Source organism: Phaseolus vulgaris, chromosome 8 (genome assembly GCF_000499845.2).
Source record: "Phaseolus vulgaris cultivar G19833 chromosome 8, P. vulgaris v2.0, whole genome shotgun sequence".
NCBI lineage: Eukaryota > Viridiplantae > Streptophyta > Magnoliopsida > Fabales > Fabaceae > Phaseolus > Phaseolus vulgaris.
The window spans coordinates 23,802,717-23,874,805 of NC_023752.2; the positions used below are offsets into that span (position 1 = coordinate 23,802,717).

At 41.8% G+C, this 72,089-nt stretch overlaps 1 protein-coding gene and 1 long non-coding RNA gene across 2 annotated transcripts; one reads left to right on the top strand and one right to left on the bottom strand.

The window, feature by feature from the left end:
- The first annotated feature begins 42,149 nt into the window (after window positions 1–42,149).
- Window positions 42,150–47,345, top strand: LOC137827003 (carotenoid cleavage dioxygenase 7, chloroplastic). The gene is made up of 7 exons (XM_068633174.1): window positions 42,150–42,960; window positions 43,842–43,970; window positions 44,137–44,268; window positions 44,971–45,246; window positions 45,852–45,934; window positions 46,103–46,417; window positions 46,981–47,345. Exons 1-7 carry the CDS (start codon window positions 42,201–42,203, stop codon window positions 47,122–47,124), a joined length of 1,839 nt encoding a protein of 612 aa, XP_068489275.1. The 5' UTR covers window positions 42,150–42,200; the 3' UTR covers window positions 47,125–47,345.
- A 2,101-nt stretch (window positions 47,346–49,446) lies between these two features.
- On the bottom strand, window positions 49,447–51,220 carry LOC137826942 (uncharacterized). The gene is made up of 3 exons (XR_011083625.1): window positions 51,065–51,220; window positions 49,801–49,844; window positions 49,447–49,713 (listed from the first exon to the last, which is right to left on the bottom strand). It is a non-coding gene; the product is annotated as an uncharacterized lncRNA (long non-coding RNA).
- Window positions 51,221–72,089: the final 20,869 nt, after the last annotated feature.

Consider the following 72,089-nt stretch of genomic DNA (forward strand, 5'->3'; position numbering starts at 1 on the left):
AGCATGCGTAGATTGGGAAATGAGGGTAGAAAAATTGTTTGCTTCCCATAAAGAAAGAAAGGAAAGAAAAACACAAAAGAAGAGAGGGGAAGTCGAAAGGGAAGCTAAAGAAAAAGAAGAAAAAGAAAAGCATGAGAAGACCCTTGAAGAACAAAAGGCGTGGGAGAAGAGTGTTCCTTCCCACAAGGTCATTCAACAAGACCAAAGATTTAAAAATACCTTTGAAAATATGTGTCTTGTTGAACAACCTCAAAGCCTTACCTTTTGTAAAGGAACACTTGCAAGCCTAAGTGAAAAAGAAGAGTCTTTAAAAGAAGCTTGCATAGATAAAAATGAAATAGATTATTTCTCATATGTGCTAGGATATCACCAAGTGAATGTCAAGTTTTTTATAAGCATCTACAAAAACAATTTTTTATGTGAAGTAGTGCCTAAAGAAACTTGTCATGTCTTATTGAGACAACCATTGCAAAGTGTACAAATCCTTATAAACAATGGTTGTCACAACGAGACTATCCTTACACATAAGAGAAAAAGTCTTCATGAAGGAGAACTCATGGGACAAATTAGAGTTGATAAAACTCTAGAGCTTTTAAAAGGAAAACTTTTGTCCCCCATGAGAAAAGAAGTTCAAAGACATTACCTTAGGTACAATTCTTGTTTTCAAACTACGCCCAAGGCAATGTCTCATAAACTCTATACTCCTTCACCTTTTGCAAATGATCCCTGGGAAGATATAAATTTCATATTAAAACTCCCTAGGACAACAAAAGGTTGTGATTCAATCTTCATGGTTATGGATAAACTCTTCTCTAGAGAAGTGATACATCTTCATGGTTTATCTTCAAGCATAGTGTTGAATAGAGTTCCAAATTTCGCAAACCATGATTTGAGGATTTCCTTTGGAAAACTTCCAACTAAATTGCACACTTTAAATTCTTATCATCCTCAAACGCATGGTCAAAATATATTTGAAAATCTAGCTCTTTCTACTATGCCTAGAATAATCATGAAGTGCACACACAACTCTAGAGGTGAGCAAACATACCATAAAGTAGTTCACAAAACTATTTATATTTCTACTTTTAAAGTTATGTGTGGGTTCAATCATCTTTCTCCTTTTAAGTTGTTACCATCTTCTATAGGATTTATGCCTAAAGAGAAAGTAACCACAAATGAACATTTTAAAATACATAAGATGATTAGAGACCACACACAACCATTAAAAGAGAAACTTTGTCCAAGGTTGCCAAAACCAAAAGAAAAACAAAAATGGCAACCTAGTAAAATTAATTTGCAAACTAACACCTATGCCTTATTTGATTATTTCTATAGGTGGACGTTTGATCCAGGAGGACAAGCTTTGGCGAAGCAAAAGGTTGCTATCCGAGATCAAGTCTGTAGATCTGAGGATAGATCTTCTCAAGAAGGAGGAGATGATGGACACCATCCAGCCACATCCATTCCCCTAGCCATGAAGAAGAAGAAGCAATGGATTTGAGGACAAATCCTTTTCAAGAGGGAGGGGATGATGGAAGAGTCCCAAGCACAAGCCCACATGCAAGCCCACCAAAGGGTAGATTTGGGCCAACCATAGAGTTATGGCCAAGAGGATCCAAGAAGACGTTCTTTTACATGTTCAAATGCCATAAACTCTAGTGTAGAGTAGACTTTAATTTCTTGTCAAAATTAGCATAGGAACTTTATTTGTAATTTTCTTAGAATTAATTTTGGCACCTAAAACACCAACCTAGGTAAACTTAGAGTTTCTAAAAAAACCTCTAAATTTACCAAGGCCGGTCTAGAAAGCCCATGGAGGGGGTGAGCATAAAAACTAGACACACCCCTCCCCATGTGCTCATTTGTGCACCCATGTGCCATGTGCACCCATGTGCTTCACATTTACATTTCATTTGGCTAGCATTAGGGTTGCATTATGGTCCTCCTTAGCCTATAAAAGGAGGAGCCTACACCTTGTATTTTCAAGTTTAATTGAGTAAGGTTATGCTGCCATTTTTGTGCACAAGCTTTACTTCTCCTAGAAATCTAGGCTCTAAACTTCAATCCTTTCACCTTCTCCCTTGAGCTGGCCGAACCACTCAAACACCATACTCATCATGCACCTACAAGGCCAACACAACTCCTAGGAGGATCTTGATCATCTCACCCATTGCTTCCGCACCCTATTTTCTACTTTGATTCAAGAAGAACATATGCAAATGCCATCAGAAATAGCTGGAGAGCTCTGTCATGAATGTTGTCTTGCATTCGTCTCTAGGGTGCATCCGGATCTGATTATACCCGAAGAAGGCATCTATAAAATTAAGGAGTCTGTAGCCTGACGCGTTATCTACCAGGGCGTTGATGCTAGGCAACGAATATGAGTCCTTCGGACAGGCCTTGTTAGAATCTGTGAAGTCGACTCACTTCTTCCACTTTCCGTTGGCCTTCTTAACCAACACCACATTCGCTAACCACTCTGGGTATTGGATCTCCATTATGTTGTCAGCACTCAGCAGCTTTTGGGTCTCCTGCCTAATGACTAAGCGTCTCTCGTCATTAAACTTCTTCCGCCTCTAGCGGACGGGTCGGACCTTTGGATCCATGGTGAGAAAATGGCACAGGAAATCAGGGTTAATTCCGAGCATGTCTGAGCCAGACCATGCGAAGGCATCCAAATGTTGTGCTATAACCTCGGTGATTTGGTCCTGTGTTTCCTGGCTTAAAGACGTGTCGAGCCGGAACTTCTTTCCCTTGATCTCTCTTTCCAGCACCTCGCCTACAGGCTCGGGTCGCCTCTCCCGGGCCATCTCAGCTCGAGCGACCCCTTCTTCCATTTGAGGTTGGCTGGTGATCGAGCACACCCCTTTCTTCGTCTTCAGGCTATTCTCATAGCATTTTTTTGTCGCCTTCTGGTCGGACTTAATGGTAATTACTGCCCCCTCGAGGGAAGGCAGCTTCATCTTCATATGCCCGTCGAGGTCATTGCTTTAATCTTGTTTAAGACGGGTCTTCCTAAAAGGATTTTGTAAGATGATGGAGCGTTGACGACAAGGTATCTTATATTGAAAGTGTTGGATGTGGTGTCGTCTGTGAAAGTCGTCCTTAGCTCCATATGCCTTCTCACTTCCACCTAGTCTCCCGCGAATCCATAAAGGCAACCATCGTAAGGTCTCAGCTGGTCAGGCAACAATTGCAACTTGTTGAAGGTTGACCAGAACATTACATTTGCCAAGCTCCCTGTTCAATGAGGACTCGGTGCACCCTTCTCCCTACTGTCACCACTAAGATCACCACCGGATCATTATCATGTGGGACCACATCCTGTAGATCGGCCTTTGAGAAGTAGAGATCAGGCTCAGGGGACTGGTCAGGTTCTCGTGCCTCTACTGCCATCACCCCCTTAGCGTACTTTTTTCGCTGGGAGGCGGTACATCCTCCTCCTGAAAAAACCCCGGAGATCATGTTAACCTCGCCGTGGACTAGCACCTCGTGCCCCTGATCCTCTGCTGGGGTTACTGCTGTTGGGACTTCCTGATTTTCCTCTAAGTATTCCTTTAGAAAACCATCCCTCACCAACTCGTTCAATTGGTGTCCGAGCACTAAGGAATTACACAGGTCGTTCCCAAAGGCTTGGTGGAATTCACACCAAGTGTCTTAGCTTGGCCCCAACCTTCTACCAGTGTTTGGGGGAGGCTTTAGCCTGTCAGCCAGGTCGGGGATGACGATCAGCTCTTTGAGGTTCACTCTGAACTTGTGCCAAGTGGGCAAACCTTCCCTCGCTCGTGCCCTGATCTGATGTCTTTTCGGCTCATAGGGTGTCTGTGTTAGAATATATGGCCTTAAACAAGAGGGGTGGTGAATTGTTTATGAAAGATTTTCACAAACTTTGAAGTTATAATGAAGTTCAAAGTAGAATCACATATATAGAAATCCAGAAAGCAATCAATTAAAACTATTTAAGTTGATTAACAAAAAATCAACCGATTGTTTTTGTGATTCAACCAGTTGTTTATATCAGCTGAATTCAAAACAACTTAAAAACAGCTCGGTGACGAATCTCGCCAAAGGTCGTTGGAAGACACATTATCAAAGAGTCATTGAAGGGTCCTGATGGAGATCAAGCCCAAGAGAACATGGAGACCACTCATCAAGCTCAAGAAGAGGTGGAGGCACAAATGGAGGACGCCCATGGAGGTCAAAGTCCACCTCAAAGGATTACAAGAAGCATGTTCAAAGCCTTGGGAGCTAGAGGACATTTATTTTTTCTTTTTGTAGTGTCTTTAGTTGAAGGTGCTTATAGGGAAACCTTAGAAACCTCTTTTGTTATAGCATCTTTTTAGGTTTTAGTTAGGAGCTTTAGGGGGGTGTATTAGTAGATAGGTGTAGAAGTAGAATAGGGGGTGCCAAAGTGAAGGGAAGGATCACACCTTCCTTGCTTTGCATTTTAGCGCCGGTTCTAGATGGTTTTGGGAGGGAATTTTGAATTGTCTTAGCTTTCTTTTTCAGCACCTTAGGCTATAAATAGAGGTGCCTTCCTTGTAAATTTCAGATTTGAATTCATCTAAAGAAACTATACTCAAAATTGGAGTGAGCATTTGGAGAGCTTTTGAGCTTCTACTCTAGTCTTATCTTGAAGGACCATGGTTTCCTCAAGTGGCGACTTGCACACTCATCTAGGAGCATCCATACTTCTAGTGGCGTGATCATCCAACCATTCTTCCATCTTCATGAGCATTCTCTTCTCCTTCCTTTCTTCTTCTTCAATTTGTTCATGTTGCCTTGTGTTTTGAGTTGTTGTTGTTTCGGTTCTTCTAATTTTCCAGCACCTACATTCTGTTTGTTTCTTAATTCTGTTCGGTACATTTGATTTTAATTCAATTCTGTTCGGTCTCTTTTTTTTTAATTCCTTTGTTGATTCAATTTGACAATACTTGGTTCATCCAAATGAGTTTGGGATTTGGTACTTGTTATTGGTGAGTTCTTGACTTAGAACCATGATCCAACTTCTAAGAAAGTGCCTCTATATTTTCCAGCTCAAGGTGATTCCTCAAAGTGTCAAGAATCTTGTTCTATGTGGCTATTGGAATCACATCATGTGGTATCATGAGTCTTAGGTTCATTCTTGTTAATTGTTGAGTTGTGTGCACTTTAATTTCAAGAGCTCTTTAATTTCTTGCAATTTAAGTTTCTGTTTTAGAATTTTACTTGAGTATTCTTGCTGTTTTTCTTTTGCTCCAAGTGTTTGTGGAAAGGTTTATGGCACTCATAATTCTTATGAGTATGGTTGCTCTTTTGGAATGGCATTATCCTTCCTAGAGTTTACCTTAAGCTTCCTTTCATTTGTTACAATTTGTGTTGTGTCTTTTAATTTTTGAATCATGTCAAGTTTTGTCTTAGTCATGTTATTCCATATATGTCATTACTTCTAGTAGTACTTTTATTGTTTTGATTGTTTCTTGCTTTGGTGTCATATATTTTTCTGAATTGATGTTGATCCTTTGTGCATTTTCTTTTTAGAATTGAGTTCATACTTGTATTCTAGACCTATACAAGTTCCAATACATCATTTTCTATTATGTCTTTGCTAGTTCATCATCCTGTTTTTTATTCCTATTAGGATTCCTCTGTTTCTGAAAAAAAGTGCTTACTGTTTTTCCTTATTGCAACTGATTTAAGTACTGTAAAATTCTGAAATTCTGGATTTGAGATATTCAAAGTGTTAGAAAAGAATAGAAAAAAAGAATCATTCAAAAATATGAAGTACACAAAAAATGATAAATAAAATAAAAAAAGTGTACATTCCTGCCGAAAAAAATACGGTAATCTGGCAGTGATTTTAAAAAATTTATTTCTCTCAATTGGCTTACTGTTTTTAATTGATTCCAGTGCCATTTTTGAGTTAACATCTTGAAGTTTCTGTGGTATAAATTTCATAATCCAGTTCGCTATACAACGTTCCAGTTAAATCAGTGAATATCAAACACAGTTTGCATAAAAAAAAAATATTTTCCAGTAGCTAAATTTTTTTTTTTGTTTTCTTCATCTACTCTAGTGCTTTTCCTTAGGTATTCTTTTGTGTGCCTACTTTTCTCATTGAGTTCTTTATTTTCTTGATTGTCTTTCATTCTTATTCTTTGAGTTTGTCTTACATATAGTATTCCTTTTGCAATTACCTTTTCCTTGCTTATACCTTTTCTTGTTTGTCTTTATTGTTTCTTTGGTTTTGTGGTGGTTTGCTCTTAAGATTGGTGTGCTTGCTTTGACATATTTCATTTGAGGATTCCAAGGCCTCAAGATCAGATTGGAGCAAGAACATTATTTCTTTGAGAGTGATATCTTTTTCAGCCTTAAATTCACTTCGGCAGTTTCAATTGCAAAGCTCACTGTTTTTGCTAATTTTTTAACTTGTTTGCTGTTTTGTGTGTTTGCTGTTTTTTATTACAAATGGCTGGATTTTCAAGTGATGCATCCTACAAGCAGAATTCTCCTTCCAAAGCTTCAATTCTTGGTGAATTACATGAAGCTCAAAGAACAATTAGAAGGTTGGAGGAGAAATTGCAAAAGATGGAGGTCCAACAAACTAGACCATCTCCTTCTATCCATGATGGACATCATTCTCATAGACCATCTTCAAGAGCTTCTTCAAATGATGTTGGCCGTGAAGATGAGCATAGGAGAAGGAGACCTCCACCCCAAGTCCATGGACAAAGACATCATCACCAAGGGGAAAGAATTCACTACGCAATGGCTTCTACCATGATGCAAAGTCCAAGCTTCCTTCGGTCAAACTACCTTGTTTTAATGGTTCTAGTGATCCAAATGTGTATTTAGATTGGGAGGCTAAGTGTGAACAAATTTTTGAGATCCATGAGATCCAAGATGAGCATAAGCTCAAGCTAGCCACCCTAGAGTTTAGTGATTATGCCATGAAATGGTGGCATGGAATTGTAAAGGACATTATCTATCACAAGGGTCCTCCCGTGGACTCTTGGAACTCTTTAAAGGATCATATGCGCGCTAGGTTTGTGCCCCCACATTTTAGGAAAGACCTCATGTTGAGACTCCAACAGTTTCAACAAGGCACGCTAAATGTGGATGAATATTATAAGGAGCTTGAGACGCTTGTGCTTAAAATTGAATTAGAAGAAAGTGAAGAAGCCATGGTTGCTAGGTTTGTGAGTGGTCTTAGGAAGGATATCCAAGACATTGTTGAGTTACAAGAGTATTCATCATTGGGTTCTTTAGTTCATCTTGCAATGAAGGTGGAAGCCCAACTTGCTAAGAAAAACTCTTTTAAAAATGCTTCCAATAATGGATACTACTTCAAGTCTTGGAGAAACAAAACTTCTTTTTCTAAACATCCTTCCAAAGATTCTTCTTTCAAACCCAAGGAATCTAAGCCATCAACATCTAGACCTAAGTCTCCCACTAGAACATCTAACACTAAATGCTTTAAATGTATGGGTTATGGTCATATTGCTGCAAATTGTCCTTCCAAACGAAGTATGTACATGCATGAGGGCATTGTAGTTAGTGAGCATGATTCGGATTCTTCAAAGCATTCATTACATTCTCATGCATCTAGTGAGGAAGAGAGCGAATGTCCACTTGAAGGGGACTTGTTAGTTGTGAGAAGACTTCTTGGACAAGTTTCACAACCTTTTGATGAAAGTCAAAGGGAAAATATTTTCCATACAAGATGTCTTATTCAAAACAACATTTGTTCCTTGATAGTGGATGGGGGTAGTTGTGCAAATGTGGCTAGTACAAGAGTAGTAGATAAACTTGGATTGCCTACTATCTCTCATACAAAGCCCTACAAGTTACAATGGCTTAGTGAAGTAGGAGAAATAATTGTTAATAAACAAGTCCTCATCCATTTCTCCATTGGAAAATACAAAGATGAGGTATTATGTGATGTTGTGCCCATGGAAGCCACTCATGTTCTTTTGGGAAGGCCTTGGCAATTTGATAGAAAAGTTTTACATGATGGCTTTACCAACAAATTATCTTTTGAATTCCATGGTCACAAGGTTACTTTAAAATCTCTCTCTCCAAGAGAAGTCCATGAGGACCAAGTTATCATGAAGAAAAAGAGGGAGAGTGAAAAAGATAAAAAAGATAAGAGTTCTAAGCCTACACTCCTTGTGTCTAGGCGTGACATTGAAAGGGAAATAGTGGCTCATCATCCTCTTTTTTTAGCCATCCCTAGAACTCTTAGCATAGAATCACTTGTTGATAGTCCTCATTGCTTGGAAAATTTGGTAGAAGAGTTCAAAGATGTGTTTCAAGATCCTCCAAATGGACTTCCACCTTTGAGAGGGATTGAGCACCAAATTGATTTGATACCGGGCTCTTCTTTACCAAATCGTCCCGCATATAGGACCAATCCAAGTGAAACCAAGGAAATTCGCCAACAAGTTGAGGCTTTGATTGAAAAAGGGTGGGTGCAAGATAGCATGAGTCCTTGTGCTATGCCTATCATCTTAGTGCCAAAAAAGGATGGCACATGGCGAATGTGTTCGGATTGTAGGGCCATCAATAACATAACCATTAAGTATAGGCATCCCATACCTAGACTAGATCATTTGTTGGATGAATTACATGGTTCAAAAATCTTTTCAAAGATTGATCTTAAAAGCGGCTACAATCAAATCCGTATCAAACCGGGTGATGAATGGAAGACGGCTTTTAAGACCAACTTTGGTTTATATGAGTGGTTAGTTATGCCTTTTGGTTTAACTAATGCACCAAGTACCTTCATGCGCCTCATGCATCATGTTCTTAGACCTTTCATTGGTAAGTTTGTTGTGGTTTACTTTGATGACATTCTCATTTATAGCTTATCTTTGAATGACCATAGGTTGCATGTTAGGCAAGTTTTGGAAACCCTTAGGAAGGAACATTTGTATGCTAACCTTGCTAAATGTATGTTTGCTCTTGATCATATAGAATTCCTAGGGTTTGTTGTGAGTTGTAAAGGGGTCCATGTGGACAAAACAAAGGTGGTGGCCATTCAAAATTGGCCTACACCGAAATCTTTGAATGAGGTCCGAAGTTTTCATGGGCTAGCTTCTTTCTATAGAAGATTTGTCCCAAACTTTGGTACCATTGCCGCACCACTCAATGACATAGTGAAAAAGGATGTGGTCTTTCATTGGGGAGAAGCACAACAAAAAGCTTTTGATACTTTGAAAGAAAAATTGACTAATGCTCCCATCTTGGCCCTTCCTAATTTCACTAAGACATTTGAGATTGAGTGTGATGCTTCAAGCATCGGTATTGGGGCTGTTCTCCTTCAAGAGGGCCACCCCATAGCCTATTTTAGTGAGAAATTGAAGGGAAGTCATCTCAACTATTCCACCTATGATAAGGAATTATATGCACTTGTTAGGGCTTTGTTTACTTGGCAACACTATCTTTTTCCCAAAGAGTTTGTGATACATAGTGATCATGAATCTCTTAAATATTTGAAAAGCCAAAACAAACTTAACAAGAGGCATGCTAAGTGGGTGGAATTCATTGAGCAATTTCCTTATGTGATCAAACACAAGCAAGGTAAAATAAATATTGTGGCGGATGCTCTTTCTAGAAGATACACCTTGCTAAATCTTTTAACCTCTCAATATCTTGGTTTTGATCACATTAAGGAACTTTATCATGATGACCTTGATTTTTCTCTCCTCTATCAAGAGTGTCTTAAAGGAGGACACAAAGATTTTTTTATTCAAGATGGCTTTCTTTTTAAAGGAAAACGTCTTTGTGTTCCCCAATGCTCTATTAGATTATCTCTTGTTAGAGAAGCTCATGAGGGGGGCTTAATGGAACATTTTGGGGTTGCTAAAACTTTGGATGTGTTGCATGAACATTTCTTTTGGCCTCATATGCATAAACATGTTCATAGTTTGTGTGATAAATGCATAGCTTGCCGCAAAGCTAAATCTAAAATGCATCCCCATGGTCTTTATACTCCTCTTCCTATCCCTTCAATGCCTTGGGTAGATATATCTATGGATTTCATCTTAGGCTTACCCAAGACATCAAAGGGAAAGGACTCCATTTTTGTGGTAGTGGATCGTTTTTCAAAGATGGCTCACTTTATTCCTTGCCACAAAGTGGATGATGCATGCCACATTGCAAACCTCTTCTTCCAAGAAGTGGTTCGCTTGCATGGGATTCCTAGGTCTATAGTGTCCGATAGAGATCCTAAGTTCTTGAGTCACTTTTGGAAGACCTTGTGGGGCAAGCTTGGAACTAAGCTTTTATTTTCTACCACTTGCCACCCACAAACCGATGGTCAAACCGAGGTGGTGAATAGAACTTTGGGACAACTATTGAGATGCTTTATTTCGGGGAATCCTAGAGTGTGGGAGAATTTACTACCCCATGTTGAGTTTGCATATAATCGAGTAGTAAATTCTACCACCTCCCATTCTCCTTTTGAGGTGGTCTATGGGTTTAATCCCCTAACACCTCTTGATCTTCTTCCTATTCCCCTTCTTGAAGATGTCTTGTGCAAAGATGGGGATGAAAATGCTTCTTTTGTGAAAACTTTGCATAAAGACATCAAGAAGAGAATTGAGAAGAAGGTTGGCAAGTATGCTGAACTTGCCAATAAAAGGAGAAAAGCATTGTTGTTTGATGAGGGCGATTGGGTTTGGCTTCACTTGAGGAAGGATCGTTTTCCTACTCAAAGGAAGTCCAAACTAATGCCTCGAGGGGATGGACCTTTCCAAATCCTCAAGAGGATTAATGACAATGCTTATGAGTTAGATATGCCTGATACATTCTTAGGTAGTCATACTTTTAATGTCAGCGATCTAACTCCTTTTTCTGTAGGTCTCCAGAATTCGTGGTCGAATTCTCTCCAACTCGGGGAGTATGATGGAGATCAAGCCCAAGAGAACATGGAGACCACTCATCAAGCTCAAGAAGAGGTGGAGGCACAAATGGAGGACGCCCATGGAGGTCAAAGTCCACCTCAAAGGATTACAAGAAGCATGTTCAAAGCCTTGGGAGCTAGAGGACATTTATTTTCTCTTTTTGTAGTGTCTTTAGTTGAAGGTGCTTAGAGGGAAACCTTAGAAACCTCTTTTGTTATAGCATCTTTTTAGGTTTTAGTTAGGAGCTTTAGGGGGGTGTATTAGTAGATAGGTGTAGAAGTAGAATAGGGGGTGCCAAAGTGAAGGGAAGGATCACACCTTCCTTGCTTTGCATTTTAGCGCCGGTTCTAGATGGTTTTGGGAGGGAATTTTGAATTGTTTTAGCTTTCTTTTTCAGCACCTTAGGCTATAAATAGAGGTGCCTTCCTTGTAAATTTCAGATTTGAATTCATCTAAAGAAACTATACTCAAAATTGGAGTGAGCATTTGGAGAGCTTTTGAGCTTCTACTCCAGTCTTATCTTGAAGGACCATGGTTTCCTCAAGTGGCGGCTTGCACACTCATCTAGGAGCATCCATACTTCTAGTGGCGTGATCATCCAACCATTCTTCCATCTTCATGAGCATTCTCTTCTCCTTCCTTTCTTCTTCTTCAATTTGTTCATGTTGCCTTGTGTTTTGAGTTGTTGTTGTTTCGGTTCTTCTAATTTTCCAGCACCTACATTCTGTTTGTTTCTTAATTCTGTTCGGTACATTTGATTTTAATTCAATTCTGTTCGGTCTCTTTTTTTTTTAATTCCTTTGTTGATTCAATTTGACAATACTTGGTTCATCCAAATGAGTTTGGGATTTGGTACTTGTTATTGGTGAGTTCTTGACTTAGAACCATGATCCAACTTCTAAGAAAGTGCCTCTATATTTTCCAGCTCAAGGTGATTCCTCAAAGTGTCAAGAATCTTGTTCTATGTGGCTATTGGAATCACATCAGGTCCTGATAGCATTCCCCTCCTGAAGGCGTGCACCATCATGTCCTCGTCCTTGGTGTGCAGCTTTACCACCAATGCCTCGAATCGATTCAGAAAGTCTTTCAGGGGCTCTCCCTAGTACTGCTTCACATAAAAAAGGTCGAAAGAGATGGGGGGTGGAGCCCGGTTGACAATGAACTGTTCCCTGAACAATGTTGAGAACTGATCAAATGAAGTGATGTGTCCATCGGGGAGACTGATGAACCAATCTAATGTTGTGCCCGAAAATGTTCCCATAAACAATTTGCAGTGCATAGCGTCGATTCCCTCCGAGATCATCATCTAAGTGTGGAAGGTCGTGATGTGGGCCTCCAGGTCTTCGATGCCTATGAAAGTGATTTTTGCAGTCATGAAATTGGTGGGTATCACGACATTCATGATTCTCTGGGAGAACAACATGGGCGAGCCCTAACTGGATAGGGCGGGGTTTGCTCCCTTGTCGCATGCTCCCCCACGCGTTGCAGTTCTCAGCGCAGTTCTTCATTGGCTCTGCACAACTCCTCGTTGTTTGTCTGTGACGCGTCTAGATCAACCTGGAATCGGTTTTGACTGGCTTCCTACTCGGCCTGAACCTCAACCACAATCTTGTCCTGATCAGCCTTGGATACCGCCACTGTTTGCTGAAGAGTGTGAATGGTCTCCATGAGTTGTTGCATGTTGATGTTGTCGCCTTCCTTAAGTGTAGATGTACCTTGTCTTGTATTCCTCATGTTATCAGGTGGCTCTAATCACAATTATGGATGGACCTAGTTTTATCGGGCCCCACGGTGGGCGCCAAATGTTCTTGTCGTTTGACCTGGTCATCGGTTGATTTCAAAGGCAAGCGGTAGCTCCTCTTATTTCTGGTGGATTTTGTGCTTCCTCTTGGATGTTAGAAAGCGGCTCCGTTGAAACAGAGGGGGCCCTACATGTTGATTGCACTTCGACGATCAAGTTAGTTCAAGGCTTATAGCAACAATAAGTAAGTAAGCAGTTTTAGTCTTAGAAATGGTGTACCTTTACGAGGGATCATAGGTCCCTTTTATAGACTGTTTTAAGGTTACCTCATTGTAACAACCCCTCTCTCACGAGAACCCTATCTCGAGTGAAAGTGGGCTTGATGGGAAAGCATTTTGTTACGTTCTTACACAATCTTAGTGTAACAACCGCAAATAATCTTCCTCCTTGTTGATGGAAGAGGCCTAAGCACAAGCCCACATGCAAGCCCACCAAGGTGTAGATATGGGCCAACCACTAGAGTTATGGCCAAGAGGATCCAAGAAGACAGGAATGCTGCTACTGATGGCAGAGAAACCTTCTTATACATGTTCAAAATGCCATAAACTCTAGTGTAGAGTAGACTTTAATTTCTTTTCAAATTTAGCCTAGGAACTTTATTTGTAATTTTTCTTAGAATTAATTTTGGCACCTAAAACACCAACCTAGGTAAATTTAGAGTTTCTAAAAAAACTTCTAAATTAACCAAGGCCGATCTAGAAAGCCCATAGAGGGGGTGAGCATACAACACTAGTCACACCCCTCCCATGTGCTTCATTAGGCGCTACTTTTGGGAGGGAATTCATTTGAGTTTCCCTCTACTTTCATTTGACTTTTCAGCCCTCTAAACACTACAAATAATAGGGCTTGGCTCATGTAATTGCAAGATTAATCATAGAGTGAAATTGCTGCCAAATTTGTTCCAATTTGTCACTCTTGTCTACTTCCTCTCTAGGATAGGCAAGCTTAGTCTTCAACCTTCACCTTCCAAGTGAGCTGGTTGAACCACCCACCTTCCATACATTACATGCACCTTCAAGGAGTCCACACCTCTTAGGAGATCCTTGCACGCCTCTTTCATAAGCTTCCGCCCATCATCAATTCAAGTTTCATCAACATGAAGGCACTTCTTCCATCATTTGGTATCAGAGCTATGGTCTTCAAGAGATTAGTGCCTTCTATTGATTTTAATCTTTTGTTGTTCTTAATTTCGCATTGTTTATCTTATTCCTTACATGTCTTGTTGTTTTATTTTTGTTTTAGATTCATGTTGATATTTGAAAAATTCTAATCGGTGCATTTGGCTCAAATTGTTCTTGAGTTTTCAATTTCAAACTTTTTTAAGGTTCCTAATGGTGGTGTTGTTCAGTTTTTGCTTTGTTTGAGTCTTTATTGCTATTTTAATTTCTTCATATTGTGTTGATTTGAGTCATTTTGATTTTGGAATCCAATTGTGTTTTGTCAAGATATGTGTTTCCAAGAATTGTCATCAAATCCTAGTAGTACTTTTCTTTATTGATTTGGTTTCTTGATTTAATTTTTGAGTCCAGTTTATAATCTGTATTGTTTGATCATTTGATGCATTTTTCTTTTAGATTTGAGTTCATGCTTGAGTGATAGATCCACACAAGTTCTTATATATCAATTCTATTGTGTTTTTAGAAGTTTCTTAAAACTGTTTTTAATTCGACAATTAGGCTTCCTCTGTTTTGATTCTGTGTTGGTTGTTTTTTGCTTATGAAATTAAGATTCATTGGAGAACAATTATGAAATTCTGGATCTAAACAGATTGAAGTGTTAGAAAAAAAGTGAATCAAAATTCAAAATAGAAAAAAAATTGACAAATCAAATTCAAAAAGTGTGCATTCTAGCGCGAACAGAAAGGGTGAAGTGGCATCAGATTTGAAAAATTTATCACAATTAATTGGTGCATTGTTTTGGTGTGATTCTAGCGCCAAAATTTAGCAAAGATCTTCAACTTTTGTGATTTAAATTTCAAATTCAAATTCGAACTATACAGCTCAGCATAAATATTTTAACTCACGCTTTTTGTACCTGAAATTTCCAGTAGTACTGTTTTGATTTTATTAATCCAATTCTAGTGCCATTCTTTAGGTTCAATTTGTGTGCCACCTTTTGTTGAGTGCCTTATTTGTTTGATTGTCATATTCAATCAATACTCTTTCAAGTTGTGTCATATAATTACTCCCTTTGTTGTTGTCCAATTCCAAATTGATTTGTTTCTTTGCTTTGAAATTTGTTAACCTCTTTGATTGGTGGTAAAAGTTTCAAAAGCGGTGCTTGGTTAATTTGGAGCAAACCTATGTGGTGAGTCCATTATCATTTAGTAGGTTCTGTTTTGAAGACTTAACTTGAATATATTTGAGAGGTTGAACAAGAGTGCAGCAACAAGTGAGTTTACAAAATACACAAAGAGTGGGTGCCAATAGCAAGAGTAACAACAAAAAGGAGTACCAACAAGCAAAAGAAGAACATAGAATAGGATTTCTAAATTTTCTTTTGTAATCCAATTTTCATTGTATTTCTTTTGATTTGTAATTGCATTAAACTTTCATTAATTAGTGGAATAATTATGCATTAGACAGTGAGTGTGTCTTCAATAGTTCTAAGTGCCTAGAAGCCTCACCTTAGGATACGTCTAGCTTAAAAGCTTTCTAGTTAGCTACCTTTAATTGTGCTTTTGTTAATTGCTTTGCATTGTTTACTTGCTTTTTATTGTTTAATTGCTTTGCATTTTTCTTGCATAAAATTGTGTTTTTCATTCTTAATTGTGATCTAAGTGAATTACTTAGAAAAAGATTTGTGAAAAGTCTTGAGGGATAGATTCTGGAAAAAATGAAAAGAGGCACTTATCTCTTGAAGACCATGGCTCTAGATACCAAATGATAGCTTGAGGTCGTCATCTTTGCGTTTTTGATGTGGAATTAGCGGAAGCATCCATGGATTGTTGGTGGACAAGGCCCCGACACCAATCCTTTCAAAGGCCACCAAAATATCAAATTAAGGCAATCACTAGAGTTATGGTCAAAGAGGGGTCAAGAGGACACATTCTACATGTCATAAACTCTAGTGTAGAATAGTTTTTACATTTTTTTGTCAAAAGTAGCATAGTTTATTTCTTTTTTATTTTTGTTGAAACATGCAAAGTGGTATCTAAAATGTTAACCTAAGTTTAATTAGAGTTTTCTACTCCTAATTAAACTTAGGTCCAGCCCACATTTAGCCTAAGTGGAGCGTAAGGTTCTAGAACTCCTAGCACATGGAAGAATTCTAGAACCTACCTCACATGTGCTTAATTTAGGAGCCACCTTCCCATGTGCCAACATTTGAATTTCCCTCCATTTCTCTTTTCATTTTTAGCCCACTCTTGCTATATATAGAGGAGTTTGGGTCATGTAAATTCAAGATTAATTGAATAGTGAATGTCAAAATTGTGTCATTCTCACTTCTTGCCTAAACTCTCTTAGGAATAGGCTTTTAATCTTCAAACCTTCACCTACAAAGGGAGTTGGCCGAACCACTCCTACTCTTCCTACTTCTCATGCACCTCCAAGGCTATCACAACTCTTAGGAGAGCCTTGTTCCACCATCAATCCATGGAGCTTCCGCATTCATCAACAAAAACCGCAAGAAAGGAGACACAAATCCATCAGAAAGGCTTGGTACTTAAGAGATACAAGTGATCCACCTCCCTTTCCTAGGAAGCTACCTTCATTACTCTCGTTCTCTTTTTTGGGGTAAATTACTTACAACACATAACTTTAACCATGTCTTCTCATCATTCTAATGAAAGTGAAGGAGAGTCTATCAAATCTCTTTTGAAAAAATTAGCACAAGACTTTCAAGCACTTTCATATAGACAAATGCAACATGAGACCCTTCTCATAGAAAGGGATACTCAATTTGCTTTAATACAAGATGAATTGAAAATGGTTAAAGAAAGAGATTATTACACCAAATCCAAAAATAGTTCTCATGCATCTGGCTCTAGGGGTAATGATTCTTTTGGGGAACAAAGTCTTATAATTAATTAATACTATCAACCACCCCCTAGGAGAGCAAGAAAGGAAAGAAAAGAAAGCCCAAGAGAGGTTAGGGTAGATCTACCTTATTTCCTTGGAAAAGAAAACGTAGAAGCTTATCTAGATTGGGAAATGAAGGTAGAACAATTGTTTGCTTGCCATAGAGTAAGTGAGGAAAGAAAAGTACCCTTAGCCTCCCATAAAGTATGGGAATGATCTTAGGGGAGCCATAAGACGCCACCATATTCCCTCCTATTATAGTAGGGAGTTAATGGACAAGCTCCAAAGACTCCAACAAAAGACCATGAGTGTAGAGGAATATAGGCAGAAAATGGAATTATACATGATGAGAGCCTCAATTAGGGAGTCTAAACCCATCACCATAGCAAGATTCTTAAGTGGGCTTAACCTTGAGATTAGAGATAGAGTTGAACTTTTTCTCTACCAAGACTTGAATGATTTAATTCAATTGTGTATCAAGGTTGACCAACAAAATTTGAGGAAAACTTCAAGTCGTAGGGAAAGCTCATACTCTAACTCATATCCAAAAAGGGAGTATAAGAGGGAGGAAAGTGTACCTAAAGAAAAACCAAGAGAAACTCCCAAGAGTGTAGGAAAAGATGCACTCACTCCACCCACCCGTAGTAGAGATGTTAAATGTTTTAAATGTTATGGTAGAGGTCATGTTCAAGCCCAATGCCCAAACCAAAGAACTATGTTCTTAAGAGGGGTAGATGAATATAGTAGCCATGATGATGAACTTAGTGGGAAAGAGGAGGAGAATAGTGAGGGAGCATATCCATGTGAGGGGGAGTTAATGATGATTCGAAGAACCCTCAACAATCAATCTAGCGTGAACCTAGAGACACAAAGAGAGAACATTTTTCATACAAGATGCAAAGTTTTAGAAAATGTTTGTTCTCTCATTGTGGATAATGGCTCTTGCTGCAATTGTTGTAGCGCTAGAATGGTTGAAAAGCTAAATCTACAATTAATACCTCATCCTAAACCTTACAAACTTCAATGGATCAATGAAGATGGGGAATTAACTGTAGACAAGCAAGTGAAAGTCGAGTTTTCTATGGGAAACTACAAAGATAAAGTTTTATGTGATGTAGTTCCCATGGAAGCTTGTCATATTTTGTTGGGTAGACCTTGGCAATTTGATAAGAAAACTATGCACAATGGTCTAACCAATGAGATTACCTTCACCCACAAAGAAAAGAAGTTTATACTTTATCCTTTATCACATTCACAAGTGGCAAAAGATCAAGTACAAATGAAACAAAAGAGGGATGAAGAGAAAAAAAAAACAAAAATAGAAAAACAAGAAAAAGCCCTTAGGGAGCAAAAGGCGTGGGAGAAGAGTGTTCCTTTCCACGAGGTCATTCAACAAGAAGAAAGAATTGAAAACACATTTGAAAACATGGTTCTTGTTGAACAACCTTCAAGCCTTTTAATTTGTAAAGGAACACTTACAAGCACTGCCACACTTGTTGAGACTTGTGTTCTACCTCCTCAAGTAAAATAACTTTTTAAAGAATTTGATGATATATTCTCTATGGAAGGCCCCATAGGAATTCCTCCTTTTAGAGGTATAGAACGTCAAACCGATTTAGTTTCGGGAGCTAGTCTACGCAATAGACCAGCTTATAGAACTAATCCCGAGGAAACTAAGGAGATAGAATCACAAGTACAAGATTTGTTGGAGAAGGGTTGGGTTCAAAAGAGCTTAAGCCCTTGTGTTGTACCTGTCTTGTTGGTGCCAAAAAAAGATGGCAAATGGAGAAGGTGTTGTGATTGTAGAGCCATCAATAATATCACCATCAAATATAGCCATCCAATTCCAAGACTAGATGACATGCTTGATGAATTGCATGGGTCCATCATATTTTCTAAAATTGATCTTAAAAGTGGATATCACCAAATTCGAATTAAAGAGGGTGATGAGTGGAAAACCGCTTTTAAAACCAAATTTGGACTATATGAATGGTTAGTCATGTCTTTTAGTCTCACTAATGCACCTAGCACTTTCATGAGGCTCATGAATCATGTCTTAAGGGATTGTATAGGTAAATACGTAGTAGTTTATTTTGATGATATATTAGTCTATAGTCAAAGCCTAGAAGACCACCTAAGACACCTTAGGGAAGTTCTCTTAGTGCTTAGAGTTAATAGTTTGTTTGCTAATAGTGATAAATGTACCTTTTTTGTTTGTAGTGTAGTGATTTTGGGTTTTATAGTTAACAAAAATGGGGTACATGTTGACCCCGAGAAAATCAAAGCCATCCAAGAATGGCCAACATCACAAAATGTAGGAGATGTTAGGAGCTTCCATGGTCTAGCAAGCTTTTATAGAAGATTTGTGCCTTACTTCTCAAGTCTAGCTTCACCACTCAATGAGTTAATGAAGAAGGACGCTTCATTTTGTTTGACCGAGAAGCAAAATCAAGCCTTCAAGAGGTTAAAAGCTCAACTCACTAATGCACCCATTCTTGCTTTACCAACTTTTGCAAAAACTTTTGAGCTAGAGTGTGATGCATCGGGAGTAGACATAGGTGTCGTATTGTTGCAAGGTAGACATCCAATTGCTTACTTTAGTGAAAACTTCATGGAGCCACCCTCAACTACCCCACCTATGATAAAGAGCTCTATGCACTTGTGAGGGCCTTAAAGACTTGGGAGCACTATCTAGTTTATAAGGAATTAGTCATTCATAGTGATCATGAGTCTTTAAAATATTTGAAAGGTCAACATAAGTTGAACAAACGCCATGCAAAATGGATGGAATTTCTTGAACAATTCCCTTATGTTATCAAATACAAGAAGGGTAGTACAAACATTGTGGTTGATGCTCTTTCAAGGAGACATGCCCTCTTTTCAAAACTTGGAGCCCAAATTCTTGGATTTGACAACATAATGGAACTTTACAAAGAAGATCATGATTTTGCATCCATCTTTGCTAAGTATAAAAAAATAGCACAAGGAGGATTTTATGTGTCTGAAGGGTATCTTTTTAAAGAAGGAAAACTCTGTATACCTCAAGGAACGCATAGAAAACTTCTTGTAAAAGAATCTCATGAAGAAGGTCTCATGGGCCATTTTGGAGTTGATAAGCCTCTTGAGCTTTTAAAAGGAAAATTCTTTTGGCCACATATGAGAAGAGATATCCAAAGACATTGTTTTAGATGCATATCATATTTAAAAGCTAAGTCTAAAACAATGTCTCATGGACTCTATACTCCTCTACCTTTTGCAAGTGCTCCATGGGAAGATATTAGCATGGATTTTATTCTAGGACTTCCTAGGACCGCAAAAGGTTTTGATTCCATTTTTGTGGTAGTGGATCGCTTTAGTAAAATGGCACATTTTATTCCATGCCACAAGGTGGATGATGCTCAAAATGTTTCTAAACTCTTCTTTAGAGAAGTGGTAAGACTTCATGGGTTACCTAGAAGCATAGTTTCGGATAGAGATCCAAAGTTTATAAGTCATTTTTGGAGAACCCTTTGGGAAAAACTTGGCACTAAACTACAATTTTCAACGTCTTGTCATCCTCAAACGGATGGCCAAACGGAGGTAGTCAATAAATCTCTTTCTACTATGCTTAGGGCAGTCATGAAGGGTAGCCATAAATCTTGGGATGAGTACCTTCCCCATATTGAGTTTGCATACAATAGGGTAGTTCACAAGACTACTAATATTTCTCCATTTGAAGTTGTATATGGGTTTAATCCTCTTACTCCTTTAGATTTGTTGCCACTTCCTAATCCGCATACCTTTGTGCATAAGGAAGAAGCTACAAAAGATGAATTTGTTAAGAAAATGCATGAGAGGGTTAAAGAACAAATACAACAACAAACCGAGAAATATATAAAACATAACAATAAGGGGAAGCGAGAAATAATCTTTGAGGAAGGAGACCTAGTTTGGCTTCATCTTAGGAATAATAGGTTTCCAACTAAGAGGAAGTCCAAACTTAGTCCCTGCGATGATGGACCTTTCCAAGTCCTCAAGAAAATAAATAGCAATGCATATAAACTTGATTTACCTGCGGAGTATGGAGTACATGATACATTTAATGTCATTGATTTAACTCCTTTTATACGTAACAATGAAGAAGAAGAAGCATTGGATTTGAGGAAAAATCCTTTTCAAGAGGGAGGGGATGATGGAAGAGGCCCAAGCACAAGCCCACATGCAAGCCCACCAAGGAGTAGATTTGGGCCAACCACTAGAGCTATGGCCAAGAGGATCCAAGAAGACAGGAATGCTGCTACTGATGGCAGAGAAACCTTCTTATACATGTTCAAAATGCCATAAACTCTAGTGTAGAGTAGACTTTAATTTCTTTTCAAATTTAGCCTAGGAACTTTATTTGTAATTTTTCTTAGAATTAATTTTGGCACCTAAAACACCAACCTAGGTAAATTTAGAGTTTCTAAAAAAACCTCTAAATTAACCAAGGTCGGTCTAGAAAGCCCATAGAGGGGGTGAGCATACAACACTAGTCACACCCCTCCCATGTGCTTCATTAGGCGCTACTTTAGGGAGGGAATTCATTTGAATTTCCCTCCACTTTCATTTGAATTTTCAGCCCTCTAAACACTATAAATAAGAGGGCTTGGCTCATGTAATTGCAAGATTAATCATAAAGTGAAATTGCTGCTAAATTTGTGCCAATTTGTCACTCTTGTTTACTTCCTCTCTAGGATAGGCAAGCTTAGTCTTCAACCTTCACCTTCCAAGTGAGCTGGCCGAACCACTCACCTTCCATACATTACATGCACCTTCAACGAGTCCACACCTCTTAGGAGATTCTTGCACGCCTCTTTCATAAGCTTCCGCCCATCATCAATTCAAGTTTCATCAACATGAAGGCACTTCTTCCGTCAGTTGGAGTGCATAATCTTAACAGCATGGCCGTCAAGGTATCAACTCATGTACCAGCATTATGGGGCCCATCTGTCACTGTAGGCGTTCTAGCCTCTACGCGGCATGCATGCGGCTTACCCTTGAAACCCTGACGTTCTTGGGCCTAGGCGTTTCTATTGAGTACTTACTTGTGCTAGACCCACATGTACTATACACACCACATACACGTTTGCTAAACAGGCTTTTCATATATACGGATTTCAACACACGTACTATCTCGACCAGACCACCGAGCCAACCTGCTCCACACAGGTGTCGATGCCGATGTCCAATGTCTGGTCTAGTACAGGATTTATTCATAAAGAATCATTTCATTGGTATAATAGGCTTCCATCTAGTTTGTTCTTAGAATTCTTTATGAATATGTATAGTCTACCTATGTATCGTTTTTGTTAAAATATGGATTTTGGTCTAGTCCTCCCATATTTTTTTTGTATTTTCTTTCTTTTCTTTATTTTTTAATAATACTTTTTTCATGTGATGACAGATGATTGTTGTTACTTGAGGTGTCAACCTAACTGAATCTCAAGTTGCATAGTTGATCCTGCCTGTTGACCGGAACGCTGGAAACTGCCTCGTCAAAGGATCGACGTGCGCACCGCTTCTCACCTCCATTCCTCTTCGGGATCTACCTCAAGAACCTGCAAAGAAACAGTACGGCGCCGCTGCGGCCGATCGCACTCCAACGCTCAAGTCAGTGACGGTATCACCAAATACTAAGAGAACAAGAACCGTGCAAATCCTCTCTCACAGTCAGCTCTATCACTCGTAAGCGTAAAGTGTATAAACTGAATGTGCGTACCTCAGAAAGTTTGTTAAGAACTCTTATATACCTGGTAGCTTTCTCTCTCCTGGCAGTTACAGACTTGGACACGTGGCTCGCATCCGACTGTACACGTGCCATCTTCTGGAGGCTCCTTGACTTGGCGCTGCTTCTACTCTCATTTTGGCTAAGTTACGTATGCATGGTACTGCCCAGTGCATAGCTAACTTGGGAGTGCGATCTCTACTGGAACTGGCGAGTTAGGGGCCTTCATACACCTTCCCTGTGGTCTCGCCGGCCGCCTTCGTAATCTGCTTCTCCTTCATCTTTGGCGATGTGCTTGCTCTGGCGATCTCCAATAACTAGGTCGCCTGAATCTACATCTGGCAACTTCATCTTCACTCGTAAGCGTAAAGTGTATAAACTGAATGTGCGTACCTCAGAAAGTTTGTTAAGAACTCTTATATACCTGGTAGCTTTCTCTCTCCTGGCAGTTACAGACTTGGACACGTGGCTCGCATCCGACTGTACACGTGCCATCTTCTGGAGGCTCCTTGACTTGGCGCTGCTTCTACTCTCATTTTGGCTAAGTTACGTATGCATGGTACTGCCCAGTGCATAGCTAACTTGGGAGTGCGATCTCTACTGGAACTGGCGAGTTAGGGGCCTTCATACACCTTCCCTGTGGTCTCGCCGGCCGCCTTCGTAATCTGCTTCTCCTTCATCTTTGGCAATGTGCTTGCTCTGGCGATCTCCAATAACTAGGTCGCCTGAATCTACATCTGGCAACTTCATCTTCAACCTGGTGATCGCCGACTCTGGTAAGCTGGAGATCGGAACACGCCAACTTGACAACTGGCGACTACGCAAGCCCCCCGACTTCCTTCCCTTCTGCCAACCTGGCGCCTTGTCAACACGCCCATACTGTAGCTGGATGCCACGTCATCACTCCCGACTACCAGGGCGGTACAATAGTGATACCTAACATGAAAGTTTTTTATAAAAAAAAAGAAAAAAAGAAAACATTATAGACTTACAATTATTTTAGGGACAAATCTTAATTATTAGTATTTTTAGTAAGGGGAAAAACTCATTACCTATTCCACTTTTCCTTTCACTTTTAATAATAAAATCACCTATTCAAAACAAAATAATAGGAAATCTTAAGCAATCACTTTCAGTGTGACTAGCTACCTGATAATAGTACGTGCTCATGAATAAAAATATCATTAGAAAATGAACATTAAAGAAAGAAATTGTAGGCAACAAATAAGGGTTGAAAAACAAAGAAGTAAGAGAAGGGTGATTAATTAGTGCACATACTTAACAAGAGTATAGACCATGCAAAATAAAGTGGGCCACTAACCGTCTAACCAATTATCATTTAAAAATATGGGTATGGAGGATGGTCAAGGTGAAGTTAGATTGCAAATTACAATATGAAGGTTAAAATATGGTGTGGTCAACAAAATTAAAATTTGAATTTTGGGAATTGTAGTAGATGAGGAGAATGAAAATGAGAGGATGAAATCAGCATCTTCCTCTTTAGACGGCCAAAGCAAGGGTGTGTAGGTCCTAATTCTTGTCATCATGTAAGCATAATCACACCAACTATAAACTTTGGAATCAAACATTGGTCATTATTTTATATCTTCAAGTGGCCCTAATTATTAAGATTTCAAAGTCAATTTCGTAAAAGTGCCCCTGCTTCCTTTCTAAATCACTCTCAAATGCCACCCTTCCATGCCATTTTCCCACCTCCTTCTTCTCTATTATACCCTTTGCTTTCACATATTTGGTCGAGTTTAAGTATTTCGTTATTAGGAATTGTATCTAACTTTATTCTAATTTGGTTACAAAATTAAAATTGGTTTCTTTTCAAGTTCAATTATGGAAGGGTTGTTGTGTATCTATATTTTCTTATCTAATAAATTTATTATTTTATGATAAAAAAAAGTCTCTCAATCCTATATCCTCCGACTCTCCTTGTTTAAATTTAATAGTTTTGCTTTCTGTTGTTATTGATATTCTTATAAAAATATAATCATTTTAAGATTATATATTTAACAACCAATTTCAGGCTAGCTTAAATTTACTATTTAGATTGAAATTGGATTCATTTTTCTTCATCTACCTTTTTTTTAAAATAATTTTTTATTCATACGTGTTTGTCTAGTTGATCAATTGATGATTGTTAGATTATTTAAATCTATAAATAAAATTCAATGATTGAAAATTCATTGTATACTTGCAATATCTGTGTTCTTGTTATTAGGTTTTTCTTGAAAAAGAGAAAGAAGCCAATTAAGATTTGAGCTTGAGCTCATGGTTTTCATAACTTCACTAGCTAGTCTCATTACTTTAGTTTGAAAAGGGGAGGTTCTAGATTGGTGCAATTGGAAAAGTATAGAGGATTACTAAATATTATTCCTTTTCTATTTTTTATTTATTCTTTGGCGCCATTCTAATTGGCATCAATGGTGCATGATATGGAGACAATATGTAATGGAAATCATTATAGATTTCTTGATTAGTGGGAAAAGTTTGTCTAGGGTAAGTAGACAAGAAATAAACAATGTGACTTATTAAATACTACACCTACATTCAATGATAAGTTGACAATGAACGGGTCACATTTCATAACTGATTTTATTTGGTGCATATATATCTCCTTTCTTCCTATGTCTATTTACTTTTCCTTAATTTTCTTCATACCGTGGAGGATTTGAGATACTATAATTCAAATTCTACCTTTTTCTCGTCAACCTCATAATTAATTTCCAGAATAATTATGTTTAGTATGAAAATATTTAATAACAAAATCAAGGAATTAAGTTGTTTATACTTTTCTACATGAAGCCTACATTGAATAAAACAAATTATTTAGCATGGTATTTAAGTTTTAAAACTCTTTTAGTTAATAATCTTCCTAGTTAAGTTCTCTTTTATGATTTTTTTTTTTTGGTAAGGCACATATAAGATTAGATAAAGCACGCATAAAACATCAGATGATACACGCATAAACTAAGCTAACTTCATACTTCAATAAAATATACATATTTTATGTTATAGGAAATATCCATTACCTTTAGTCTAACTAAAGAGATTCGTCAAAGATAAAAAAATTACAAGTCAACATACAGATCTCTTGGAGTTCTAGCTAAAATAGTTTTCTTCGTCAACTTTCTTTAATAAGTTATCTTCAACCCTAGCCCAACTATCTGCCTTGTACGATATGTACTTTTACCAAAAGATGGTACAAAAGGATCTCCTACCGAGGGAAGTGTGTATTGTCATTCATTAAAGATGTTGCATAAAGAAGAAAAGTGTTTAAAGTTGCATTTAATTATAATCATATTCAATCTTGACAAATGCAAAAAGGAGATCAAAAGAACTAAAGGTGCTCAACAGATAAAAATGGTCTCTAAATTCATCCAACACCTATATAAAGCCTTTAATCAAGAATAAGAACAATGGTGTCGAGGTTACACTATGCAAAAATGTTGCTAAAATGTAATGAAATCCTCGGTGATTTAGAAAGCGATATCAGAGCTTAGAGAAACGAATCTTCCATATCCATGGATCAAAAGAAGTCATAAGAAAAACATTAAGAGTGTTATTCATTTGCCTAGGAGAGTGAAGTTACACCTTGTATTCATCAAAGTACGTAACCCCTCATAAAGTGCCAAACGATGATGTATTAGGAAGAGAGCTTAAACCACTGTATTCATTGAAAGACACAAACGATCCCTAGTATCAAAACTCAATTGTTACATGATCATTCAAATTTTCAATCTTCTTATGTTAGTCAAGAGTGGCTAAAGGGTAAGAATATTTAGTTAAGTTATGAGTGGATTGTAAAAAGAATATTCCTTGACAAGGTCAACAAGGATTGACTATGACCCATAACAGTACTGGGTTAGTCGGAATGGCTAGGTGTAAAGAACAATAAAAGTCAACCAAAAGTGACTTGAGTAAAAAATACTCAGTTAATCTATGAGTGATTTGTGTTAAGAATACTCAAAGGGTTAGCAAGGAACATTTATAAGCCTAAAGAGTACTCAATTGAGCCTAGAGCGACTAATGTCAATAATACTCAAAGGGGTTAACTAGGAGTGGATACGAGCCCAAAGAATACTCGAATATACTTTGCAGCAATAGTCTACCTAGTTGAACTTGACTTATTGGTCTAAAATTGGATGTAGTTTGTTGAGACAGACAAACCAATATAAATGGTTGTGTATATTTTTATTTCTTCCCTATCTCCTTTACATTATATGTTATTATTATTTGCTCTAAACCAAGAAAGAGAGTGAATGTGAGCTAAAAATGTTTTTATTGGATTTTTTTTATGAATTATTTAAATATGCATATGCAGTGGTGGATTAGACAAAATAACTATGATTTGATCTCTTACCAAATTAAATTAGAAAATATATTAATCAAGTGATTCAATTGAGTTGCAAAAGTTGTGTCTATTGTGAACTAATACAAAAGAGTTACATTCAAAATAAATATGTTATGAAATGTTGAGGTTGCATCTTTTGTATTTCATCATATTCAACTTGTTAAAACATATTTATGTAAACAAACATTGTTAAGTCAGCCTATTTTTCACAAATATGCTTAGTTCAAAATTGCATTTGTGTAAGTTCATCAAATAAAACATTCATCGCCTGATATCTTCATTAAACTTTTTGTTTGGAACCTCACATTGAGACTGTACTATAAAAAGATTTTAAAAATTATTAAATTTTAATTCAACTCATCCTTTTTATAATTTTCCTATTTTTCACAACATTTGTTTTATTAAAAGTTGAGTTATATAAATGATTACTAATAGAATTAAGGTGAAAATTATATACAGAGGAGTGAATTACATGAAGTGACAATATTACAAATTTTACAATAAGTAGTGTATACTTAAATCTTATTATAGATAAAATTATGAATTTATATTTTATTTTTTACAGTAACTAGTTACTACATTTTTTCCTTTGTGATACAAACAATCTTTATATTTCACTTTCCTATCTCTTTTTATGGATATTTCTTTAAGAGAAATTGTGCCAAAAGCGTATAATATGAACTCAAACACTCAAATACGGACGCTAAATCAAATTTAGCGTGGGCATAACATAGGTTAAACAGCTGACACTATAAGGCAAAAAGCTAAATTACTTACGTCAGGTTATAGCTACTAGTGTAGGGAGTTTGAAGCTAATAGAGAAGGTCTAGGCCTCGTTATTAGAGTTAGCTTAGACCTCGCTCACTTGCAGCTTAAAGCAAGGGAAAATTCCTATAGCAAGTAAATAGTGAACCTTCCTCCTAAACTAGAGAGGGTCAATCCCTCGCTTAGTCTAACCTATAGAAGATTAAGCCATAGCTAAATCATAACTTATTATGAACATTCTAGGGTCAAGTCCTAATTGGAGAAAAAACACACAATAAAACAAAAAGACCTGAACTCAACTGGGTCCTCTAGTTAAACAGATTCAACACCCAACACCGAAGGCAACAAAAAAAACATAGATTCAATAATCAACCTCAACCCAACTAACTGGGTCCAACTTTGCCTAAAAAAAAATTGTATCCTTGAACGAACTTAAATATAAACAAAATGAGTGTAAACCCAAAATGAGAGGGAGACAGACCAATAATAGAGACAAAAATGAGATAGAGGGAGAGGCATATGATATTAAAGAGGGGGATGAAGCTCAAATCAGGGAGGAGGAGGGAGCTTTGAGATGAGGGAGGCAGACAAAGCTTAAAAACGAGGGAGCATAAATGCGAAAATGAGAAGAGAGGGAGACTGAAAACACTTTGGGAAAGTTAAAAATGAAAAAAGATGGTCATGCGACGTGGAGAGGAACGACCAGTGATGCCAACAATGTTATTGTACCGTCCCGTCCCCGGGCATTGACCAAAGGTCAAAGTCAACGTGTGGTAGGACCCCTCGTGGGACCCAAGGAAGGAAGTCAACAGATTGACCGACTGAGGCATCGCCGTGTTGAGGCGTCGCCAATAGGAGGCATCGCCTTGTTAAGGCGTCGCCTTAGAAAGGCGTCGCCAGGTTAAAGCATCGCCAAGTAAAGGCGTCGCCAGGTTAAGGCGTCGTCAGGATAAGGCATCGCCAAGCTAAGACGACGCAAGGAGGCCTCGGGCCTCGACAGTTCAGGACAATAACAAAGAGAAGAGAAAGGTGGCTTCAAGGCCATACGTTCTAGTACCAGTAGGGGGTAACCTGACTCGTGAAGTATCCACGCCACTGCTGGGAGACCCTGGGATAGATACGACCCATGAGAGGGCCACGACCCAGGGGAGAACCACGTACATGGTACGAGAGAAAGGTAGATACACCCCTAGGGCAAGTGACTAGAGATTGGGGCACATGAGTTGGCACCCAAAAAGTCATCCCACGCACCAGATGCACTTCAAGGAAGGAGGACTCACACAACGGACTAACCCTAAGTTGGGTTACGGCGTTGTGAGGCCCTCCGCACAGAATAACGATCAAGTCAGAAAGGCACATGGCAATGCACACGTGTTCATTAAAGGTTTCAGTGAAAGTTTGCCAAGGTACGCGTTAACTTAGCTTACGTATCAAATGTTTCAAGGCACATTTTTATACGCTCTCAATGCGCTTGAACGCGCTTTAAAGGCAAAAGGTATATAAAAAGGGGCCTTGGGTCATTTGAAAAGGGGACCGAGTTTTTAACCTAATTCTCGCAGTCTTAGACAGAACACAAACCCTAGTTGCTTTTGCTGCGCACCCACTATGTGCACAAGACAATTAGGGCCTTGAAGAGTTATTTTCGACCACCTTGAGAGGGTGTGTCACCTTTGATGTTTCTCGCTAGCTGACTTGATCGTCAGAGTGTAAACGGTCGCGAGAGCTTCCCTTTGTTCACTTCTTTTCAGGCATTCACGGACGGAGCGGAACGAAGGTGCCCCCAGCTCGTGAGGACGAGCCACGCGCAAAGACGACCCTGGTCAACCGGCGGGAACATTTGGCGCCCACCGTGGGGCCGATATAAAACATCAGTCCCACTGCACAAGCTTTTCAGTCTCAAAGACCAGATAAGTTAAGATGGTTTCCCGAAAGTCATGAAGATGAGACCTGCGCGCTCTAGGAGTGAAGAAATGACCATGCAACAACTGGCAGGCATGATGCAAGGGCTGCAGGAAGCGATGGCAGCATCGAAAGCGGAACAAGAGCGCATGCAGGCGGACCTCGCAGCCTCTCAGGCAAGAAACGATGAGCTCCACCGTGCCAACGAGGAGTTACGCCGTGGATGGCGCGATGTAGACGAGCCTGAGATTGCCTCCCTGCCTAGAGAATTCACAACACCGTTCTCGCAGGCGATCCTAGAGACAGTGATCCCCAACACGTTCACGGGGCCCAAGGTAACCTTCACAGGGATGGAGGATCCTGAGGCGCACCTCACTGCGTTCCACACACAGATGATGTTGGTTGGCGGTTCTGATGCCATCAGGTGCAAGCTCTTTATGAGCATGTTGACTGGGATGGCTATGGATTGGTTCATCAGCCTCCCAGAGGGTCACATCACGTCCTTTGCACAACTCTCACGACTATTCAGGGAGCAGTATCTAGCCAACAGGGCCCCAGCCCCAGTTTCGTACGACCTTTTCGACGTAAAGCAATACTAAGGGGAAACCCTGAAAGAGTACATAAGCCGCTTTGGGGCACAGGTGGTGAAGGAGGGTACCACAAACGAGCCCATGATCATGTACGCATTTAGGAAGGGGGTGTGTCCTGGATCTTTTAGTAAATCGCTTAACCGCAGCCGCCCCAAGACCTTTGCTAAGGTAAGGCGTCGAGCAGTAGAACACATTGCCTCAGAGGGCGAGGCGTACGAGAAGTGCACGACAGTTGCGCCTGTGCGACCAAGAGCGCAGATACGAACGTAACCCGCTAGGGTTCACGAAGCTGCCACAGAGAGAAGAAACCCAGACAGGAAGCGCACCTACGAGACCAGGAGGACCCATCCTAGGGGTCGGGCAGAAGGGAGGAGAGAGGGAAATAGACCACTAAGGCACAAGTTTGTAGTGGAACTCAAAGACCTCATCGTTGTGCCCAATATAGCTGACAGGTTGAGGCCACCGGTGAAGTCTGACAAAATACTGGGACCTCACAAGGAATCCTGGTGCGAATTTCACGAGGCATTTGGGCACCACATTAACAACTGCTTAGCGCTGGGATATCAGTTGGATGAGCTTGTGAAGAATGGTTTCTTGAAGGATTATCTCGCTGGATCCACAGCGACCCCAGACACGGCAGCGCCAGAGGAAGGTCAAGCGCATGAAGTCCCAACTCACGGAGAAGTGCACACCATCTCTGGCGGCTTTTCCGGGGGAGGGCCCACTGCCTCTCAACGAAAGAAATACGTAAGGTTAGTAAACTTGGTTGCAGAAGAATTTCCGGACGACCCGTGGGAGGCAGACCTCGTGTTCACAAGAGCCGACCTGCGGGACGTCGTCCCACATGACAATGACTCGGTGGTCATTTCGGTAGTCACAACGGGAAGAAAGGTACATAGGGTTCTCGTCGACCAGGGCAGTTCTGCAGATGTCATGTTTTGGACGACCTTCAACAAGCTACAGTTATTCCCTGACCTCTTGAGACCCTATACTGGATGCTTGTATGGATTTGCAGATAACCCAGTAGAGGTACGTGGCTACTTGGAGCTGAGGACGACGTTCACTGATGGAACGGCGTCACGTACCGAAAGCATCCGGTACTTGGTGGTTAACACCAACTCAGCTTATAACATTCTATTAGGCAGACCCGCCTTGAACAGATTAAGGGCGGTGTCCTCCATACGCCACATGAAGATGAAGTTGCCAAATCTTAGTGGCAAAGTGATAGTCATCAAGTCAGACCAGGAAGAAGCCCGAAAGTGCTATGAGAATAGTTTAAAAACAAAGAGAGGCGTAGTCATGGTGATTGAGCGACCCCCTGTCTCAGATTCACCTTTAGAATTAGAATCATTGGAAGAGGTGACGCCCGCAGAGTCCGCGCCAGTCGAAGCCACCTTAGGGGCGACGCCTGTGGAAAACGCACATACAGAAGGAAAAAACAGTGAGGCCTCGCCGATAGAAAGAGCACACGGAAAGGCCTCGCCCGCAGATGAAGTACCAAGGATCGTACGGGCTTACCACACCACGCCTCTATCCTCCACCATGGAGGCGCCCTTCAGCTTAGTATATGGATCGGACGCCATGATTCCAGTGGAGATCCACGAGAGCTTGCCCCGTTTCCTAGGTTTTGTGGCAGAAGAGTCCAACGAAGAAAGGAGGGTGAACCTGGACCTGATGCATGAAGCTAGAGAAGAAGCGAAAATCAAGGCTGAGGCCGTGAAAAGAAGGGTGGAGCGTCAGTACAGCTCCAAGGTGAAGTTGCGACAATTCCAGGTTGGTGACCTGGTCATGAGAAAGGCCCACCCCTACGAATTAGAAAACAAGTTGTCTCCCAAATGGACTGGACCATTCAGGATAACCAAGGCCAAAGGAAATGGTTTGTATAAGCTAGAGACTTTAGAAGGGGGCCCCATCCCACGTAGCTGGAATGCGGCGAATTTAAAGTTTTATTTCAGTTGACGTTTGTAAAGGGGACACTCTTTTTCCCTCCTGGGGGTTTTTTAATGAGGTCACCCAAATAAAGAAAGGAGAAGTTTAAGATATTTTTGCTCTAGCTTTTCTCTCATTTGTGTATAAGATTAAAGGTTAAAGAAACGAAGACGAAAACTTGAGGCGTCGCCAAGGTGAGTCGTCGCCAAGATGAGTCGACGCTAAGATTAGGTGATGCCAAGATAAGGCGCTGCCAAGATAAAACGTCGCCAAGATAAGGCGTCACTAAGACAAGGCATCGACAAGATAGTGATGCCAAGATAAGGTGTCGCTAGAACCGGGCGTCGTTGGCACAAGGCGTCGCTGCCAGATAATCGAGCAGGAGTCGAGTTCAGAGCAAGATAACAGGTACGCCTAGTATAGGTTCAAATCCGGGAGCCTAGTCCTTGATCAGGGGTTAAGGAATTCCTTCGGGGCGCCCCTTCCTCAAGTATGAACAGCTAGCCCCGGTATTAGATATCAGTATAATTTAAAGGTCCGGAAGCCTAGTCCTTGATCAGGGGTTAAAGGATTCCTTCGGGGCGCCCCCTCCTCAAGTATGAACAGCTGGCCCCGGTATCAGATACTAGACATAAGTTAAAAACCCGAGCGCTTAGTCCTTGAGCTGGGGTTAAGGGATTCCTTCGGGACGCCCCCTCCTCAGGTATGAATAGCTGGCCCCGGTATCAGACGATAGATGCAAGCTAAAATCTGGGTGCCTAGTCCCTGAGCAGGGGTCAAGGGATTCCTTCGGGACGCCCCCTCCCCCGGTAGGAATAGCTAGCCCCAGCGTCTGATGTTCAGGACATTCCGCCTTGGTGTTTTTAGACTCCCTGAGGACGATACGGTATTGCGGTAGCAGACCTCTCCTCAGTCGTGGGCACCAAACGCAAAAAGATAAGGGCTGAGTTGCCCTGGTGTTTAGACACCCCATGGACGATACGGTACTATTGTTTAGATCTCTCCATGGGCGTGGGCACCAGAGCGCGACTTTTGTCCCAAAGTACTTAGACACACTATGGACACCCAGAGCAGGTCCCTCCTTGAGTGTAGATACCCAGCACAGGTGAGATAAGTCCTCCTCGCCCTCGAGCGACGCTGAGGCACCAGGGAGGAACAGATATAGTCCTCCCTCGCCTTTGAGCGATGTTGAGGCCCTAGTAGAGACCAAATCCTCCCTTGCCTTTGGGAAATAACGAGACAGGCGATGCTTTCATGGGGAAGATCCCTCGCAGATACGAAGGCCGAGTAAGTTTCTTGGTGGAGAGACCAAGGGAAGGGTACGCATCATGACTTAAAATAGGAGAGTAGGAGAGGAGATCACGTGCTACCTAATGAGCTAAAGTCGAACACGAGGAAGGGTAGTATAGAAGGTAACGCACGCTATACCGCAAAGAAAGCAGAAGTAGACACAAGTATGCAAAGGGAAAACAGATAACATTTTAGCATAAATCAAGAGTAATCATTACAGATAAGGTTCATGACAGTGGCCAGTTAAGCAAAAGGCAATTATGTACACATATTGGGTTGAAACATGAAGTAAGGCTATTCTCCGGGGCCTTCCAGGGGCACTATTTTGCCATCAACCACTTCGCTCAGAGGGTTGCAACCAGAAACGTCAATACCAGGATTTGCGCAGGCAGCTTGGACCAGAGCCTCCGCAAACCCTTCGGCGAAACTGGTGGCGGCCTCCCTTAGCAGCTTCTCCTTCGCAACGTTGAAGCCGGCGGCTTGAGCGGTCATCTCTTGGTCTTTGGAGGCCAAGGCCGAAATCAACTCTTGGACCTTGGCTTGGAGAGAGGTATTCTCAGTATTTAACTGGGAGCATTCATCGGTTTTTTCCGCGAGGGCGACCTCAGTCTTTCCCAGCGTCTGCTCCCGATCCACGCATTGGTCCTCGAGTTTCTTCAAGTACGTTTTAGAGGTCTCCGCCGCCGCCTCGAGATCAGCAATTTTTGAGCGAATGGGGACCAGTTCACCAAGAAGCTCTGCTTGGGATTGAGCCACCTCGTGCAACCGTTTATTGGCCTCCTCCCTCGCTTCCTGTGCCACCCTCAGTGAGGCTTTGTATGCTTCCTCCTGACGCCCCCAGTGGGTGGCTAGCCTCTCCTTCTCCTCTTTTAGCTTCTCCTTCTCCTCTTTTAGGGAAGCAACTTCCTTCTTCAGTGCTTGGAAGGCAGAGTGTTGAGCAGCTTTGGCCCTGGACTGTTTGTGCCAGGCGTAGGCGCAAGACATGAAGGCCCCCATGTAGTAGTATAAGCTTTCTCTCTGGGCCCCTTCAGCTTGACTACCCGGGGACTTCCTGGCCAGGAACTCCCTCAACGAATCTTGCATAGGAGGAGGAAGCTCTGGGGCGGGTGGAGGAATAGTCGTGGCCTCAGTCCCAACCTCCGGGTCCGTCGCTTGAGGAGGGGAAGTGGCACTAGGGGGATCCTCCCTCAAAGACTCGGCCCCATGAGAGGAAGAAGTGGTCGAGGTGACTTGTTGAGGGGCATGCTGAATTGTCCTTTGACACTTGAAGACTTGCCCTTCAGCAAAATCTTCATCATCATCAGTGATTACCACCACCCTTTTCCCTTTGTCAAGGGGGGCTGAGGGAGCAACAGCCTCGGCCAGTGCAAGAGGCATGGTCGCAATGGGAAGTGGGGAGCTCGGAGGCTGGTGGGGAGAAGCTTGGACTGATGGGGTTGACGGAGTCGCGACAGATTGAGATGGGTGATTGGGAGAAGCTAAGGGCGCAGCGGAAGTCGGAGGGGCAGATGCCAAGGCCCCGTCCTTCGGTGATATGAATGCAATAACAAGAATACATGATTCTTTGACATTCTTAGGAGCAACTTGAGTTGGTCATGAAATGGCACTTTACATAGAATTGGATCAATGTTCTAATTCAAGGACTCACCAAGACTTTGCACCAAACCAAAGCTCATATGGAAGTCCATATATTGTCAAATGGAATCAAACAACAAGGAATGAAGAATAACAATTGAGAACCGAACAGAATTGAAAGATAAAGCTACTGTACCAAACAGAAATTGAAAACAAAGCTAGGAAATACAAACTTAAACGGTGAAAATGAATGGAAAACACTAAACAAAGGAAACTACCGAATGAATTTGAAAGAAATGAAAGAAAGAACACTTATGGAGTGAAGCTTGCTGGATTTGAGACTTGGAAAATGCAGTCACGCCACTTGGAGCCTTGTTCCAAGATAAGTGAAGGAATGCCGCCACTTGAAGCTCACCATTGGCACACAAGATAAGGCAAAGGAAGAAGAAGACAGCAAGACTCACAATTTCTCTCTAAATTTGAGTATAGTCTCTCTACTTCTCATTTCCAATTCTGATTTGTACAAGGGCAACACCTTTATTTATAGCCTATAAGGTGCTGAAATGCAAAGCCAAATGTGCCCCTAATGACACTCAAATTCGACGCCAACTAGTGCATGAAGGAAGTGTGACTTCCCTTCCTAGTTTGGCACCTCCTAACTCCTATCTACACTCCCCCTAGCATCCCTTACTACTTACACACCTATTTATTACATCTGCACCCCTACTCTATAAAAGAAATAAGAAGAGCCATCTTTTGATACTCTTGTCCCAAAGCTCTTGCCATGCTCCTAGTGATTCGTTGGGCTTGGGCCCCTTGTTGGGCTTGGGCTTCATGGGCTTGAGCATCCTCTACTTGGTTTCCATCATTCGGCCTCAGCAACTGAGCCATCCGCAACCGTCGCTGCCTATCCATCTTAGAATCTACACCAAGGAGACAAAACATAGCAGAGGTTAAGCACAAGCTAAAGCTAAAACACAAAAAGAGCAGACAAATCACGTATCAAGCAAGTATCCAACAGAGGCAGAGACTAGAAGGTCATAGGGAGAGGCACCCATACTTATGTATTGTGCTAGAGCTTCAGCGTTGTACTCTAGGCTTATTAGGGTGGCGGTGTCAAAACCCCCCACGCTGGTCAAAATTTTGCAAGCCTCTCGGTCGTTCGAGGGCAGTTCGTCCAATGACTTGGGCTTCACAGTCTTTACCTCCTTCACCCAGTATAGGGGAAAGCCGTCCAGGGCAGAGGGGTCGTAATCAGAGCAGCAAACCTTGAAGAATTTGCCTTTCCAACCCTTGAAGGATTGCTGAAATAGGGATAGAAGGACCCTTCCAAGGATATTGCTGAGGCTCACCCAAAGGCTCTTCCCCTGTTTCTTCACTTCGAAGAAGTGTAGGAAGACGTCAACAGAGGGTGTACACCCAAAGAACCCGCACAGCACACCAAAAGCCTTGATGAAGGCCCAACCGTTGAGGTGCAGCTGGGCTGGGGCGATGTTGATCTCCGTCAGCAACTCCCTCTCAAATTGGGAGAAGGGCAAGCGCATCCCAATACGCTTGAATACCACTTGATAAAAATAAAAAAAGGGGACCCCGTTGTTAGCCCGTTCATCCCCACACACGGGCTCCCCTAGAGTGCAAGGAAGCACCGTGATGTCGTTATCATGCCTTTTCGCGAAGGCGCGATGATCATAGGTGCTTGGCTCCCCTATAGCTTGGCTCCCCTATATGGTCCCTCCAAGCTTTGGTGGAGACCAAGTCCGAGCACTCGTCGAGCAGGTCGTCTGGAGCCCACGTATAGATGGCCTTATGGTTGACGAAGGGGGGTGGAGGGTTGGTCGTTGTTTTAGTACGTGCCATTGATGAGGAAGCTGAAGAATGAAGAAGAGGAAAGGTTCAGTGAATAGGGTTAAGGCGAAAAAGGGGAAATAAACCATAAGAAGACCCCTACCCACGCGAGAAATCCATAAAAGAAGGGAGAACGAAGAAATGCGAATGAAAGGAGTAGAACATAAGAAATACATGAAAATAAACAATCCCAGGAGTTATGAGATCAATACAGTAAAGAGTAAGGGCGATCGAAGTAGAAAAACCATACCTTTGGTGTTTGGAAGGTGCAAAGGGGAGAGCTTTCGTGAAGAGGAAACGCAAAATTACGGGAAATATGAACAGTAAGAAGGAATGCGAAAAGAATATGAGAAATGATGGAACAGTGCCTTGAGCGCGCATTTTCGAAAGGTTATAACGTTAACTTGGAGAAGCGCTAGCGACCCTCATCCCCAGCCGTAGGATCATGCCACGTGTTGAGAGATTAGCGCACAGCTTAAGACGTCACATCTTTAACGCAGAAAACGTCACATCAGACTCTCAGGGAGTGTCAAGTCAAACTGAACAAAGGAATGCCACGTGGATAATGGGCGAGGCCTTAGTCTTTTCGCTGAAACAAGTGTCAACTCAAGACTGGGGGCCTTGTGTACCGTCCCGTCCCCGGGCATTGACCAAAGGTCAAAGTCAACGTGTGGTAGGACCCCTCGTGGGACCCAAGGAAGGAAGTCAACAGATTGACCGACTGAGGCATCGCCGTGTTGAGGCGTCGCCAATAGGAGGAATCGCCTTGTTAAGGCGTCGCCTCAGAAAGGCGTCGCCAGGTTAAAGCATCGCCAAGTAAAGGCGTCGCCAGGTTAAGGCGTCGTCAGGATAAGGCATTGCCAAGCTAAGACGACGCAAGGAGGCCTCGGGCCTCGACAATTTAGGACAGTAACAAAGAGAAGAGAAAGGTGGCTTCAAGGCCATACGTTCTAGTACCAGTAGGGGGTAACCTGACTCGTGAAGTATCCACGCCACTGCTGGGAGACTCTGGGATAGATACGACCCATGAGAGGGTCACGACCCAAGGGAGAACCACGTGCATGGTACGATAGAAAGGTAGATACACCCCTAGGGCAAGTGACTAGAGATTGGGGCGCATGAGTTGGCACCCAGAAAGTCATCCCACGCGCCAAATGCACTTCAAGGAAGGAGGACTCACACAACGGATTAACCCTAAGTTGGGTTACGGCGCTGTGAGGCCCTCCGCACAGAATAACGATCAAGCCAGAAAGGCACGTGGCAATGCACACGTGTTCATTAAAGGTTTCAGTGAAAGTTTGCCAAGGTACGCGTTAACTTAGCTTACGTATCAAATGTTTCAAGGCACATTTTTATACGCTTTCAATGCGCTTGAACGCGCTTTAAAGGCAAAAGGTATATAAAAAGGGGCCTTGGGTCATTTGAAAAAGGGACCGAGTTTTTAACCTAATTCTCGCAGTCTTAGACAGAACACAAACCCTAGTTGCTTTTGCTGCGCACCCACTGTGTGCACAAGACAATTAGGGCAATCCAGTTTTAGTATTCCAGCACAGTTATTTTCGACCACCTTGAGAGGGTGTGTCACCTTTGATGTTTCTCGCTAGCTGACTTGATCGTCGGAGTGCAAACGGTCGGGAGGGCGCCCCTTTGTTCACTTCTTTTCAGGCATTCACGGACGGAGCGGAACGAAGGTGCCCCCAGCTCGTGAGGACGAGCCACGCGCAAAGACGACCCTGTTCAACCGGCGGGAATAGTTATCAACCAACTAAGACCAAACCCATTCTCCCACCTACCTCCATGAGAGGGTCAAATTCTACCAAAGCCCTAACTACCACCTACTTGGGCTGGATGACCCCCTCCTAGCTAAGTCCATGCAACATAGCGATTCCACGCCCTTGCACACCTCCATTGTTCGTCAACGATGATCTAACCATAGCTCTTCTTCTTCAAGTGTTGGATATAGAGATGATCAAGCCCTAGCTTCTCCATCTTTAAGCTAATGTCCTCTTGGCCCTAGCTTACACCTTCCCCTAGTGATATATTTCCCTACCAACAGTGTTTGTGCTTCTCTCGTCCACGTACATTCGGTCTTACCGAATCTACAAGCGACTGCGGTATGGCCCTCTCATGTAACCATTAAAGGAGCACCGCCATCTAAACTAGTCCAACTTGACAAGAAGATGACCAAGCGCAAAAAAGGCTATTTAAGGTTAGGTCAAGCATCTCGAGCTAGGAAACAAGGCCCCACCATCCCTCAGAAGATCATCAAGAGAAAAACACCAGAGCATGGGCCAGGATACCAACTATTCTTTATTTTAATCTTTTAAAAAGTAGGTGTTAAAAAGCATAAAAAATGGGCTTGTTCATGGCCCATAGAGAAACCCTAACATCTAGAAGGTCTCCCATGTGCAACCCCTAGTCGCACTTTCCACATTAAGAACATGCTTAAATATGATAAGCATGACCCCTTTTAGATCCACAATTAGTAGCACATTTTTATGAGTTAAACTAGCTTATTTTGAATTTTGAAATTTCCCTCAATGCCTTAATCACATGGCACTTATCACTATAAATAGGTGGTCACCCCCTCTTGTAAATCACAAGATATTTTGAGTAAAGAAACTCTGCGTGAATGGTTTTCTGAGTGTCTAAAATTTTATGAGTGTTATCTTGACAAGATGCTTCAAGTGACAACTCTCTTATCATTTATGTTAGAATCTCCTCCAAGTGGCGTGAGCTCATCTTCTAAATATATCACCTACGATTTTCTAAGTTGTACATAATACACAAATATTGTATAATATGAAATTTCTCCTACAATGATAAATTCTTAGTTAAAATAAACTACTATAATTACTTTCTCAATAAAAAAAATAATAATTACAAAGTAGTTTACGACGTGAGATTAAATACTTTCAACTCATAGAGCATCAAACTAGTCTCGTGATCATAAGCAATTAAAAAATAAAAAGAAAATATGTGAAAAGCTATCCTTTGCTTTAATTTTCTCATCACAATTAGTATTAAAATTTTCAGTAAGATTTTTTTACAATTTCTTTTGTAAAAAGTTACAATAAATGAGATTTTTTTAGATATCTAAAGTAACAAAATATTTACTGAAATTTTTCCTAAAACATTAAAAAATCTTATAATATGTACGTCGAAAAGATGAGATATTATAAAGCAAGTTGAACCCTTTTTCTAGTCAACGATCATAATTAGAAGGAAAACTAGCAGGAAAATATTTAATACCAAAACTAAACATGGAGTTATATACAAATGGTCATCTGACATGATGAATACTCAGGAATATTGATTTCTCCTCTCACATAAATGGTATAAATGGTGATGCAACATCTTGACAGTTTTCCTTATATAATTGAATTAAAAACACTTTTAGTACATAATGTCTAACACATTGTTAGACCATCTTAATATAAAAGAATAACAAAATAAATACGTGAGTTCACTTCAAGTCATCTTCTAATGAATCAAAGCTAATAAGGTTAACAATCTATCTAGACACAATTAAAAGTTAACTCATATGTTGATGTTCTACTTTAAGAACGTATTACTAATATCCTTCGATCCTTTGATTTTTTCTTGAAGCTGGTATGTATTTATAGGTTTCTTTGCTCCATGGATTTAGAATTAAATTGTAGTTAAGAAATTGTTCACAAATTCTTAGTTTCCATCTTTTTAAAAATTTTGGATTTTGTTCCATGTTTTGTTACAAATTCCATTTCTTTCTTTTTTTTCCTATGATTTGTATCCAATTATGTTTTTTTGTGATATTATAGATTTTATTTTCTAATTCTTTCACTCAGATTTTGTTTCCATTTTGATTTAGAGAACCAACTTGCACTTTGATTTCATCAAACCACTCGCAACAATAAACGCTCATTCAGACTTGTGCGTATGGATGGCAAAACAGGTTGTCGTCATTTAGGTGAAGTGAGTTAACTTTTTGAACTCGCCAACCCATATTGGCCCAACCCATCTAATCCGCCAATTTGCCAGGCAACAGGCGGGGTGGGGTGGGGTGGGCTCTTTTTTATTTTTGACACTTTTAAAGAAGGATATCATGCTTTTTGAATAAAAATTGGTAGTGGTCAATGTTTTATATAGAACTTTATTTACATTAATTTCTTTATACATCTTTTGATTCATTGAAGTATTGTTGATATTTACTTTATTTTGTTAGGTATTAAACCTTCTTGTATTAAAATTTTATATAGAAAATTAAAATTTGATTTAGTTTTATTGCTCTTTCTTGTATTTTTATTGTCCAAAAAGTAATATCAATGATTATAACCAAGTAAATAGAAACAAAAAAATTACAAAAGAAATTAAAATTAAAAGAATTGAAAAGTGGCGGGTTAACCCGTCAACCCGTCATATGACGAGACAGGTTACTATTTGCAGTCCGCACAACCTTGACGAGTCAGCCTGCCCTCCCTGGTTTCGACGGCTTGGCCTAAATCGGGTCGAGCTGGTCTGTTTTTCTACCCATACTTGTGCATTAGTGTAGTAGACGCTTTTATCAGACCATCTAATTTAAAATGTTCACATAAGACTCTTTCTATACCTTCGTTCCATTAAACTTGATGTTTCTAAGTGCTTTCTTCATCTACGTCTCAATAGATTATTTGTTGAACCGTTGTAGCCATTAGATCAAGATTAACAATAATAATAGTTAAGACTCAAATAAATCCAATTAGATGAGTTATATTTAACATAGTGAATTTATTAATAATTATACTTCAAGAAAATTATGATTAAAAGTTTTATGTGTGAGCAAAATTATCTTCATTACATTCTCATTAGTCACTTTATTTTTTTTATCAAAATTATAACTATGTTGTCTACATATAATATTTTGCTATAATAATTTTTACATGATACTATTTCTTTTCAATTTTTGTATCATATCAATCATCTTGTCCCACATTTCATTTTATTCCCTTCCTTTCTTTCTTGGTGTATAATTAATTTCTCTTCTAGATATGTCTCTGAATGCACAAAGCTATACTGCCGCTCTTGTATAATGATCAAATTGCTCCTTCCAATGAGCTAAACAGTAGTAGGAGAGGGAAAAGGATCTTCAACTCATGATGCACCAAGCTACACTTCTGATCGCGAGCCATTAAAAATAAGGTAAAACAAAACAAGACAAATTAAATATGTACAACCAGAGAAAATTGAAATGCTTCATGTCTGCCACTTAAAATACAAGAATTTTGGTGTCCACCACATTTTAAATAATGCTGTCATATATATGTATACTACCCCACATGAACATTGATAGAGCACAAACCAAAATAACCATGCAAAAGCCATGATGGCAAATCTGTAATTGAAGGAAACTCACAGTGCAATAGCATATAGCAACTATTCCATGTACACATCTATATATCACACATTCTTTGCCACCTTGAGATGCCAACAACACTCTCAAACTCCATAAACCAAAGCCATAGTAACTCCCAAAAATGCAAACCAAACCCATTCACAACACCCCACCATACATCCCTCCACCCATTAGGCCATCTCCTCCGGTGCACCAAATCCCTTCCTATACACCACCAACCAAACCCCGTGCAATATCCATATCCACGCCCAATGCCCCTGTTGCCATACCAATTCCACCAACTATAGAGCCTGATGACTCTATAGCTGCATATTATGACTACCAATTCTTGTTCATGTCACAAAGATCCGAAGCAACTCGACCCGTTACTCTAAGCATTGTGGAAGGTGTGATCCCATCCGATTTCCCCGCCGGCACCTACTACCTAACCGGACCGGGGCTTTTGACCGATGATCACGGCTCCACGGTGCACCCTCTAGATGGACATGGGTACCTAAGGGCATTCACTTTTGATAATGTTACTAAGAATGTCAGGTACATGGCTAAGTACATTAAAACGGAAGCACATGTGGAGGAACATGACCCAAAGACCAAGAAGTGGAAATTCACTCATAGAGGACCATTTTCAGTGTTGAAGGGTGGAAAAAAGGTTGGGAACACTAAGGTCATGAAAAATGTGGCTAACACTAGTGTACTAAAGTGGGGGAAAAAACTCCTGTGCATGTGGGAAGGTGGGGAACCGTATGAGATCCAAGCTGGTACGTTGGATACGATTGGACAATACAACATCATGGATGGTGTTGATTTGGAAGATCATGATGAGAGCAGAGGTGGTGATGTTTGGGAGTTTGCTGCCAACTTATTGAAGCCTATATTATACGGTACGTATTCATTCATACTTTCTAATAATTACATGTACCTGCATTTGAGACTTTTTTTTCTGCAATATATAATGAAAGAGATCCATCGATTGAGATTCATTAAGTTATTTATGTGATTCTACTTTAGAACGGTTTTATATTTAGTAAAATTAATATAGATTGAAATTCTATGTATAGTTAATCATTAATTTGTATAATATTGCACCAGATAGGTTACAAGTGTTATTAAAAGGTTTGAAATTTTGATAGTAAATGCACATGAATTTGGTAGAGCAGTGCCATAACTATGTACAATGTAGAAATTGCTCCCTTTCCTTCTCCATACAAAATGTATATGACATGACAAAATGGGCACAATGAAGGTGAATTATTTATCCATTATTAAATTACAAGACAGAAGAGAGGTGGCCATACTGTGTGGTTATGGTGTTGAATAATATAGTAAGTAACTTGAAACTTACCAAAAGAATATTAAACAACTTGGGTGGGAATTGGTAGGTGAATGGACATGCAGTACAGGTATGGGAGTCTAATTAAGCAACTCATTATAGTGCTTCCAATACTTTCCAACAAAATTTTAAAGAAGTGAGGTTTAATGACACTTTCACTAGCAATTAAGTTTTAGTGGCACACAAAGGAATAAGTTTCCAAGCTACATGTTAGCTGGAGTACTTACAAGCCATGTGGCCCCAAAATTAGTTTACTATGAGGCTCATTCTACTTCCCAAGGGAAAATTAAATATATCTTTTCTGTCACTTTGCCATATTTTAATTAATCTGCATAAGCCATCTAACATTGATTTTGTACAAATAGTTCATAGGTTTTATAATATTCTATAATACTAATTAATATTGATTTGTCTTTACTTTATGGAATAAAGGAGTGTTTAAGATGCCCCCAAGGAGACTCTTGTCTCACTATAAGGTTGATTCTAGAAGAGACCGGCTACTCACTGTGTCATGCAATTCCGAAGACATGTTGCTTCCACGCAGTAATTTTACATTTACTGGTAAGTAATAATAAGAAAGACAAATGATTCTGAAACCTTAAGGTCTATAATTTAATTTTTGAGAAAAGATTAACTTTATTTTACTTATTTATTTTCTGCATAAATTTATTACGGAATAGTTTTGATTATGCTGTTAAATTTTACCTATTTTTTGTGTTCTATGTAGAATACGACTCAAATTTCAATGTAGTACAGAAGCAAAATTTCAGAATCCCTGATCACTTGATGATCCATGATTGGGCTTTCACAGATACCCACTACATTGTATTTGCCAATCGCATAAAACTTGATGTACTGGGTAAGAATTGATGTTTGAAAATCAGCACCATTCTTCGTTTTTACCGTAACAAATTTAAGAACAAGCAATGTCACAAAGTAATGAAAAATAATTTCCTGATTGATATCAATATCATATAATTGTATCAAAATCAAGTGCTAAACTTATTTAATTATTGATTAATATATTAATATTAAAATAAAATAAAATAAAATAAAAAGTGATAAAGTAACAATTAATTTTTAAATTCTATAAAACTTTGCAAAACCTAAGAACTTTCAATTTAATATATATTGGATAGTAAAATTTCTCATTTACAAAATGAAAAAACCTTATAGACTTACAATTATTCTACTGACAAATCTTAATTAATATATTTAGAGTGTTTAGTGAGGAGATTTAAAGGTCATCACTTATTCCACTTTTCCTTTCACTTTTACCTTCATACCAACCCTATCTCATTACTACTTACTATTATTATTAGTGGAACTTATTTGATATATATATATATATATATATATATATATATATATATATATATATATATATATATATATTCAAGACAAAATAATAATAAAATCTTAAGCAATCACTTTCGATATGACTAGCTACCTGATATAGTACGTACGCATGTAAACAAAATCATTAGAAAATGAACATTTTCTGTCTGAGGTTATGTCAAATGTTATCTCAAACAGAAGCTCTAAATAAAATATTTTTCAGGATCAATGGCAGCAGTGTATGGTATGTCTCCAATGATATCAGCATTAAGAGTAAACCCAAGTAAGAGCACATCTCCTATATACCTGATTCCAAGGTTTCCAGAGAAACAAAAGGGCAAGGAGAGAGATTGGAGAGTACCAGTTGAAGCACCTTCACAGTTGTGGTTGCTTCATGTTGGCAATGCCTTTGAAGTTAGACATGAACATGGGAATTTGGACATCCAAATACAAGCTGCTGCTTGCTCTTACCAATGGTTCAATTTCAGCAAGTTATTTGGTATGTTGTTACTTCCTCAATCCTCCTAAATAATTGTATTTTTATTTCAAAAATAGTATTATTTCTTCTTGTTTTTAAGTTATTTTTATCCAACATTAATATATCTATAGATATAGTTAAGAAGATGAATATATATACTACTTATGTTGAAAAGAAACACAAGAGTAATATAAATATTGAGAACGTTTTCAATGAAAATATTTTAATTAGTGTCTCAGTTTTAAAATTTTATTATTTCGAAATGAAGAAAGAAACTGATTTGTAATATGTGGATGTTTGTATTGGGTAAATTGAATATGCATGGTAAATTGATAATATATATATCATCTATGAATGAAAGCAATGATTAGGATCTAAGTGTCATCCCTATAAAAGAGCTGCAAATTTTTAATCTCATCCACAAAATATATTAAAATATATTATTATTCTCTTAATAAATAAATGATTTTTCCCTAGCACACATCCTTAATGTGAAGGGGAAGTAGTTTGCTTTATTTTTTTTCTATGGTAAAAGGACAACATGAACTTTAATAAAATAAGTAGTTTGTTTAATCATAAACAAAACTGTCTGTAATAGAAACACTCTTTGTGCTAATTAATATCAGGATACGACTGGCAAAAGAGGAAGCTAGACCCAGCAATAATGAATGTAAAAGGTGGAACTGAGTTATTGCCTCATCTTGTTCAGGTATATTGATGCTCTCCTTATTCCTATTTTTTAATAAATAAATAAATATTAAGAGAAAGAAGGTAAAACCAGTACAAGTTGTACCAAGTTTAGATTCCTTCTGTTTCTATGTACAGTAGTTTAATTGTGTTGCTCTTTTGCCACAACATGTTGTACAACATGATGCAGGTATCTATAAAATTAGATTCAGACTACAATTGCCAAGAATGTGAGGTGAAGGCCATGAAGAAATGGAAAAAATCCTCAGATTTTCCTGCGACCAATCCAGCATTTTCCGGGAAGAAAAACAAATATCTGTATGCAGCAACAACCTTAGGATCTCGTAAAACATTGCCATGTTTCCCTTTCGACACCGTTGTGAAATTAGATCTAGACAGTGATTCTGCACAAACTTGGACTGCTGCAAGTAGAAGATTCATTGGTGAACCTATTTTTGTTCCTAAAGGTGACGGAGAAGATGATGGCTATCTTCTTGTTGTTGAGGTGAGTATCAATGTTAATTTGTCGTGTACGTTGTTTACTTCATATGGGTATCCATGCATGAAATATTCTCTTCAAAAACGGTTCATAATTATAAATTAAGGATACCTATTCATCATGAAGGAATATACCGTAGAGAGTGATTAATGAGAAAGACACATAATTTTTTATATGTACTTAGTACAATGTGTCATAGAACTTTGTCCCCTTTAAATATATATCTACATTCAAAACCTTGTCAATTATATATTTGACTATTTGTTAAAGAGGTTTCATCAAATACGTATCTGATTTGGTGTTTGTAAATTTAATTTATGTTTGACTTGATGATAAACAGAATATTCTATTGGGTGGTGTTTTCTGACTGAAGGTTTTGCAAGATTCTTTAAAAAAAAGTTTAGTCACGAGATGGAACTTTTGCATATTTAATTAAGAAAATAAGTTAAATATAATGAAAGAGAAAATTTATGGGTTTTAACATGTCTTTTTCTTCTTTCTTCAAAAAGGATTAGTAAGAGTTCTTTTTTCTGATGATGACATATTAACATTAATTATTTGTTTTGCAGTATGCTGTTTCAATGAATAGATGCTACCTCGTCATCTTGAACCCAAAAAGGATAGGATCAGATAATGCCCTTGTTTCCAGAATCGAAATTCCAAGTCACTTAAATTTTCCTCTTGGTTTTCATGGTTTCTGGGCCGCTAATTAGATAAAACCCTAATTAAGTTATTATAGATTTACTTTTGTAGTGAAAATCCAGAAATTATATTCAAAATTGATTGTATATAGTTTCATGATATGATTATTTAAGCTTCTATGTAAAGTTGCTAGCATTTTTAAAAAATCTGTCTACAATTCAAGAAGAAATTTCTGCCCAAATTTCATTTCAAATATTATAATAGTTTAAATTCTCGTACCAAAGGAGGCTACATACCTATTGTACTTTCTTCAAATTTTTGTATTCATAATAAATATTTCAAAATTTGATCTTATATATAACTAATAAAACTATTTTAGCTATACCTAAAATCTTGGTAGCTAATTAGATTCAAACTTATAAACTATTTATTAATAATAAAAATTATTTTAGATACCAATAATTATTTTAGTCTCTAAAATAATATATAATTTAGTCAATATAGTAACTTCTTATTTTTGGTCTTTAAAATTAGTTTTATTTAATAATTTTCTTGAAATGAACCCGTGGCCGTGCATTGATTGGTCTAGGTTTAAAATAGACATTGAATATCTAACTAGTTTAAAATTTACAGAAATTTTGGTTTCTTGCAATTTTAAATATTTTTTTTAAATAGTGTGGGCTTAAGCGGCCTAGCCCACACAAACCTTTTATTTATTTTTTAAAATATTCTTCTTAGAGTCAGTCTAGCACACGCTAAGCATTTACTTTAATACATTTTGCGACAACTTAGAGTGGGTTTGACCCATGCTATTTATGTCCCTTCAAATGTTGACAATAATGAAATTAGCTTATAGGGTTTTAACATCTGCTCTTGGGCCGACGCATAACCCACGCTTAAGTGTCGGTTTTCTTTCCCTTGCGTCAGTTTTTGGTCAACGCTAAGTTATGAATTTCTTGTAGTGAATGTGATGTAAGCACCCTTCAAGCGTTGGCAGAATACTCAAAAGAACTCCAAACTTTTCACCAAGCTTTGAAAGAGAAACTTGAGAGGTATCCAGTTCCAAGGAAGGTTCCTTAGTGGAGAACCTAGGAGAAGAATACTCCCATTTTTAAGTGACTTTGAAAAACAAGAAGACAATCTTTTATGCAAGTTCAATTCTTATTCATTTTCAAAGTGAGTACAAGAAGGGAATGTGCACTAGGGGAGAGACTCAAAACACTTTGTGCACTAGGGAATGTGGGAATAATTGTGCAAAGTGGATGCACTTGTATTTTCGTCACTCCATGCAAAGCAAGTCGCACATTGCTCAATTCTTTGATATTTCAAGTGTTTATAAGCTCCAATGTTCCTCCACTTGTTTTTTGGTCATGTGATCTTTGTTAGAATTAATGGTCTTAACAAGAGGGGGGGGGGGTGAATTGTTTAAGGCAAGTTGTTTTCGCAAATACTGGCTAATAATGAAGATTAATGATGATTTACAGATCAAAGAACCAGACCAGCCAAGAAAACAAATAGATTAAAAAATGTTACTAGAAAAAAAAACGGTTGAAAATACGATTTAATCGGTTGTTTATGGCAGCAGAGATAAAATCACAAGTCAAACAGTTTTTAAATGAGTGAGAGAGAGAAGATCACACAAACAATTATAGTGGTTCACTCCTTACCAGAGCTACATCCAGTCCTCAGAAAACCACTGGGTATTCCACTAGGTAATCAACAATAGATTACAACACACCATAAACTCAAAGAGGTGATCTTGACCACTCAAGAACACACACCCTCTTTGACTTCTCACATACACAGTCAGAACAACCCTATGACTTTATAGATACACAGATTACAAGTATTCAAACTGATAAAAAATTACAAGAGAATATGGAACAGATTACACCTGATTACAAGAAATCACACTTCCACTACAAAAAAAAGTGTATATTGTGGCGGTTATTTTCGTATAAACTGGCGTTTATAACCGCCACAATATACGCTTGTGGCGGTTTGTCAAACTGCCATAGAACTGGCCGCCACAAAGTTTAATGTGACGGTTTTACGCTACCCGCCGCAACACCCGCCACTTTAAACATAGTGTAAATAGTGGCGGTTTTCATATGTGAGTAGTGTCAGTTGTAACTGTCACAATTTACATTCATTGAATAAGATTCTGACACCATAATATACGTAAGTAGTGTCAGTTATAACTGTCGCAATTTACATTCATTGAAGAAGATTCTGGCGCCATAATATACGTAAGTAATGGCGTTTTTAACTAACGTAATTTTAATTCTGAATAAATAAAATTTAACCACCATTTTTTTATAATCTTTTTTATAATATGTTTTATACAATTATAAAATTTAACTACCACTTTTTCATAATAAAATAAAATAATGTATAAAGTTGTAATCATCCATTCATTTCATTGAAAATTAAAACACACATAATCATGTTCAAAAGTTTATATGTAATTGAAAATTAAAATACATAGAAAGTTCATACATCCCTAATCAAGTTTAAAATTACAACACATAATTGTTCAAAAGTTCATACATCCCTAATCAAATTTAAAATTAAAACACATATCCCTAATCAGTTTTGCTTCTAGCACTTGATCCTATTACTTGATTAGGTGATGGAGCACCACTTCCATAATCTAACGCCTGAAATAAATAATTTTAAGATAATGAATTTGTCTGCTTATAATTATAAAATAAAAGACACCAATAAATATTTAAATATATTAATACCTCATTGGTGGATCCATCTAGTACATGTCCAAATTTTAGGAAGCCTGCAGTGAATTAGTGACAAGGCATGTCAAATGGACTTATGAGATTTTACCATTTAAGAGAAGAGGGAGATATAAAACAAAATGAAATACTAAAATAATATTAATTTAAATGTATTGTACTGTGTTGATATTTTTTATATATTCATAAACCCTGAACAACTAATCCTTATTTCTACCCTATCACAATCGTAACTAATTAATTGAGTAAATTATGATAAGAAATCTAAGTTATAAGATAGTTTTGAATATTTTTAATATATTCTAGTAAAGATAATATTAATATATGTGTTTGATAGAGTACTAAGAGCAGTCTATTTTCTACTAGTAAGAACTATGTAATTCAAGTTCAGCACTTCAACACATAAAGAAGAGCAAAGCAGCAGAGGATTAATTAAGCATTTGCCAATGATATACTCTAGGAATTTGGATGACGAGCAATGAAAATCACATAACTATCTAGAAAATGGTGCATGAATTAATATAAAGATGATTTCAACTGCCTAGATCAGATTGTGTTTGATATGTTATAAAATACTTATTCAAAACTCGAATCACAAAAAAGAAGAAACCAAAAACTAGAGTTACAGCTTTATGCACAAAGAATGAAGAGTTTCCATGTTTACAATAAACAAGACGACAAATGAAAGACTAAACAATTGATGGAATAACTAATGAACTAGAACGAATTACTCATGATAAAAAGTATCAAATCTAAATAATACAAGTATAAGGTTTAACATGACATTTACAACTTAATTCACTTCACTTAAATAAACACATTAAAAAATGTATAAGCATTAAAGCTTTAAAGACATGGTTGTAAACAGTAGCAGTTTATAACTTGATATGTGTGAAAGTGTGTACATAAATATTGATGGGTAAGGTGCTAATGTTAACACTTGTGATTTCAACTACGTTTTGATTCAGTTACCAAATTAGATTTCATGCTTATCACTTAAAGTAAGTGACTAATAAAACAATATGTGGTAAATTCAATTGCAATTGATTAGTTTAAGTAATAAGAAGTTAAACAAAATAATAAGCATTATTTTGATACGGTTAACATAAAACATAATTGGCTAATTGAGAAAAGGGGTATATAAAACCACCTCAAGTTGAGATTGTATTGGAGGCAGTCACACAATAATCGGAAAATACCAAACAACTATCTCTTACTGTAAAGCAAGTCTCAGGATATTATGTAAACACACGAGACTTACATGTCCTGGGGCAATGTTGAATCCTCAGTACTTGTGTACAAAAATAAGGAACCCCAAATTTCAGTACTTAGAAACTTTAGGGAGACCAAATCAGTGTACTCATTTGTTACAGCAAATATGTCAACACATACACCTGCTTGAACAACAACAGCAGCCTGTAATACATATGTCAATTCTTTTACTTCTAAAAAATGGGAGACAGGAATAGCAACATCTCACCATATTGTCTTGTGTCCATAATCAGGGGATCAGACAAGAAGACAAAGACTCTAGCTGCAGTTCTCAGAAGAAATAATATCTTCTGTACCGCCCTGGTGGTCGGATGCGATGACGTGGCATCCTGTTACAGTGTAGGCGTGTTGACAAGGCGCCAGGTTGATAGTTTGGAAGGAAGTCGAGAGGCACGTGTAGTCGCCGATAGTTAAGTTGGCGTGTTCCGATCTCCAGCTTACCAGAATAGGCGATCGCCAGGTTGAGGACGAAGTCGCCAGATGCAGACTCAGGCAGTCGGAGATCGCCAGAACAAGCACATCGCCGAGGTTAAAGGAGAAGCAGATTATGAAGGCGGCCGGCGAGACCACAGGGAAGGTGTATGAAGGCCCTACCTCGCCAGTTTCAGTATAGATCGCACTCCTGAGTTAGCTATGCACTGGGCAGTACCATGCATAGGTAACTTAGCCAAGATGAGAGTAGAAGCAGCGCCAAGTCAGTGAGCCTCCAGATGATGGCACGTGTACGGTTGGATGCAGGCCACGTGTCCAAGCCTGTAACTGCCAGGAGAGAGAAAACCACTAGGTATATAAGAGTTCCTAACAGATTTTCTAAGGTACGCACGTTCAGTTCATACACTTTACGCTTGCGAGTGACAGAGCTGTTTGTGAGAGAGATTTGCACGGTTCCAGGTCTTAGTATTTGGTGATACCGTCATTGACTTGAGCGTCGGAGTGCGATCGGCCGCAGCGGCGCCGTATCGTTTCTTTGCAGGTTCTTGAGATAGATCCAGAGGAGGAACGGAAGTGAGAAGCGGCGCGCACGTCGATCCTTTGACGAGGCATTCTCTAGCGCTCCGGTCAACAGGCAGGATCATCAGGCGCCCACCGTGGGGCCGTGTAAAACGTGCTCCCATCCACAGCGTGAGTTCGTGGAGGTTTTCGAGGTTTTCTGCGCGGTTGTGTGCTGGTGCAACCGTCGTTCTTGGTTTCTTTGAGTTTTGTTCGGTGAAGTTTGTGTTTTAAACCGTTCGTTTGGCTTTTCGATCGGTGGATCCGAGTGCTTTCGAGTGGTTGTTTGGTTCGCGGAGAAACGGTGGTTTTTGGTGAGGCTGCGATTTTCTTCGAAGGTTCGCGGTGTTCTTGAAGTTCTTGCGCAGTTTCTTGAATCTTCTCCGATCGGCCGCTAGTTCGTTCGTGGTTGAAGTGTTATTTGCTGTATTTCTGTGGTTCGCTGAAGTTGATGAGAAAGATGAGGAGCAATCGTTCCAGTCCCGTGGCTCCCGTCGCAGCTGAAAGCGACGCCGCCATGACCATGGCGCAGATGGCAGAAATGATGCGCTCATTGCAGGCCACTGTAGAAGCCTCGCGCGTCGAGCAGGCGAGGATACATGAAGACATGGTCGCCTCTCGCGCCAGGAACGAGGAACTCAGCAAAGTAGCTGAAGAGCTACGTCGAGCTCTTCAGGAGCAGCAGGGTCGTTCTTCAGCTGAAGAGGTGGCACCGTCGACGCCGCCTCGTGTTTTCCCAATGCCTTTCATTCAGGCGATTACCGACACGCCAATTCCCACGAGCGTAGTCCCGGTTAAAGCTGTTTTTACTGGCGTGGAAGATCTAGAGGCTCATCTGACCACGTTCCACACACAGATGATGCTGTCAGGGGGTCGGATGCTGTCTATTGTAAGATGTTCGTGAGCACGCTCCAGGGAACGGCGATGGAGTGGTTTGTGAGCCTGCCTAATGGCCACATAACTAATTTTCAGCAATTCTCGAAAATCTTCGTCGAGCAGTATATTGTGAACAAGGCACCGCCCAGGGTGTCCTATGATCTGTTTGATATAAGGCAGTACCAGGGGGAGTCCCTCAGAGACTACCTCAATCGCTTCGGAGCACAGATGGTCAGATCGCCGGCCAAGGATGAAGAAATGCTGGTTTATGCCTTCAAGAAGGGCGTGCAGCCGGGGCCATTCTGCGAAGCCTTGATCAGGGCTCATCCAGCGACGTTCGCTGAGGTCAGGCGACTTGCGGTGGCTCACATCGCCGACGAGAGTGAGGTCGCCGAGAAGAGAGGTAGTGTGGCTCCCGTCAGGCCACGCGCCCAGACCAGGATCCAGCCACAGAGGGTGCTGGAAACGGCAGCGGCGGCCAGAAAGGATCAAAGGACTCGCTATCCTTACGATAGGAGAAACAAGGGAAGAAGCCAAGCGCGCCAACAACCAGCACGCCGGGAATACAATCGCCCGCCTAAGCACAAATTTGTCATGGGACTAGCGGACCTGATCGCTATCCCTAACATATCTGCTAGGTTGAAGGCGCCCGAGAAGGTGGGCGACAAGGTGTTAGGGTCGAAGCCGGATGTCTGGTGCGAGTTCCACCAGTGCTTTGGCCACAACCTGGACTCGTGTCTGTCTTTAGGGTACCAGCTCGACGATCTGGTTAAGAGCGGGTTCCTAAACGACTATCTGCTGGACAGAAGGACCGGAGGAGCGTCGAGTTCCCAGCCGGCAGGGGGAGAAGCCCAGCAACACGAGATGCCCATCCATGGGGAGATCCACACCATTGCAGGGGGTTTCTCAGGTGGTGGATGCACCGCATCGCAGAGGAAAAGGTACGCGCGATCGATGATGTCGGTGGACATGTTTGAAGATCACTCGCCCGAAGTAGACATTACGTTCACCAAGCAGGATCTTCGGGACGTTGTGCCTCACGACAATGATCCCATTGTTATTTCGTTGATCACGGCGGGAAGGAAGGTCCACCGAGTTCTGGTGGACCAAGGAAGTTCGGCAGACGTGATGTTCTGGCCGACTTTCACGCAGCTAGAATTGCCCCTTGACCAGCTGAGGCCCTATGGAGGGTGCTTGTATGGGTTCGCTGGCGACCAGGTGGAAGTCAGGGGGTACATTGAGCTGAGAACCACGTTTACCGATGAGGCTGGGTCGAGGACGGAGAAAATCAAGTACCTCATCGTAAACGCCCCTTCAGCATATAACATCCCGCTGGGAAGGCCCACCCTTAACAGGATAGGCGCAATTCCATCGACTCGGCACATGAAGGTGAAGCTGCCGTCCATGGAAGGGGTGGTAATCACGATAAAGTCTGATCAGAAGGAAGCGAAAAAGTGCTATGAAAATAGCCTGAAAAATAAAAGATCAGTGAGCTATGTCACAACTACCCCACCGCCCGGTGTGAAGCCCAGACCGCCGATAATGGAGGAGGCCGCTGGAAGGGACGTAGAGATGGTGGATGCTGAGCTGGGGGAGAGGAATGCTGCCCTGGAGGAGGAAGAGGCGCGGAATCGCCCGGAGGAAGCAAGGGAATTGGGAATCGCCAAGGCGGTGATCGCCAGAGAGTCCAGGCCCAAACCCGTCGAGCAGTGGCTCGAGAAGGAGATCGGGGGGAAGGTTTTCAAGCTCGGAAGATCTCTGGAGGTCGATCTCCAGGACCAGATCGCCAAGGTGATTGAACGGCATCTGGACGCGTTTGCTTGGTCCGCTTCGGACATGCCCGGGGTCGATCCCGACTTCTTGTGCCATCATCTGGCGATGGACAACATGGTGAGACCGGTGCGGCAAAGAAGGAGGAAATTTAATGAAGAAAGGAGGCAGGCGATCAAGGATGAGACCCAGAAACTCCTCGCTGCAGGCCACATCAGGGAAGTCCAGTACCCTGAATGGTTGGCGAATGTCGTGCTGGTGAAGAAGAGCAACGGGAAATGGCGCATGTGCGTCGATTTCACCGACCTGAATAAGGCTTGCCCAAAGGATTCGTATCCTTTACCAAGCATTGATGCCCTGGTTGATAGTGCTGCAGGGTGCAAGCTGCTGAGTTTCCTGGACGCCTTCTCGGGCTATAATCAGATCAAGATGCATCCCATGGATGAAGAAAAAACAGACTTCATGACGGAGAGGTCGTGCTACGGTTATAAGGTGATGCCGTTCGGGCTGAAAAATGCGGGGGCCACGTACCAGAGGCTGATGGATCGAGTACTTGCACCGATGCTGGGAAGGAACGTGCAAGCGTACGTCGATGACATGGTCGTGACCACGCAGGAGAAAAGCAAGCACGTTGCAGACTTGGAAGAATTGTTCACGACGATCGCCAAGTTCAAGTTGAAGCTCAACCCGGAGAAATGCATTTTCGGCGTGGAGGCTGGAAAATTTTTGGGTTTTCTCTTGACTGAAAGAGGGATAGAGGCCAACCCGGACAAGTGTGCCGCCATCTTGGCGATGAGAAGCCCGACTACAGTGAAAGAAGTCCAGCAGCTGACGGGTCGGATGGCGGCCCTATCCCGCTTCGTGTCGGCAAGCGGAGAAAGGGGACATCCCTATTTCCAGTGTCTGCGGCGCAATAACAAGTTCGCTTGGACGAAAGAGTGCGAGGAAGCTTTCGTCAAGCTGAAGGAATATTTGGCGAGCCCGCCGGTTCTGTGCAAACCACTGGCGGGAATCCCTCTCAGGTTGTATTTCGCTGTGACTGAGAGGGCGGTGAGTGCGGTGCTCGCCCAGGACCAGGATCAGGCTCAGAAGCCTATTTATTTCGTGAGCAAAGTGTTGCAGGGCCCAGAAATGAGATATCAGGCCCTGGAGAAGGCTGCTTTGGCTGTGGTGTTTTCGGCGAGGAGGTTGCGCCACTATTTCCACAGTTTCACAATACTGGTGATGACTGACCTGCCCATCCAGAAGGTCTTGAAGAAACCTGACGTTGCAGGAAGAATGGTGAAGTGGGCAGTCGAGTTGTCAGAGTTTGACATTAAATATGAGCCTCGAGGCCCGATCAAAGGGCAAATCTTTGCAGATTTTGTAGTCGAGCTCTCTTCAGAGGCGACGCGGGTTGAAGGAGATGATTTCCGTTGGGTACTCTCGGTGGATGGATCGTCAAACCAGCAGGGTAGCGGTGCTGGAGTCATATTGGAAGGACCCAACGGCGTGCTGATCGAACAATCGTTGAGATTCGCCTTCAAAGCCAGCAACAATCAAGCAGAGTATGAGGCGCTGATCGCCGGGATTCTGCTGGCTAAAGAGATGGGAGCCAGAGTGCTGTTGGCTAAGAGTGACTCGCTGCTAGTCACAGGGCAAGTAACAGGCGAGTTCCAGGCTAAAGATCCACAAATGGCGGCTTACTTGGCGTATGTGCAGGAATTGAAGAGTTCCTTTGCCTCTTTTGAAGTGGTGCATGTGCCCCGAGAACAGAATGCCCGAGCTGACTTGCTTGCTAAGCTCGCCAGTTCGGGCAAGGGGGGTAGGCAGAGGACAGTGATTCAAGAAACTTTGAAGACGCCGAGGGCATTTGTAGCAGATCACCTGGTCCTTCAGATAAGCAGGTCGACGGAGAGAGCAGCGAGAAGCCATAAGTCTTTGACGCAAGAAACCCTGAGATCGCCAAGAATTAGAGCATGTCGAGGAGCGAAGGTGGACGTGATGCAGGTCTGCGCCACCCACGAGCCAGACACTTGGATAACACAGTACAAGCGGTGCTTGGCAGATGGTCTCCTCCCGCTGGATCCAGCAGAAGCTAGGAAGGTAAAGAAAAATTCCAGCAAGTATACATTGATTGATGGCGATCTGTACAGGTTTGGATTCACTCACCCACTCCTGGAATGTATACACGGCGAGAAGTGCACGAGGATTATGGCAGAGCTCCACGAAGGAATATGTGGAAGTCACGTCGGGGGTCGAGCTCTGGCCGCGAGGACTCTCCGTGCAGGCTACTATTGGCCATCCATGAGAGAAGATTGCAAGAAGTACGCCCAGTGCTGCAAATAATGCCAGCAGCACGCCGATTGGCACAAGGCACCTCCCGAGGAGTTGAAGTCGATCTACAGCCCTTGGCCGTTTCATACTTGGGGAATCGACATCCTGGGACCTTTTCCACTGGCGATCAGGCAGATGAAGTACTTGGTGGTGGCGATTGAGTATTTCACCAAGTGGATTGAAGCAGAACCAGTGGCCCAGATCACCGCGCACAAGATCGAAGGCTTCGTATGGAAGAATATTGTGTGCCGGTTTGGAGTGCCTAAGCGCCTGGTATCAGATAATGGGACTCAGTTTGCGAGCCACCTGTTGAAGAAGCTTTGCGAAGGGGTCGGGATTCAGCAAGTGTTTGCATCCGTCGAGCACCCTCAGACTAATGGCCAGGTGGAATCAGCCAATCGGGTGTTGCTGAGAGGTTTGAAGAGAAGGCTCGAGAAAGCCAAGGGAAGTTGGGCTGAGGAGGTACCCCGTATAGTTTGGGCGTACCACACCACCGAGCAGTCAGGAACCCATGAGACCCCGTTTAGCTTGGTCTATGGGTGTGATGCCATGATTCCAGTCGAGATTCAGGAGAGCTCGCCGAGATTCCAGAACTTTGTAGAGGAAGACTCGAATGAAGAGAGAAGACTGAACCTGGATCTGTTGGATGAAGTCAGGGAGGAGGCAAGGCTGAAGGCTGAGGCGGTGAAGAGAAGGGTCGAGCGAAGGTACAACTCAAACGTGATGCCAAGGCAGTTTAGAGAAGGCAATCTGGTGATGAGAAAGGCCCACCAGTACGAGATGGAGAATAAGCTATCACCCAAGTGGACTGGACCGTTCAGAATAACCGAGGCGCTCGGGAACGGAGCCTATCGCTTGGAGACGTTGGAAGGGGGGGCGATCCCTCGTACCTGGAACGCCACACACCTGAAGTTGTACTATAGCTAAGGGCTTTGTAAGTAAAGACAAACACAAATATTACATTGCAATGTCTCTGTTCAAACCGTTTTAAGGGGGCACTCTTTTTTCCCTAAGGAGGGTTTTTAATGAGGCCACCCAATAAAAGAAGAGTTTTCGAAGTATAAGGTGTTTTCAGATTGCATATGTGTTATTTCCAAAAGTTTCGAAGAAAGACCTTGTCATTCGTACATGATTTAAGGCACGAAAAGATATGTCGCGTGTTTTCTAAAGTTTTAAAGTCCTCATCGTTTTTCGGCGATTAGAGGCACCAGTTAAGTTTTTAAAGTCCTCATCGTTTTTCGGCGATTAGAGGCGCCAGTTAAGGTTTTAAAGTCCTCATCGTTTTTCGGCGATCGGAGGCACCAGATGGAAGACCTCAACGCCCTCGCGCGTTTTGAGGCAAGTAAAAAGACCTCCTCGCCGTTGAGCGAGTGCAGGCGAGAAAGAGAAAAAGTCCTCCGTGTTTCTGGGAGCGAGAAGATGTAACTCCCGGGGCAACGTAGAGGCAAGTTAAAGACCTCCTCGCCGTTGTGCGGGCGCAGGCGAGAAAGGTCCTCAGTGCATCCAGGGGGGAGGAGATGTACGCCCTGGGCAAGTTGAGGCACCGGATAAAGTCCTTATCGCCGTTGTGCGAACTAAGGACCATCAAAAGACCTCCTCGCCGTCGAGCGAGTGCAGGCGTGAGAAAGGAAAGGTCCTCAGTGCATCCAGGGGGGAGGAGATGTACACCCTGGGCAAGTTGAGGCACCTGACAAAGTCCTTCTCGCCGTCGAGCGAGTTAAGGCCGTTTAAAGTCCTTATCGCCGATGAGCGAGTTCAGGCGAGTAAAAGTCCTTCTCGCCGATGAGCGAGTTCAGGCGAGTTAAAAGACCTTCTCGCCTGTGCGCGAGTATAGGCAAGATAAAATCCTTCTCGTCTTGAGCGAGTTCAGGTATGGCGAAGAGGGTGGAAGAAGCTTGAAAGGTGGCTAAGGTAGGTTCGAAGAGAACGCCTAGCCAGCCAGTCTTTAGCTCTGAGGTTCAGGGGAGGTAAAGGAAGGTCCCAAAGGGCATTTCTGCCTCAGATAAAGAGATGACTGCCAAAGCTTGAGGCTAAGCAAAGCTGGTGTTGCCAAGAGGTCTAGGTGATCGCGAAAGTTCAAACACGGCGAGAAGGTTGAAAGACTTGTTTGATAAAGCGGGTCAAGTGGGACGTTGTTTGAACCAATGATTGAATCACAGTTCATTGCTTGGAACTTTTCTTACGATCAGGTTAGTGCCTCAGGGGTACAAGTTGTTTAAAGCGATTATTGCTTAAGTTTAAATCAGTTCGAAGAAGTTACGCCAAAGGTCATATTTGCAAAATCGCTAAGTTAAGCGTAGCAGAGTTAAACATACAAAGAAAGTAAAGCGCTCAAGAGAAGTCAGAAGACATATCCAAATTTCGCTATTGAAATAAGTGGCTGTTCAAAATACATGTGCAAGAGTTTTTACAAGATAAATACAAGTAAATTCATAAAGAGGCAGATGGGGTAGAGTTGGTTGAGCCTTCGGCGGGAACGACCTTCCCATCTACTACCTCGTTGTCTAACGACACCATGCTAAGGTCAAGATCAGGGAAGAGGCATGCAAACTGTTCTCGAGCGGCATCAAACCCAGCAACCAGAATCTGAGCAGAGCTTAGCTTGAGTTCTTCAATTTGCTTTTGAAATCCTTCAACCTGCTGCTTAAGCTCCTTGTTCTGCTGCTCCAGCTCTTCGACCTGTTTTTGGAGTTGTTTGTTGGTCTCTTGAGCTTGAAGAAGGTCGTCAGCCACCTTCTTAGATTCTGTTTGAGCCTGGGCCAACTCGGCAACCATCTTCACCTTCTCTTTGTTCGCCTCGGAGAGATCAGCCATGGCGTCGTCTCTTGCTTTCTCTACTTGCCCAAGTAGCTTCTCGCGGTCGATCGACCTTTGCTCCAGCTTTTGTACCTTGTCGGCATTGGCTTGAATTTGAGCCTCCAGGTTGCTCGCCTTGGTACGCAGAGGCACGATTCTGCTTTCAAGCTCGACTTTTTCTTGGGCAAGTTCATGGACTTTGCGGCGAAGGTCAACAGCTTCCTTGCGCGCAAGCCTAAGCTCGGTGTTTAGGGCATCCTCCACTCGAGAATGTTCCATTTCCGCGAGCGTTAGGCTGAATGACACCTTCTCCACCTCGACCTTCATTGTGCTGTTCTCGGTCTTGAGGTTGTAGATGTCATCCTGTAGCCGCCTGGTGGAGCTCTCCACAGCTTTCGTTATGATTGACGGGATATCCTCTGCAATGGTTTTGAGTTTAGCAGTCAGAGGTTCCCACATCCTCGTGACCTCGAGGGATAGATTTGCAGCTTGGAGAGGCGCCAGGGGGGCTTGTTGAGGGTTCTCGTCGCCGCCTTCCTTAGTGATATTTTCAGTGGTTGCTTCTTGGCGCGGCGACACAATCGGGGACTCGGTGATTAGGATTGGAGAGGCGTGAGCGACCTCATCCCCGATTGGAACGACTCCTGCAGCTGAGGCGTTGGAAGGAGGGCCCCTTCCTGCTGATATATGTGGAGTAGAGGCGCTCGGGGGGTCCTCTAAAAAGTTTGGCTCTTGGGCCTCAGTTGCAGGTGGCGCAGTGGCCAATGGGACTGCTTGGACTGGTGGTGAAGGGGCTTGTGGTGCTGGTGGTGAAGGAGGAGGAGCGGGTGTCGATGGTGGTGTTGAAGCTGGAAGAGGGGGCGGGGCAGGTGGGGAAGATGGTGCCACCCTCTTCCTTTTCGTGACAAGGCCATCCTCTGTGACCTCGTCGTCCTCTTCCTCATCCTCTTGGACAACTTGGGGGGCTTTCCGCTTTGGCCTCTTAAGGACCAGTTTCTTTCGTTGAGTGGGCGCCTTAGGCGGTGATCGCCCCTGAATGATGGCCTTCTCGACCGCCGAGTTGGGAACCGTCTGGGAGCCGGTCGCCAACCCGTGGCTGCGGGCAAGCGCCTTTAGATCGGCGAGCATATTCTTGCCCAACATGGTATCTGCGTGAAATGAAAGTGCATAAGTTAGCTTAAAGGAGAATGGAGCAAGTTTACAAGGTAAGGAAGCAGCAAAAGCAGGCATATGCAGAAAAGATAAAACCAAAGTCTTGTGTGTATTGCACAAGACGCCCAGAAACAGTATCAGAAGCAATGTCAAAACAAAGACGTAGCGTCCTAACCTATTTGAAATTCCAACTGGTCCTCAAAGAACTCGAAGGAAATCAGGGTGGGGGTCAAGAATGTTATGTGGGCATCCGCCACCCTCTTCCAGAAGAGACAAAGGTCTCGATCCAAAGCTCCCATGCTATCAGGACTTCTGGGCCTCCTGAAGCAGCTCTTGGACTCCTTTTTCCCATTGTCCACCCAGTACAAGGGGAAACCGTCGAGAAGGGAAGGGTCTTTGTCGTTTGCGCGGACCTGGATGAACTTCCCCTTCCAATCCTTATACGACTGCTGGAAGATGGTGAAGATGGATCTCCCAGCAATGGCGTTCAGACTGACCCACAGGCGATCGCCTGGGTGTTTGGCCTCAAACAGAAATAAAAATACGTCCACTGACGCAGGCAACCCCAGGTGGGCGCACGTTACCTCAAAAGCTCGGACGAACGCCCAGCTGTTGGGGTGAAGCTGGGCGGCAGCGATATTGAGCTCGGTTAAGAGTTCCCTCTCAAATCGAGTAAGAGGGAACCTGAGTTTAACTTTCTTGAAGAGAGTGGTGTAGACGAAGCAGAAGGGCCCGTCGGCGCTCACTTTATCATCTACGCACACTGGCAGAGTGGCTGGGCAAGGTAGCACCATCATTCTCTCATCGTGCTCCTTGTGGAATGATTGGTGGGCCTCGTCCCCATTCGTTAATCGCAGAACCGCTCCCGCGGTGTTCACCGACGACGTTTCCTTTAAGAGGGTTGAGTTAGCCCATGAGTATAACGTCTTGAAGTCTGGCAGTGGGGTGGGGGCTCCTCCAGCGTTTGGTGGAGTCGCCTGGGCCAGAGTGGTTTGAGAGGATGCGGGCCTCACAGCCTGCGATGAAGGAGCACCATGAACTTGCGAAGAGTCGTGTGCTTGTGAAGGGGGGTTTCGCGCTGACGGAGGGGGGTTCGGGGTGATCTTCGTGCGAGTCATGGTAGCAAACTGCAAACGAAGAAGAAAGGAAAAATAATCAGGAGGGTTACAAAGGCTGACTCGATCAGGGAGGGAAAGTGAAAGACGAACGAATGTGAGTTCGTTGCGACGATCGGCAGAGCCCTAAGTTACGAGAAGGAGAATTGGAAAACAGCCCACAGCGTATGCACCAGACAGTTACAGGATGATGCAAATCGGTGAAAATGCGAGAAAACACAGCAGATAAGGGAAAGTAGTTACCTTTCGATGATCGCGAGAATGTTGAAGGGAGGTAGTGATCTAGAGCGTCGAGGAACGTCGAGAGCTTTCGCAGAGGGAAATAAGAGCGTATGCGAGCGTGAAGAAAGTGATGGAACAGTAGGAGCGTAAGGGGTTTAAGGGTTTTCGAACGGTTTTGGGAAGCGCTAACGGCAGATGAAGATGGCCGTTGATGAGAGCCACGTGTCGAATGATGCGTGAAGAGTTTGGTGGAGCGTCAGAGCAGCAGAAAGTACTACCGCTTGGAATTCTGCGCCCATGCCACGTAGACCGGTGTTAACGAAGGCTTTTTCAGTCTTTTCGCTAGACAAGTCTTCGCTCAAGACTGGGGGGCTTGTGTACCGCCCTGGTAGTCGGATGCGATGACGTGGCATCCTGTTACAGTGTAGGCGTGTTGACAAGGCGCCAGGTTGATAGTTTGGAAGGAAGTCGAGAGGCACGTGTAGTCGCTGATAGTTAAGTTGGCGTGTTCCGATCTCCAGCTTACCAGAATAGGCGATCGCCAGGTTGAGGACGAAGTCGCCAGATGCAGACTCAGGCAGTCGGAGATCGCCAGAACAAGCACATCGCCGAGGTTAAAGGAGAAGCAGATTATGAAGGCGGCCGGCGAGACCACAGGGAAGGTGTATGAAGGCCCTACCTCGCCAGTTTCAGTATAGATCGCACTCCTGAGTTAGCTATGCACTGGGCAGTACCATGCATAGGTAACTTAGCCAAGATGAGAGTAGAAGCAGCGCCAAGTCAGTGAGCCTCCAGATGATGGCACGTGTACGGTTGGATGCAGGCCACGTGTCCAAGCCTGTAACTGCCAGGAGAGAGAAAACCACTAGGTATATAAGAGTTCCTAACAGATTTTCTAAGGTACGCACGTTCAGTTCATACACTTTACGCTTGCGAGTGACAGAGCTGTTTGTGAGAGAGATTTGCACGGTTCCAGTTCTTAGTATTTGGTGATACCGTCATTGACTTGAGCGTCGGAGTGCGATCGGCCGCAGCGGCGCCGTATCGTTTCTTTGCAGGTTCTTGAGATAGATCCAGAGGAGGAACGGAAGTGAGAAGCGGCGCGCACGTCGATCCTTTGACGAGGCATTCTCTAGCGCTCCAGTCAACAGGCAGGATCATCTTCTTAAAGCGTTTTAAATATAGAAGATTAAACATTAAAGAATCACACTAACAAAAGTCATAAATGGCAAGTTTTGTATTTGTCCATTCAAACCTAAAGCAAAAGTATTCCCATATTCAGATGCAAGGAAACTGCAGAGAGCTTCTATTACTATCCCAAAACCACGCCCACCTATCAGAACACCATCCAATCCTTGACCTGCTGCCGTGGTTCTCTCCCATGAAGTTGTTGGTCTAAGTGTTTCAAGTGCAGATGCAATGGTGTGGTCAACATAATACCTTCCAGAGCAGCCAACAGTGCACTTTTGGTAAGTTCTAGAAACTCCTCAGAAGCTGCAGTATAACCGAAAACATTTTTCTCGATTACAAAATGACAGTGATAAAGAAGACACATCTGTATATTTAGGAAATTAATCAAGTTTTAAAGAACACTATGAAGGAAACAAATGCCAGAATAGAATAACAAACATGCAAATCAGGCACATCTATCTTCACCTTAATCATTGCATCACATCCTTCTATACAGAATCAAAAGGACCAGAAATAGGAAGAAATGGGTAGAATGACTTAATAAGGGGAAAGGATCAAAACCAAAGGTCATTTATGCAATCACAACCTTCTCATTCAAACAAAAGTTAGTTCAAAAAACACAGCCACCGAAACAGTTCCAAACCCTATAAGTCTAACTTGCAGCAATCATGGCCAGTAACACTGAAAAAACATTGGCCACGTAATCTAATAATCATTCACCATATCCAGACACAAGATCCATGTGTTTTGAATCTGCGTCTCATTCTCCAGTCGGTTAGATAAAATTAATATAAAAAAAAATATTTATCGACGGTCTCAACTCTTAAATAAGGGAACAGGAGATAATATCAGAACCATGTGGAAACTAGACATATAAAAGTTATTATCGCCATAAGCAACATAGCCTACCGAATTATAAGTAAAATGCCATACTGCTCTCACACACAAAATTCTTAGGCTCCACCAGGTCCTAGTCAGAGAACCCAAAGCAAAACTCACAATCAGTAGCATACCATAAACTTCTGATCAATTAACCTCACCGAACCATCCAATTGTCAAAATCCAGTTCCAATTATCACAATTAGCAAATCAATAAGCCGTGAGATGTTAGGAGACTTACAGGACAAGTCAACAACAACAACATATACCGGACATGCCAGCATTGCCGCTTCCTTCGTCGATTCCTCTGTAACAGTTCCAATCAAAACAGTCAAATATGAAAAACATGCACAAGAGCAATCCAATTCAACAACGATGAACCAAAATCGAAAAGTAAATTTCATAATTACGCGTAGGCAATGAGAGATCTACGAAAGAGGACATAATCTCGGCATAGGACTGAGGGCTAAAGTAGCGTTCAATGGTGTCGGAGGAGAGGCCATTGAGGTTGCCGCAGAGGGAGCAAGACTAGAACCACTGCTCGAGCTTGCAGTAGGTGTTGAAGTAGGCCCAGCAGTTCTCGCAACGCGGTAATGAAGAAATGAAGAAAAGGAAAACTTGTTTTAATTCAAAAGGATAATTAGTTGGAAATGACATATTTTTGAAAGATAATTGTGGCGGTTAGTTAAATGACGTATTATACTGAAATTTGTGGCGGTTATTAATAACCGCCATATTAAAACCGCCACTTTTTACATGATTTTTTGTAGTGTTCCTCCTAATCCACTTTTTAACCAAAGCACAGCCCAAGACAATCTTGCTTTCTTGAATCCAAACTTTTACAAAAAAGTATTATGAATCACTTTTTCTATCTTTTCAAATAGGGAAGGTAATCCTAGCTTTATAGCTCTTCAAACTAGTCGTTTTAGGTAGTTAAACATGATCCAAAACAGTTTGAAAGAACTGAAAATAGATTTATGAAAAGTTGTTAAGAAATTAAAAAATCAACCGGTTGAAATGTCGATTTAATCGGTTGAATTGGTTTGACAGTTAAGTCAACCAAAGTCAAAACAGTTAAAAAACCCTTCACACAGGCTGAGGGAAAAACAATCGATTAAAACAAGAAATCAACAGGTTGTTTTTCACTTAGCTTTGAAAAACACTTTTCTTTTTAAAACCATATTGATTCAGTTGTGAATTTGATTAAGAGTTGATCTAGCAAATTCTAAACTACCTAGAACTAAACCCCAAACACAACAAAGGTCTTCAAGCAGTCTTCATGGATTTGGAGGCATCAAAGCTTCATTTTCAATATTCTCCCCCTATTTGATGAAGACAAATCCCTGGGTTGCTTTGCGAAGTTCTGTTTAGAATTTGGCACAACCTGCAATCACAAAAAGCAGGAACAAGAGATAATCTATTCCAGATATATCACACATTACATAACCAATTTCCACTAGGTGATTCCCAAAGAGGAAGATCAACCAAATCAGTGTGAAAACCAGTTACACACATAGATGCAACAGCAGAAAAAATAACCCGTTAAAAACAGGATTAATCGATTAAAATATTCAGAGTGCAGCAGATTAAGATCTATCTAAGTAGGTAGGAAACAAAATAAGTGCAGGAATTAGATGATTACAACCCCAGAGCCACTTCTCCCCCTATTTGTCTTCACAAATAGAGTGTAAGAAGGGATAAAAACATCATACTACAGCTCAAAAAGTTGGTTTTGCACAACCTTGATTTGTTCATCCAAGGTCTGAAACCTTGTATCCATACTTTGGAACCTTGTGTCACACAGCTCATAAAGGCTCCTTTAAATATCAGCAAAGCCATCCATTCTATTTATCGTGAGTCTTTCAAATGGAGTCATGGATATAATCCTCTCATCTCTAGTGGCAGCGCACTTGGTCCAGCTTCAAAAGCTTCAGCAGCAGGGTCATCTCCGGTGGCAGCAACTTCATTTTCTTCCTCAACTTGTGCTCCATTTGATGAGCCAGCTTGATCTCCTCCTTTTCTAATCCATTTACCATCAACTTTGGTAAACCCCATCTTACTTAGGGAACCATTATTGATTTCACTTGAGGACTTCACAATTTCAAACAGCTCCTCTTCCAAGTCCAGTTCAAAATAATTCAGAAACTTAGAAATCAAAACAACATAAGGATAGTGATAATCAGTTAACCTTGTAGATTTCTGCATATGATCTTTGAAGATATGGATCTAGTTGAGCTTTACTTTGTGCATGATATAGTAAATGAGAACCAGATCTTCTTTTGAAAGTGTTGAGTGATTGCACCCCTAGGTGTGAGCATCCAATAGATGATGAAGGCAATAAGCCTTTCATTCAGCTTTAGCTCTCCTACTAAGAAATTCCTCACCTTTGAAAGAGGATTCTTGAGGAAGCTCTTGTAAAACTGCATTTTGTTAAATTCTTCAACCACTCCTATATTGCCTTTGTTGATCCTTAGTCCAATATACTTCAGCCCAGTTATAACAGTCCAAACATCATGGGTAATCTCTATGTCTACCCCTTTCACATGAGAGCAAAGATTATCACCAACAAATTGAAGATTTGTGTAAAAGACTCTTACCAAATTTGGATATATATTTACAGACATTTCCATAAATCTCTTCAGCATTTTCTCCTTCAACAAGTTCCTTACTTCCATAAGCTTTTGCTACTTCATCCAGCTGAAGAAAATCAACTTTGGGTTTGATTACCTTCCTACTTGTCTCATGAAGATATTTTTGTATTTGTTCTCCTTCTCCAGAGAACCAGTTCTCCAAACGTCCTCCCTTCCCTACAACCCTGGTTTTCATCCTTTTAGAAGTGGGTGGTGTAGAATCCATGTAGAAGAACTGAACTTCCAGCAATAAATGAAGAAGGACAGTAGTGTTTAACGTAAATGCAGAGAGAAAAACAATGGGTTGAATCTATGAAGAAAAAACAGTTGCACAAACCATGATTATATAGGTAATAAAGCAGTTTCACAGTTTTGCATTTAGTGGGTTATTTTCCTTGAGAAAAAGAATTTGTTCAGATGCAATAAAGCAAGTTGTTAGTCCCCTGACAGAATGCACAGTGAAAGACCACATGCTGATTTGACCAAGCCTAAAAAGGTTTTAATTTCCAAGATATTAAAGAGTATATTCCATAAATGGCAATGTACCGATCAGGTAATCGGGAGTGATGACGTGGCAGCAAGCGATAATATAGGCGTGTTGAACGGGACACCTGGCTGACAAAAGGGAGGTACATCGGGAAGTCTGTGTAGACGCCAATCGCTGAGTTGGCGTTCTCCGATCTCTGGTGTGTGTAACCGGCGGTCACCAGGCTTGCGTCATAGTCGCCGTATGTGAGTTCTAGGAGATCAGGAGGTTAGAGACCGCCGAAAGGGGCACATCGCCAAAAGATCAAGAAGGCTTGCTTAAGGCCTTCAAGAGGTACAAGTACGGAGGACGAGGTTATCAGATGATCATTCCCTAGCCAGAGGTCGAGGCAAGGGAATGGTTTCCCAGAACATGCATGATGTGCAAGTGAAGTAGATCATGATAGCGGCAGGCGAGACCACAGGGAAGGTGTGCATGGTGACACCCCGTACTCGCCACTGAAGGGATCGCGCTCCAAGGAAGCTGTGCACCAAGTTACTCCTTGCATGGGTAACTTAGTCGAATAGCTTGAAGAGTAAAAGTGACGCTCGAGTGGAGAGGGATACCAGATGGTGACACGTGTACAGTTGGATGTGAGCCACGTGTCCAGAGGTGTAACCGTCAGGAGAGAGAAACGCTCAAGTATATAAGGAACTCTTAACAGCCTTTTGAGGTACGTTTTCCAGAACACTTCAGTACGCTTTTTAGTACACTGAGATTCACTGCACACGGTTCCTTGAGTTTAGATATTCTCTCTGAGTTTTTGGTGATTCCGTCACTGACTTGAGCGTCATAGCGCGATCGGCCGCAGCGGCGCCACTTTGTTTCTTTGTGTTCTTCAGGTTCTTGCGAGGAATCAGGGCGTAAGGAGCAAAGGCTAACGTGGTGCGAAGCTGATCGAAAGAAGATACCTTTGACGTGGCAATACTCTTGCACTCAGATCAACCGGCAGGATCATCAGGCGCCCACCGTGGGGCCGTGTAAAACGTGTTTCCCATCCACAACGTGAGTTTCTTGAAGTTCTGCGGTTCTTGTGTGGTTGTGTGCTGGTGCAACCAGTTTCGGCGTTTTCCACCGTTTGTTTGAGTTTTCGATCGGTGGTTTGAAGTTTCCACCGTTTGTTTGGGTTTTCGATCGGTAGTTTGAAGTTTTTCAACGTTTGTGCGAGTTTCAATCGATGAATCGAAGTTTTTACCGTTCGTTCGAGTTTCTGACCGGTGAATCGGGAGTTTTGGTGGAGAAGCGGTAGGATCGTGTTGAGATTGCAAGTTTCTGTGGAGGTTTTGGCATCCGAATCAATCCCGTGCTGTTGTGGTTGCGTTCTTGGAAGTTCTTTGGAGTTTAAGAGGTTTTGACCGATTGATTGCTGGATCGGTCGTTCCGCTGGTGAAGGTTTTGGTCGCTGGAGTTTGATTTGTTGATTTTTCATGAGAAAGATGAGAAATACGCATTCAAGTCCCATTGTGCCAGCTGCTGCAGAAGGCGCCATGACCATGGCGAAAATGATGGAGATCATGCGTGCGTTGCAGGCAAATATGGAGGCATCGCGCATAGAACATGCGAAGATGCATGAAGACCTGGTCACCTCTCAGGCCAGAAATGAAGAGCTCAGCAAGGTCACTGAGGAATTGCGTCAAGCTCTTCACGAGCAGAGAGGCCGCGCAACTGTTGAGGAAGTTGCACCGTCGTCGCCACTGCGCGTCTTTCCGATGCCGTTTGCTCAGGCGATCACGGACACGGCGATCCCTGCGAGCGTGGTACCTGTGAAAGCTTCTTTCATCGGCGTGGAGGATCCTGAAGCACATCTCACTGCGTTCCACACGCAGATGATGCTGTCAGGAGGCTCAGATGCTGTCTATTGCAAGATGTTTATGAGCACGCTCCAGGGAACAGCGCTGGAATGGTTCGTTAGCCTGCCCACGGGTCACATAACCAATTTCCAGCAGTTCTCAAAGCTTTTCGTCGATCAGTACATCGTGAATAAGGCGCCACCTAAGGTGTCTTACGACTTGTTCGACGTGAGGCAGTATCAAGGAGAGTCCCTCAGTGATGGCATTTCATGAAGTTCTTCTTGAATCAATGTAGAGTAATGGGGCGGAAGCAATGAATGAAGGTGAGCAAGATCCTCCTAGGAGTGGTGTTGATCTTGTAGGTGCATGCTATGTGTGGTTATTGGGTGGTTCGGCCAGCCCAAGGGAAAAGATGAAGGAATTGAAGTTTAGAGCCTAGGATTCTAGGGAGAAGCAAAGTTGAGCACAAATGGGCAGCATAACTTTACTCACAATAAACTTGCAAATACAAAGAGATGGCCTCCCTATTTATAAGCTAGATGGCCGTGATTATTAAGCTAATACATAATGAAATGTAAACCAAATGAAATGCAAAGCATAGGCCATGTGCTATGACCGGTCACACCTAGCAAGTTTCTAGAATGTTTCCTTCAAATGTGCTTTCTACACTACCCTATCTACTAAGTACCCCTATTGGGCCTTTATGTAACAATTACAAAGGTCTTCTCCTCCCAAAACCGTAGCTTTGACCCATGTGTATGTGAAGCTAGACGGTCTAGAAGGAATCCTCATCATGGCCTAGACGCTCCTTATGTAGCCGCTCCTCATCATGGCCTAGACGCTCCTCTTCATGGGCTAGACGCTCCTTTTTGAGTCTAGACGCTCCTCATCATAGGCTAGACCATCTAGTCTTGGAGGCTTGGCTTTCATCGTGTGGTGAGCTTGGGCCCTCCTCCATCACTCAGGGACTATCTGATTCGTTTTGGAGCGCAGATGGTCCGCTCGCCTGCCAAGGACGAGGAGATGTTGGTATACGCCTTCAAAAAGGGCGTACTGCCTGGACCTTTCTGCGAGGCGCTAATTAGGGGCCACCCCGCCACGTTTGCTGAAGTTCGGCGACTTGCTGTGGCCCACATCGCCGACGAGAGTGAGGTCGCCGAAAAGAGAGGGAGCGTGGCTCCTGCTAGGCCACGGGCCCAGACTAGAATTCAGCCGCAGAGAGTGCTGGAGACGACGGCGGCTAAAAAGGATCAAAGGACTCGCCATCCTTACGATCCAAAGAAAAATAAGGGAAGGGGCCCGGGGCGCCCTAGGGAGTTCAATCGCCCGCCAAGGTACAAGTTTGTCATGGGGTTGGCAGACCTGATCGCCATCCCCAACATAGCTGCCAGGCTTAAGGCGCCTGAGAAGGTCTCGGAGAAGGTGTTAGGGCCAAAACCAAACGCATGGTGCGAGTTTCACCAGAGTTTTGGTCACACCCTTGATTCGTGTTTGGCCCTGGGTTACCAGCTCGACGACTTAGTCAAGAGTGGCTTCTTGAATGACTACCTGCTGGACAAGAGAATGGGGCAAGCGTCGAGCTCCCAGCCGGCGAGCGGTGAGGGCCAGCAGCATGAAGTGCCCACGCACGGCAAGATCCACACCATCGCTGGAGGTTTCTCAGGTGGTGGATGTACTGCGTCACAGAGGAAGAAATATGCAAGGTCTGTGATGGCAGTGGATGTGTTCGAGGATCACTCGCCGGATATGGACATTACGTTCACAAAGGAGGATCTCAGGGATGTTGTGCCTCATGACAACGATCCCATTGTTATCTCGTTGGTCACGGCGGGGAGGAAGGTCCACCGGGTACTGGTGGACCAAGGAAGCTCGGCAGATGTAATGTTCTGGCCGACGTTCACCAAGCTACAGCTACCCCTTGACTAGTTGAGGCCCTATGGAGGATGCTTATATGGGTTCGCTGGCGATCAGGTGGAGGTCAGGGGGTACATTGAGTTGAGAACTACGTTCACAGACGAGGCGGCCTCGAGGACGGAGAAGATCAAGTACCTCGTCGTGAATGCCCCCTCAGGGTATAACATTTTGTTGGGAAGGCCGACCCTCAACAGAATAGGAGTTATGCCCTCAACCAGGCACATGAAGGTTAAGTTGCCATCAATGGAGGGGGTGGTAATCACCATAAGATCTGACCAAAAGGAGGCAAAGAAGTGCTACGAAAATAGCCTCAAGAATAAGAGGTCAGTAAGCTACATCACCACGACGCCGCCTCCCGGTGTGGAGCCCAGGCCAACAAAGGGGCGATTTGTTGATGCGGCGATGGAAGTGACCGTCGGAGGCGATGTTATCATGGTAGACGCCGAGGTTGAGGGGAAGAACGCCGGTCGGGAAGAAGAAGCGAGAAACCGCCCAGAGGAGGCTAGGGAATCGAGAATCGCCAGGGCGGTGATCGCCAGTGAAACCAGGCCCAAACCCGTCGAGGAGTGGCTCGAGAGGGAGATCGGGGGCAAGGTCTTCAAGTTGGGAAGATCTCTGGAAGGTGAGCTCCAAGACCAGATCGCCAAGGTGATAGAAAGGCATCTGCATGCCTTTGCATGGTCTGCTTCAGACATGCCGGGAATTGACCCCGATTTCTTGTGTCACCACTTGGCAATGGACACACAGGTCAGACCAGTGCGACAAAGAAGGAGAAAGTTTAATGAGGAGAGGAGACAGGCGATTAGGGATGAAACACAAAAGCTCCTCGCCGTAGGCCATATCAGGG

Coding starts and splice junctions, on each gene's coding strand:
- LOC137827003 (XM_068633174.1), top strand. CDS start 42,201: ATGCAAACCAAACCCATTCACAACACCCCACCATACATCCCTCCACCC. Junction 45,247..45,851: donor CAATTTCAGCAAGTTATTTG/GTATGTTGTTAC, acceptor AATTAATATCAG/GATACGACTGGCAAAAGAGG. Junction 45,935..46,102: donor TATTGCCTCATCTTGTTCAG/GTATATTGATGC, acceptor AACATGATGCAG/GTATCTATAAAATTAGATTC.